The sequence below is a fragment of the Pseudonaja textilis genome, chromosome 3 (assembly GCF_049901715.1).
Source record: "Pseudonaja textilis isolate UNSWEBS1 chromosome 3, rPseTex1.2, whole genome shotgun sequence".
Classification (NCBI taxonomy): domain Eukaryota; kingdom Metazoa; phylum Chordata; class Lepidosauria; order Squamata; family Elapidae; genus Pseudonaja; species Pseudonaja textilis.
In genome coordinates this window covers 14,938,729-14,992,452 of record NC_141992.1, presented here as the reverse complement: position 1 = coordinate 14,992,452, position 53,724 = coordinate 14,938,729, and the positions used below count along the sequence as shown (strand labels likewise).

At 38.4% G+C, this 53,724-nt stretch overlaps 1 protein-coding gene across 1 annotated transcript; it reads left to right on the top strand.

Annotated features, from left to right (window-relative positions):
* The first annotated feature begins 370 nt into the window (after nt 1-370).
* VAPB (VAMP associated protein B and C) lies at nt 371-51,921 on the top strand. The gene is made up of 6 exons (XM_026697444.2): nt 371-886; nt 33,107-33,259; nt 42,436-42,539; nt 44,567-44,647; nt 47,316-47,489; nt 49,490-51,921. The coding sequence occupies exons 1-6, from the start codon at nt 829-831 to the stop codon at nt 49,646-49,648; spliced, it is 729 nt and encodes a 242-aa protein (XP_026553229.1). The 5' UTR covers nt 371-828; the 3' UTR covers nt 49,649-51,921.
* The last annotated feature ends 1,803 nt before the right edge of the window (nt 51,922-53,724 follow it).

Below are 53,724 nucleotides of genomic sequence, written 5' to 3'. Positions count from 1 at the left end.
CCCTGAGGGTTTTCCTTTATTCCCCAGGAGACGGGCGCTCATCTTTGCACATCCAGGGTCACGTAATGCAAAACCCGACTTTCTACTAAGCGAGGCATCCCCCCCTTTCGGGAGAGAAAGCCCCACTGCCGTCCCTTTGACTTCTTTCTAAAGCCCCCACGCCGGGACTGCGGCGTTTTTACAAACACCTTCCTAATTCTTCCTTCCCCCCCCCCCACCCCTCCCTCAGGACGCAACCCCCAATTGCGCGCCACGATAGCGCGGCGCGTTTCAAACCGGCGCAGCACCTGCGCGCCTCCCGCCCCCCACTTTTTTTGCCTTTAAAACCTCTTCCCACGTTACGCGCAAACCTCCCCTGACGAAAGAGAAGGGCGGCCTTAAAGCCCCGCCCGGGCCGGCGGGAAACGTCAGCTTGCAGTCCCCTTCGCCCTCCTCCTCCTCCTCCTTCTCCTTCTCCCACCGCCAGCCCAGGCCCGCCCGTGCTGCAACGTCCTTCCCCGCCTCCTCCTCCACCTTCTCCTGGCGAGGGTGGGAAGCGTCAGCTTGCGTGCTGGGCGCGCGCCGGCTCATTTCTCTGGCCGTGCCCCAAAGCCGCCGGAGCGGGTCCTCGCTTTAGTCCCCTTTTCCTCCGCGCCTCTTTTCGACCCGCTTTGCCTTGTCGGGAAGGACCGTCGGCTGCCTCCGCCTCGCCGCCTCGGCTCCTTTCCTCCGAACCCCCGTTTTTTGTTTCTTTTCTTCCTTGAGGGCCGTCACTGGCGTTTGCTCCGCTTTCCCTCCGGCCCCGCTTGGTGCTTCAACCGCCGCCGAGGAGGAGGAGCGGGAGCCAACATGGCGAAAACTGAGCAGGTCTTGATCCTAGAGCCGCAGCATGAGCTCAAATTCAAAGGTAAGGTGGGGAGGGCGGCCCTCCGCCTCGGAAGCGCCTCTCTCGAACCCCCATGCTTCCAACCGCCGGCTTGGAGCCGCTTTGCGCGGCTGGAAGGTCCGGAGGCGCGCTCTGCCGCAGCTGCTCTGCCTGGAAAGGCTCGGCTCCAGCGGCAGCCATTTTCCGGGGGCCGCCGCCGAGGGTTCTTTGGGCCAAAACGCCCTTCGCTTGAAGAAAGCGGGCCGGCGACCGAGCGGCGTCTTGGGTCCTTCCCCAGCAAGCCTCTTCTTTTGGCCGGAGCGCTGGCGGGGTGCCACGAGAAAGGGAACCCGGGGACTGGTCGTTGTCTTCGCCTCCTCGGGCCTAGGTGCTGCTTGGGACGGATGGGAGTGGAAGGGGGATAAGCAGCCCTAGAGATGGAGGGGTGGCGGTGCCGACTTGGTGGCAGTCTGCGCAAGGCTTGGGACCCACCTCCCCCTTTCTTTCTAAGGGGAGCTTCCAGACCTCGCTTAACGTGACCTGAAAGAAAGGTTGGTCCCTCTGCGGAACGAGGGAGAGACTCTGCCGATGTCGCCTTTTTTTTTTTTTTTAAGAAGGAGGAAAAAGAACAACAGCCAAAGCGGATTGTGCAACAATTGTGCACATAATCATGTGTTGGCGAGCTACCGCCAGGGAGATTTACTCCCAGGCTGGTCCTTAGTTTCCTTCTAAACGTATTAAAGGATTTTTTTTAATTTAAAAAATATATTAACGCTTGTCTTTTGTCACGGTGGTTCTGTTACTCCTTCGGAATCGATTGGCTTTGATTCTGATTAGGTTACCTTAAGGAAGAGAGCATTAGTTTGAGTAAGAACCCTTTCAGATCAATGTGATTAGGATCGCAGTATTTTAGGTTTCTCAAAAAGAAGAGGGGATGGAAATCTATCTTCCCTAAATTGTGTACACTGTGCATTTTACTCACACGTTCCACCACATTAAGTAAAGTTAAATGGGGTGGGTGGGAGCTGTGCCAGTAATTGTGGATTTGGGAGTGAGAAAGGAGGTTTGGCTAAAAGATAAGACAATTTTGTTCTGTTATGCTGGATTTTAGTTATGCAGCTGTCTAAAATCTTAAGATATACCTACCTATAAGGTCATATGGTAGACCTGGACATGCAGAGCTGGATTTATCTACATTTCAGTAATTCTCTAATATATAACATACTGCAACTTTTATTTCCTTTCATTTGTGCTGGATGAAATAAAGGTGTGACCTAATCCAGTTTTCTATTCCAACAGCACAAAGCATGTGTCTGTGGTTAGCCTACAAGCAGCATATACTCGTTACCAAGCGTCTTGTATCCCCAAGCAATTATTAGTACAGTTTGAACCTTACTGTCTCAGATATTGAAGATAACTATTACTCCTTGCTAGCCTTATCCTCCATGGACTTGATAATGTTCCTACAAAACTATCTGGATTGGAGGTGTTCCTGCATCTGCTTTGAATTCCATAGTTCAATTAGGGCTTGTGCAACATAGTGTTTCTGTTATAAACTCCTCCCTGTGTAATTTGGTCCTTCTGGATCTTTTCCCCCCTGTTTATATTTACCATCTTTTGCACAGTTTTAAATAGTTCTGTAATGCCTCCCTTGCATTCAAACATTCTTAATAATGTAATTTCTTTCCTTAGGTATGCTGGTCATTTTCTTGTCTTTTGTTAGCTTACATGCAAGAAAACAAAACACCCTTAGAATTGAAAGAGTCTTTCAGAGACAAACTCTTAATTTTATATTGAGCATTATTAGTTATGCCCTTCAGAAATGAAACATTAACCTCTGATCCTACAGTGGAAAGAGCTGCTTGTAAAATTTAAACCAGTCTTCATTTATAATCAGTGCACCTAAAATATTTTTACTTGGCATACTGTTGCAGGTATTTCAATAACAAACTTTATTTCTGTTTTAAGCTGCAGACTTTTTAGAACAAATAAATGTCAAATACTTTATGCTTATTCTTTAAACATGTACTTATAAATAGTACTTTGTTTTGGCTAACTCCTTCACATGTTTGCTTACAATACTAGTTTAGCTCTTGTAGTTTCAGTTATACGTTTGTTTAATCATTTGATTTATAAAACCACTCATTTCACTTTTATGTAAATTAGCATACCTGAGAAATACTGCTGGTAAGCATAATGGTAGTTAAAAAGTTGATACAGTGGAGTGGGTGGTGTTTCTTCATTCAAATTGTGTTTTATCAGATTGATAAAAATACATATCCTTGTGCTTAGAATAAATAGGTGATATTCAAAACCAATACTGAAATTTTAGAATACCTTGCATACATAATAGAGGAGTCTTTCATCTGAAGAAGTCAACATGCAATCAACTCTCCCCAAGCACACCCTAAAATGTTAACTTGCATGACAACATCCATAACAGCCATTACTATGAACTACTATTAGGGCGTGATGTGATTGAGTAACATCTGATGAGTTTCAGCCCTGTGTAGTACAGTATCAATCATTTGAGCATTTTTAACTTGTATATATAACTACCACTATTACTGTAGCTAATACTGCTAATTTAAGGTCTAAATTAAGCTATTGTCTGCTCCCTTCCCCCATTGTATATAATTTAAAGTGATTCTCTGCTCTGTGTCAGGAAATCTCAGAACCATAGTTACAATATGATAAAGCCTATTTTCAAATGAGTTGCAACACAAAGACAGGAGATCAAAGGTCAGGCTCTAGATTGTAAAGCATTTGTACAGTAAGGAGCTCTATCAGGATGGAGGGACAACTGATCCCATAACTTTACAATCATGAGTTATCCTCCAGCAGAAAGCTTTAAACTCCAGACTGCAATTACTCTGCCCTGATTCATCTGGTGCTTGTTAAGCCTAATCTGGCTGAAGGCCATCCAGCTATATTACCTTAACAACCTTAACTCAGCTGGTGCTTGGTAATCCTAACCAGGCAGGTTTATACAGAGACTCAGAATTACTGCTGAGTAAACCTTTATTCCCAAAGTATCATCTTGCAAACAAACAGTTCATTGCTTGTTTCTGGCTTCTGATATTTGATCCAGTGGCAGAATGACCATGATAGTTGGACTTAATCAGTTATAGAAAATATTGAGTCTAACTCTGGGCTTGTCAAGTTCAAGTGGCACAGAAAGCTTATTTTGATCATGTAGTGGTCTTCCTCCTCATCTGCCTCTTCTAGAGATGTTCTCACATAAGGACACAACAAATGGCAGATCAGGCTGCCAATGGCCCATATTTCATACAAAGTACTGTTGGTAGAATTAAGAGTTTGGGAAATCCTGGAAGGGGTGGGGGATTGTATGACATCCCTACTTATGGGCAACTGAACCATAATCTACCCAATTTTATGGGTTCTCATAACACATTGAAGTAGAACGAGACGTAGCTACGCTGAGCTTATACCACAAGTTAGATTAGAATGCAGTTGGCAATTTTGAATTTTATTTCTATTAGGAAATTATTCTGCTCAATGCTGTTACCTGCAGATTTTATAAATTATCAGTTTCTTTATTCAAATCATTGAAAAACTAATAGTAAAAGTTCTGTTTTTCCTCAATTGATATTAGAATTTTGTCATAATTGAATGTCCACTATGCTACCTAGAGCTTCGTTTTTATTTTGAATTTATCTAAAGAAACAGATTGTTATTTTTTATGTTTCCTAGATTCACCTCATTCTGAAAGTTGTCTTTTCTGACACAGTTCTAAGCTATTTGTATATAGTTTTCCTTGGTGACCTGGGACTCTTTCCATTCCTATATTGTATGTGTTCTTTTTCATTTTCAGATTAGAGCTGTGATGTGAGTTTCAGTTAAAATAAAGTCTCTGTCCTCAGAACAAGAACATGCAGACAAATTTTGCATATCACTCCCCCTTTATAATATCCGTTTCTTCCTTTTCAACTTACAATATAGAAACACATATTTTTGAAGATGTTCTTGCAGATTTAAATTGTTTAAAAGAAACAGACTTAATAAAAGAGGTGGTATAATAAATAGATCTCCACAGAAATCCAGAACGATGATGAAAAACATCTTGAACACAACAAATGGGTTTGAACCCAATCACAGGAAATATTTGAACTTTTTGCTGGTCAGTTAATTAAGATACATAGGAAGCACACCACAATATTAATGGGGGACCTTAACTAACCTTACATCAACTGGTTAGACAAACACTGTACCTACTGGAAAATCAAACAGATTCCTCACAAATCTAGCAGACAGCTTTGTCTTACAAAAGGTAGAGAAGGGAACTAGAGGGTCAGCCATACTGGACTTAATTCTCACTAACAGATTAAATAATAAGTGGTTGAAGTAACAGAAACCTTGGCAGGACCATGCAGTATTGGAATTCAACATTATGTAAGCTCAAGCAATAGAACCAAGTCAAACTAGAATCTTGCACTTCCAGAAAACTGATTGGAAACTTGAAAAGAGCTTGAGAAGGATTTCAGGGATGAGAATCCTAAGAGGGAAAAGAATCCAAGGAGCTTGGGAACTTTGAAAAGTGAGATTATAAAAACCCAGTCTAGCACAATTCCAATAAAGAAGAAAATAAGATATCTCAAAAGAAACCAGCATGGCTGCAGAAAGAACTTTGGTAAACTGAAAGACAAAAAGGACAAGAATTTAAAAATGGAAAGATGGGTGCATATCTAAGGCAGAATATCAGCAAATACCCAAACCTGCAAATATGAAGTCAAGAAAGCTAAGGCTCAGAATGAACTTGCAACAGAAGTCATAAATAACAAAGCTGCTTTCATTATGTAAAAAAAAAAAAGTCAAGGAAACAATTAGTCCATTAATGGATGAAAAAGGCAAGAAGGTGATGAGAAGCAATGAGAAAGCAGAATTCTTAACTCGTTTTTTGCATCTGTCTTTACACAAAAGAAAAAAACAGTCCAAACTACGGTATTTTTTAAATGATGTAAAATTCAGATTAAGAGTGCCAAGTCAAAATAAGCAAGAGAATGGTAAGAGAACAACACCTATCCACTCTAAACAAGTTAAAATCATCGGGACCAGATTGGTTATACCAATGGTAGCTAACCTTTTTGGACTCCTGTGCCAAAAATTGTGTGCTTGCTCGCATGCCAGCACCCAGAAGGCAACATGCACATGCCTCCTGCGTATGCGTGCACAATCCCACACACACACACACCATCCCCTTACCTGCACTGTGCCTCCCAGCTGATTTTTGGCCTGTTTGAGGCCTTTTTCGACCTCCCAGGCTTGAGGAAAGTAGCCTTTGCAGGCCAGAAATACAGGAAGTGATGAAATGGGCCTATTTTTCAGCCTGCAAAGGCTATCCTCAAGCCTCTGGGGGGCTGAAAATGGCCTCGAACAGGCCAAAAATCAACTGGAAGGTGCACGCATGCTCAGTGAGGTAAGTTTGCCTGCGGCTTGTGTGCTGGCACAAATGGCTCTGCGTGCCACCTGTGGCACATATATAAACCATATTTTTCAAAAATCCTGGAGCAGTGGGGAACTACCAGATGACTGGAAAGGGGGTGATGTACTTCTCATCTTTTAAAAAAGGGGAAAAAATGGATCCAGGAAACTATAGACCTATCAACCTGACATCAATACCTGGAAATATTCTAGAAAAGATAATTCAAGCAATTAATTTGTGAACACCTTGAGGAAAACAAAGTCATAACCAGAAGCCAACATGAATTTTTCAAAACAGATCATGCCAGACAAATCTTAATCCATTGTTGACAAAGTAACAAAATTAGTGGACCAACAAAACACTGGATATAATTTATTTGGATTTCAGTAAGGCATTAGATAAAACCACAACCTACCACTTGATAACATAGTAAAATGTGGGGTAAACAGATGGATTTGCAACTGGCTGAACCAACCACACTCAGTGTGTAGTTCTTAATAGAACTGCATCTATATGGAGGGAAGTTTGCAGTATGAAGTATCCAGTCTCTGTCATAGGCCAATACTCTTCAGTATCTTCATCAGTGATTTAGATGAGGGGAACTTGACAAATTTGCAGATGACACAAGCTTGGCAGGAATAGCCAATACTCCAGAAGATAGGATCAAGACACAGAAGGATCTTGACAGACTTGAACACTGGGCCCTATCTAAGAAAATGAAATTCGGTGGTAAAAAAAGTAAGGCTCTAAGTTGGGGGGGGGGGGAATCCAAATGCATAGGTATGGAATAGGTGGTACCAGACTCAATAGTAATTGTGAAATGGATCCTGGAGTCCTAGTCAGGGGTGGGATTCTACCAGTTCGCACCTATTCGCTAGAACCGGTTGTTAACATTCTAAGCAGTTCAGAGAACCGGATGTTAGAAGAAATTACTGGCCTAATCCTGTAAGGAAGGCAGGAAGGAAACATTCTGGTGTTGCTTACAGAAACTGCCTCTCCGTTAACCCTTATTACATTCTTGGCAGGACTAGACTTCCTGTCTCAGGAACTTCTCTGGAGTTTTTTTCCCCTCCTTTACTGGTACTTTGCTTGTGTGGAGTGACCATTCAAAGTTACAATGGCACTGAAAAAAGTGACTTATGACCATTTTCACACTTACGACTGTTGCAGCATCCCCACAGTCATGAGAGGACAGGCGAGGAGATGCGTGCCTCGATGTGAGTGATATTGAGTTGGCTACACCCAGCTAATAACATGACCACCAAGCCATGTCCACCCAGTCACATGACCACCAAGCCACGCCTACCACCTAAGCCATGCCCACAGAATCGGTTGTTAAAAATTTGAATCCCACCCCTGGTCCTAGTGGACAATCACTTAAATATGAGCCAGCAGTGTGTTGCAGCTGCTAAAAAAGCCCACACAATTCAAGATCAAGTGAAATGTTAATAGCACTTCATAATGCCATAGTAAGACCACACTGGGAATATTGTATCCAGTCTTCATTGCCACAATATAAAAAAGATGTTGAAACTCCAGAAAGAGTGCAGAGAAGAACAACAGATGATTAGAGGACTGGAGGTGACAGTGGGTGACAATATTCCAGTAACTAAAGGGCTACCACAAAGAGTGGGTCAGCTTGTTCTCCAAAGCACCTGAAGGTCAAACAAGAAGCAATCGATGGAAACTAATCAAGAGAAGCAACCTAGGACTAGAGAAAATTTTCTGACAGAACAATTAATCAGTGGAACCTGCCTTCAGTAGTTGTAGGTGCCCCAGCACTAGAGGTTTTTAAGAAGAGATTGGAGAACCATTTGTCTGAAATGGTATGGGTTTTTTTGCTTGAACGGAGTTGGACTAGAAGACTTCTAAGGTCCCTTCCAACTCTGTTAATCTGTTACATAGATGAATTTTCCAGATAGTTATGAACTGAGTTAGGTTTATTCCTATGCCTTTTTTCTTTCCCTATATTATTTTTCTTGATGCTCTAAAATTGAAAAGTCATATTATCTTCGGCTATAATTCTACAGCTATCTCTAATTCTGATGATTTCTTATAGAGTTTTTTTCACAGACTCTTGGAATTAAAAGCCCTTTTGGACATAATCTACTTCAGTCTCCTGCCTAGGACAGGAATATTCATACAGTGCCATAAAAGTAACCATCCAACTATTGCTTGAAAATCTCCAGTAATGAACGCCCCATGACTCCAGAGGCAGGGTTTTATTTGGGGAATCTTTTTTAAAGAAAAGGTAGGTAGCACCTTGGAGATTGCCCTTGGACATTTCTCCATTGTGTATTTTAAATTATTTTAATTAATTCCTGTTTAAATTTGGCTACCTTAATTTGCAATAATATTTCAGAGTCCCATGGATATTTTTTAGAAAATAGAGACACTGGCAACTTTCCTAAGAGAAGCATAGGGAAGCATAATGAGCTAGGAATAAGGTTAGCTTGTTTTGCATTTTCTCTTCCTCTTTTTAACTGATCTGAGTTCCTTAAAAGCAAAAAAAAAGTAGTTGGTGAACTAGATGGCTGTACCTAACCAGCCTAGACTGATCTTGAGAAGCTAAGCAGAATCTGATCTGGTTATGAGACCACCAGGAAATCTGAGAACTGCAGAGACTAGAATGGCAAGTCAAAAAATAACTTACAAAAAGTGAATAGCAAATCACTTATGCAAAGTTGCCAAGAAAGTAATAGGTCCATGTCCAGGTAGCAACAGGACTCAAACTTGACAGAGGGAGGTCGTGATTTTATTGAAAGATGATAGGTAAACTGAGTTTTCAGTTGCAGTATACCAGGTAGTCTGTAAAGCAACAGTTGTATCAATAAAGAATATAGAAACTTTATTTGAATCTGTTATAGGGTCCTTAACAGCCAGTTATAACACTTATCTGTAGCAGGGAATAAATGACTTCAGATAGCAGATATATGAAATGTTGGTACACTGGCTTCCTTCCTGTTAATTGCCACATGCAAACGTTTAACATAAGTTGGCAGCGTATAAAATGGTCCATGGGCATAATAGTCCATTCTGAAAAATGCTCGTAAAAAAGATTAGTTAGCATCCATCCTGCTTTGTTGTGGCAGTAACATTAGAAATAGAAATAGTTTATGTTGGAAATATTAGGACATATATAAGTCCATCATAAAATTCTAGCTTCAGTGTACAATGTTACCTCAAACAGAACGTTAGACAATAATCCACTCAGTAGTCTTATGTATGCTTTGGAGATGGAAAGAAAAACTGAGTTCCTTCTGGGAGAAGCTCAATCTTATTTAACTGTTGATTTCTGACATGCAGCAATTAATTGCAGCCCTTATCAGCTTTCTTCGTACGCTTAAAGCCAGAACCTTCCAAAAAAGGAATCAGAGAGGCAATAAGCGTAGATCTTGTGTTAAAAGTATTAACCCATTTTCTTTCAGCAAAAATAGATTTGCCTGTCATAAATAAATTGTATTTTTTTTAATCATGAACAAATTTAAGAGTATTCAATAATGTCTGTTCTGTTGTTACCTGCTTGGCAACAGCTATACTTGTAGAACGTAGATTATTACTTGGAGAGATGATAGTTGTTTACCATGTGATCTGTGTCACCTTATGTGTAGGAAAATTGCCAACCTCTATGAAATTGACAGATCTAATTGGATAGAAGGAGATAAACTTAGTCTCCCATAAGCAGCAGGCCCTTTTAAACTTAATTTGTTGCTTCAGTGACAAGTGATACCTTGAAATTAGAACTGTTAAACCTGAAGCCGTATCTAAATCATCATCTTGAGTTCTGGGATGGGGATAGGGAATAGAGACTGCTGACAAGATTAAAAGCAGATTTAAACTGCAGAGAATTCCCTATACTCTTTTTTTAAAAGCATTAAGCTATACTGAGAACTGTAATTTTCTTGGTTTCATGAAGATAATTCAAAGTCCTGAAGAGTTAATATTTTTATCAATATTGTGAATCATAATACAGTTAAAATCCATCCCTATCTTGAGGATGATTTCCAAAAATGCTATCATCAGCTTTGAACTGATGAGAATAGATTATATAACTCAAAGTATTCGCCATTCTTTTCCTTCAGGAAAAAATAGTATTAAAAGTGGATTACCACTGCAGGTTGAGGAATGGGAATGCAGAGTCCTCCTGACTCTAGAAAATTATCACCTCATAAATAATAGTCATTTAACCTCTAGTCTGCTGCAATAAAAAATGAACTTTGCTAATTTTTGTCATATTATTTTGAAAACTTAAAGCAATTTCTCTAAAACTAAAGTTCAGTGACATAGTGTTTATTTAAAGATTACAATTATCAAGACTATTTAGAAGTGTGAATAATGTCTGTGGGGCTTAATTATGCCACTTATTTATCAGTTTGGTGCTTTTTGTATAACACCATCCTTCCAACTTGACAATTTGCAAAGAATGGATGGTCCACTCCTTAAAGATTGAAAACTAACATGAAGTTATTCATAGAGTAATCGGGAAAAATGAAAGAGAAGTGTAAAACGTCAGGCTGCGTGATTAGATCTCTTAAATTAGATATTCATGCCTGGATTTGGCTCTAGAAGGAGACACAATTGGATTATGCTGCAGACTTTAAGGAAAGCAAGTATAAAATTTTTGTCTCTTTAATTTTTTTATACCTTCTCAGTAATGCAACCATGTTATACCAATACAGCTATGGTCAAACAAAGAGGAAAACTTGCTCTGTACATGAAGCAACCACATTGTAGCTCAGCATTCAGCCATGCCAGTTTGGTCTGAATTAAATGAAATCTGGAACCTTTGGGCTATTTTTGGCTTTGGGCATGACAAATTTTGAGTGGGCCTTTTGGGTTATTTTACCTGAGCCTTTTCCTTTTGTACTGCTGCTTCCACCTGTCTGTCCCTTCCCCATCTTCCTAGCACTAAAAGAAAATGTACTTGCTGAGTAGGATTGGCCTATCAGAATGCTGAATGCAGCCTGTGATTACTGTTTTTCTCTTTCTCTCACATCCATCAGACTTCTCTTCAACTCTGAGCATACCTGATTGTATTGCCATTCACAACCATATCCCATTGCTGCTTTTCCCTTTGGTTCCCCTATCTGGTTTCTGTTGCTTCTCACTGTGTTCCCTCGGCATCCTGCATAGTTCTCCATCTTTCTGTCTGGGTCCCGTTCCCCCACCCCCTCCAAAATATGCCCTTTTCCATTCCTACCTGAGGTTTGCTAGCCTATTTGCTTTTCTACCCCTTTGAAAAGAAAAAAATGTGCCAAGATATTTTATTCTAAAAATAATTCTTAAAAACGGTTAGTAAAGAAAGAGATCAGTGACACTAAGATCTTCCTAACCTCCTGTATTACTAGAAAGTAAAATGGTGTTTTCCCAGTGGCCTCAGCATGGGATAGATTTAGATAGAAGCATGTTTCATCATACCCTATAACTTACCAGCTGTTTTTTGTTCAGTCAGTAGAAGAGGTTAATAATAAAATAGCATGTAATAAAGAAAAATGATGCAATATAAATAAATTGACCTTATCTACATTTCAGATATAGCTATCAAAATAAAAGTACAAAATCCACTGATCCTCGGGCCAATAATAGTTGTGAAACCTAGATCAGTTTACTCTGTGAATCTAACCAGAGGTTAAATTGTTTAGTAACCAACAGCTGAGAAACTGAAAAGGGGGGGAAGGGGATTGTTTCTGAACTGAAAACTAGTTTTTTTATATATCCATATAAATACTGCATGAGTAGCTTATTAATTACTGAATAACTCATCAGCATACATTTCCTTTTAATTAGTAAGGTGATTGCTGATGAAGTACAGATTATTTAATCACTCCAAATGCAGTTTCTCCTAAGGCCAGAAATTGTAGCGATGCCAGTATTTCAAGACCAGAATCATTTGAAACCATGGCTTTAGTTTTTACATAACAATGGCAACCAAGGTTTTAGATCTTCTGGAATGTTTTTGTTTTTCATATTGTAATAATAACATTCAAGATTCAGCAATCTCTAGAGACAGAGTAATATTGTCACTGTGTTCTCAGCATTAGTTAATGCATCAAACCATGATTAAACATCCTTCAATGTGAACATATTTGATCTAAACCTCATACTATTGTAACAAAGCATAACAAGCAGGGAGGAGTGTTAGATTTGATACCCTAAATGGCCCATTCCAACTTAGTGATTTTGTGACATACTAATTAATACTTGAAATTTCAGAATTAGAAATCATTAAAATGCTTACACTACATTTTCTCGGTTGCCTTTGATGCAAGTAAACCAAATAATGTACAAGTGTAATGCAATGGGACTGCCTTGAAATATTTCTCTGATTAGAAGTGAATTGCTGAACTGAAAAAGCTCATTGGATGAGAAGTGAAATGTCTTCAAGAAAAAAAACAAAAGTCCAGTTGCCGTTTGAAAAACCACTTTTGGAACATTTCTGTGATTACCATTTGAAGATTGCCATGCCCTTTTGGTAGACATTGAAGATCTGTGAAGAATAAACCTCGTTCATTCTGGCACATATATTTCACATATATTCATTTGTTTTTTTCTGGGAATGATTCACATTAGTATTTTTGTACTGCGTACATAATAAGGCTTGTAGGAACCAAAAATTAATATTATTATCACTATCAAAAGTTATTAATAACACTGGATAGGTATACCTAACTGATCTTGCTTTATTTCAGAAAATTAAGCAAGGTCAAACTTTTTAATATACAGAAGAAAAGCATCAGGAAAAATCCCAAGTTTGTTGCCTAGACTGGGAAATTGAAAAAAATATTTTGGAAAAAAAAGGCAGAAAACAGTTTGGAACTGTCCATTAAATTGCCCACAGTTAAGCTTAATTTGGTAGAGATATTGCTTTTATTTTTAGCAGAACAACCCTAAACTCATGTATTCACAAAGAGCAAATGTATTGATTTTGTTTAATGCAGTGGTAGTCAACCTGGTCCCTACCGCCCACTAGTGGGTGTTCCTGCTTTCATGGTGAGCGGTAGGGGTTTTGTCCCCTACTTTATAAATCACCATTACTGTGGAACCAGTGGGCGGTTAGAGAAAACTTTACTACTAACAGAGATACAAAAGTGGGTGGTAAGTATAAAAAGGTTGACTACCCCTGGTTTAATGCAGTTTTCTCAGAAAAATCAAACAGTTTTCTCAGAAAAATCTAAAGTCTGCCTGATGGAGTTTAGTTATAGTTGCTTGGTTTTATGATACTGCTAGTTTGGCAGGTGATACTGATCTAATGTGGTATTCCTCATGAACTTGGGAGAGGTATATGCCAAGATTGCTTCCAGCCCAAGTGTGCTAAATTAGTCAGACATGTCTAATTGAAGAGTATTTTTTTTATTGAAAATACAACCTACTTTCTGTCTTAGCATAATTTTTATGTGAAGCTGCAGAGCAATTCATGTGAGAATTCATCCCTGGAATTCAATTCAGGGATATTCTATGCTTGCCTTTCCCAACCTGGTAGTACATCTCTCACAAATAGGGAACACTTTGGCTCTATCTTCTCCAACTTTACTTCCAAACTCTGCTCATGCATAAATGTTTGTATGAAGTTCTATCATCCCTTTTATTCATTTTAATAGTTACAATGGTCATTGCTGAAAAAAAGAATGCTTCTAAAGGTAGACCATAAGTAGAGTCTTTATGATATTGTGTGATTCTCTGTGACCAGTCCCAGTTGTTTCAATAGAGGGAAGATGAAGCTTGTGTCAGACAGCCTTCTAAATTTAATAAGTACAAAATCTTTAAGGAATATCTCTGGAATGAGTAAATATTTCTGGAAGGAGTAAAATTGGTACAACTTAGTATTCATGGCTAACTGTATTTGGATTAATTTTGTATGTGGTTTTTATTTTTTATTACCTGCCAAGCAAAGGCAGACTGTATGAAATTCTTTGCATATTTATAGTGTATTGCTTATTGCTTTGATAGGTACCACTTAGGGGATGAACCGCATATGCAGGTACAAATCTGAATTCTTAATTTGACAGGAAAGCATGTTTCTCCTACTGTTTTAAATATCTGAACATCAATAATCTTTGTCCTTATCCTAAACTTCCTCATGTTTGAATAAAATGGACAGCGAACATAATAATTTCTTTGGTTGTTGCCTGTAGTCTGGAAGTTCTTTTCCAAGATAGCTTTTATAATTTAATCTCTCTCAGCTATAGCATAAGGATTTAGGTTCCAGGTAGGAAGTATTATTAGATAGAACCAAGAAACCAACCCCACAGGAAGGCCTATTTTTATTGAGTTTAGCTGTAACATCAGAATCTTGCCAGTCCGTACCTTTGTATACTTCAGTGAATTAGGGAGGTGTTGAGCAGCTTCTGAATGTTATCTGTTTGTTGCTAAGATGTATTTCCTCCACACTGCTCCGAGAGTCCAGGATAGGGAAAGACCCCTCCTATGTCATCAAGCTGAGTCTGTCAAAACTAAAAAAAGCCAGCCCCTGTTGCTGGTCCCCAGCTTTTGACTCAGCTCCTGTCAAAAGAGCAGCGTGTCTGTGGAGCTCTATAGCAGCAGCAGCACTGTGGAGAACATCGAAAGCGAAACTGCGAGCTCCCGGGGATCTAGTAGAGCCTGTCATCGTGAAGAGCGGGGAGCCACTCTCCCTTAGTGCCGAGGCTTCAGCGCTGGAGATTTTGAGCAGCAAATCGTGAATGCAGGCCTGGCATCACTTGTCGAAGTTTTCCATGCCGTAATTTATAGCGCGCAGCCCAGTGCTGAACGACTTGATAAACTGGATACAACAGCAGCACGCAGTTCCTCTGTCTCTACTATCCCAGCTCCTAGGAAAGATGATTTCCTGTATAGGCATTGTGCCATGGGCCCACCTCCATGCCTGCAATGGTTCCAGCTGCCATTTCAATGGGCGGGAACCAGCCGTTCAATCACCATACAGCCAACTGGAACCACTGAGATGGAATAAAGTCCCTTGGCTGAGGGAAATCCTGCTGGGTGGGATTCTCCACGGTCGAGTGACAGACAAGTTCACCAGGTCAGCATATCAGAGCCGCCTGTGCCAATGAGGTGCTAGGAGTACCAGTTCCACCTTCTCCAACATCTTCCGAACAACGGCCGGAATGATAGGAAGAGTGGGGGGAAGGCGTAGAGGAGATTTGGAGGCCATCTGCTCCGAAGTTCATTGGTCCCCTCCACTGCCTGGGTACGGAACCTGGAATCTTTCTACCTAAGCATTCTGGGGAGTAGTGAATAGGTTGACTACTGGGGGACTGAACCTGTTGGACAGTTCCTGGAACAGGGTTGGATGAAGGCATCACTCTTGAGTGGTCATCCCTGGCTCGACTCAGCCACTTGGCCTGGATGTTGTCGACCCCTGAGATGTGGTCTGCTCTGAGGGACAGAAGGTGCCTCTCCACCCACAGCCCCAGATGTTCGGTCTCCTGGTTCAAGGATTTGGAGCTTCCTTAGAGGGCAAGGTTTCCCCATCCATGATGGGCAGATGGATCAGGGCTTGTTTTTCCACAGCATACAAGACTTTATCTCTCCCAGTTCCCAAGAAGCTTACAGCCCACTCTACCAGGAGTGCAGCCACATTGGCAGCCTCAGGCATCCATTGAGGAGATCTGCAGGGCAGCGACCTGGGTGTTGCCTTCTCCGTTTATCCGGCACTATCGACTGGCCTCCTTTACCTCTGCAGAAGCAGTGTTTGGCAGGAGGGTGCTTCAGAAAGTTCTTTCAGTGTCAGACTGAAGGGGCCAGACGTAAACCATCCCTTGGACATGCAGGCTTTGGTATGTCCCTATCCTGGACTCTTGTAGCAGCATGGAGGAGAATTCACATTGGTAGACTTACCTGAGACGCCCTTTCTATACATGCTGCGAGAGAGTCCAGCCCCACTCTGTGGTGGTCTGGTCATGATTGGGGAGGGGTCTTCTTACTGTTTTCTTTTTTCAAAGACACGCCACGTCTGTCAAGGATCTTCACCGAAAGCTGGGGGCCAGCAACAGGGGCTGGCTTTTTATAGCTTTGACACTCAGCTTGATGATGTAGGAGGAGGAGTCTTGTTAGGAATGTAAGTCACCTAACAACTATTTGGGTTGGAAATATATAAACCAGGATAGACATTTTAATACTGTCTCTTTAAGAGAATCCTAAAAGTGTAATTGGGTGTGGTTTCTCAAACAGCCGTAAGATGGAGCCAGAAACCTGGGTTGTTTAGTCTTAGTCTCAGAAGAGAGTGTATCTCAGTGAGTCTCTTTTTCCTTCTGTTGGAGAGTTTTGCCGTTCCTCCTAATTGACTTATATTCTTGGATTTGATGTAAGTCTGTTACTGAACTGTTTTTGACACTGGACTTTGTTATTGGATTATACTGGAATTGAACACTGACTGCCTTACCTGTGAATGACTTTGGACTTTGTTTGAACTTTGCTTAAACGTTTCTGGAAGTAAAAACCTATATTTACTGTACAGTGTATCTGTGTGCTGTGTGTATATTATTCAAACACTTCTCTCAAATACATCTCCCTGTATGCACTCATTCTCCTAATGGGGAATTACCTCAACAATTCTTTCTCTATCCTGGACTCTCACAGCATGTATAGAAAGGGCGTCTCAGGTAAGTCTACCAACGCCCATTTTGTCAAGTCATCTTTCCTACTCTCCACAAGTAGCAAAGCTTATATAGGTAGATATAAGTTTATACCTTAAGTTGGATGCATTAATAGCTATGGTATGGGTATGATTCTAGGAGGAACTGCAGTTAGTTATCCCACCAACTTTTCCCATTTTTTCCCACTAGGATTTGATGACACAAGTGATATTGGAAACCACAAATATTTGGAATCTAAATATGCTGGATTATGATTTGTTCTTGTAAACTGTATGAGCATCCAATCTCTTTACCAATCTTACTAATGGAGTAGGTGCGTGGGGATTATCAAACATGAAAAGAACTGTAGGCATAATGAAGTGTCTTGATCATACAAAGCCAAAGTGGAACATATATGCATCTCTCTGCTGCTTTTCTTGTATAGAATTGAATTCTTTTACCAAAATACACCATGGGCAACCTGATACTATCTCAGATATTTTGGACTTCAGGTTTCACCAGCTCCAACTAGCATTTCCAGTAGCACAGCAATTTGGCTGAAAAACACCAGCAAGGACTCTATGTTGTTTGTTTCAGGTTAGGCAATTGAATTTGAATATTGCGTGTTTGACTCATACATTCTGCCTTTAATGAAAGAAGGGAGTAACATCATCTTAGCTGAGGTGTGTGGCAACTATAGGTTGTCCTTGACTTACAACCACAATTGAGCCCAACATTTCTGTTGTCAAGTGAGATTTGTTAAGTGAATTTTGCCCCATTTTACAACCTTACTTGCCTCAGTTGCTAAGTGGATCGTTGCAATTGATAAGTTAGTAAACCAATTGTTAAGTGAATCTGACTTCCCCATTGATTTTGCTCGTCAGAAGATCCCAAAATGTGATCTCATGACCTTGGGACAAAGCAACAATCAAAAATATGAACCAGTTGCCAAGCATCTGAATTTTGATTAGATGAACATGAGGATACTGGAAAGATCAAAATACACGGAAATAAGGAGAAACTTTCTGACAGTGAGAACAATCAACCAATGGAACAGCTTGCCCTCAGAAGCTGTGGGAGCGCCATCACTTGAAACCTTCAAAAGATTGGACTCCCATTTGTCAGAAATGGTGTAGAGTCTCCTGCTTGGGCAGGGGGTTGGACTAGATGACCTATAAGGTCCCTTCCAACTCTGATTATCTATTTACTGTGAAAAACGGTCATAAGACATTTTTTCACTGCTGTTGTAACTTTGGCCACTAAACGAACTGTGGTAAGTCAAGGATTATCTGTACAATGTTTAGTACATGAAAATTTCATATTAAGTTCTCTTTCTTTGCTATTTTCAATTTTTCAAGAGGCATCTGCTTAATAGGCACATTTAACATCCTCATTTGCTCAGATTCTACAATGGAAGAGACTTCTTGATTCCAGTACCAATTTATGAGTTCCCTTGAGATCTTGTATGTATCCTCTAGTATCTTAGCTAGATGAAAAGAATTTGCTGAATGATTGTAATTGTGCTATCCTCAGTAAGATTTAAGGATTACAGTAAACTCAGTCATTAATCTTTTTACTGCAAATTCCCCCTTGCTGATTAGTTTTATTATGAAAGGCAGAGAGGGGGCTTGAGGTTATAAGCATTCTTCACAATTTCTACTTGTATCAAGGTTCAAAAATGAATACCAGCTTTTCTGTAATTAGGAAATTTTTACAATAGTAGCACCGCAAAGAGGCATTTGTAATGGAAGCAAATGTTTTTTCTCAATGTAGGCTTTTATTCTTACAAAAGAAAGCAAGTCAGTCCCTCCATATAGTTTCATTTGTTTCCTAATTAGACATTTAAAGTTAAAAAAAGTTCTTGCTAGCAAACAGTACCTGTCAAATTCCCTTTCACAAGGCTTGGATGGCTTTTGGGAGACAGAACAGGGATTTTGATATTTGACCTTGTATTTGGTTGCTTGATTTTCAAACTGGAATAAAAGTTTAGCCATCAGACCAGAACCTGTTCTTTTCTTTGATCAAATAGCTTTACAAGCTTTGGTTACTAAGCTTGGTTTAATAATTAGGAACCAGGAAATTTTATCTGCAACAAAGTATCTTACCTAACAGTACAGTACAATCAACTTAAAGTATCTATTGTTATTTAGTTCCTGAATGCACAGTTGAATTATATAGCTGTGCTGGGCTTAAAGTCCGTCATATACTGGACTGAAAACCATCTTGCAATCTGGTAAAAGTGTGATACAGAATGTAAATGTGCTATAATTAGAAATTATAGCGTTGCTGGGAAAACTCCCACTGGCCACTGATCTGAATGCGAACATAAATCTTTAATTTGTAACAATCTGCTGAGTGTAGTTAGGATCATGATCAGAACCAACCTCTGGATCTTGATGAAGTTCTCCCTACTCCTCCTAGGAAGACTACAGGAGAAGGAGAAACTATTTCTGATTATCATTCTGTGGTAGGAATCAAATTCTTATTTTCTACTATCTACCCCGCAAAGTTCTGAAGCAAAACGAACATCTGAACAAAATGTATGCACATTCAAATGTAGGGCCCTTAATTGTATGATGTAGAACTCTTATATTTTGATTCATTCAGTGATTACCAATGCCAAGGGCAGCAATAGGTCCCAGAGAACCTTTGAAAATGTTTTCAAAGGATAATGCCATCTTGTCAGCCCTTTGATGTAATCCAAATGAGAAAATGGACTCCAGAGTGATCATTGAAACGTTATTTTATTGTTGAATAATATAATAACAGAATACTGAGAATTTAACAAGAATTTAACTTTTTGCCTCTTTCGTGCCAAACAGAATCAAGCCGGAGTTATCTTAAGCTTCTTTCTCACCCCCCTCTTCCTTCCCAGGGCTGAGTTAACATTGCCTTTGTATAATGGTTGCTGAATGGTTCTTACATTCCTTCTTCAAAGTTACTTTTATACTCCTCTATATCTCCCATTTGGTTTGCTCCCAGAATATGTTCTGCACCAGGTAATTGTGAAGATCTGGTTGAAGGAAGCAGGATTTCCAGTTCAGACTTGATTGAATCATAGGGTAACGTTGACTTTGGGAGATACAACAGCATTCTTCAGGAATCTCGAGAAATGTTACAGATAAGAAAGTAGAGATCAGTTCTCCATTATTTCAGAAAGTAGGGCTTGAAACAGTGGTCTGAAGTTATAAAAAGGCAGATTCTGATTAAATGTTAGGATGCTTTTCCTAACAAAGATAATTTAGAGAACCAGACTAATTGTACTTCAGTGAATGAATTCAAACAGGCTAAGATTCATCTGTTTGGAATGTTTTAATTTGGATTTCTGAGCTAAATAGGAAGTTGGACATTTTGCTTGAATGGTTCCTTTCCAACTCTCTTGATAGTATAATTCTAAACACATGCATTTCTTGTATATTACATGGAATATTTTGTTTGGTCAACTGTTTGAAGAACAGTTTTCATAGACATGGATCCATAAAATATACCTCACCTATGTAGTCACCTGATTCATAGCTACCTGTGGAGTCTTAGTGGAGATATAATTCTAAATAATAATTTAGTACAGGTAGTTCTTGACTAACAGCCATTTGTTTAGTGACCATTCAAAGTTACAGTGGCACTGAAAATAGTGACTTATGACAGTTTTTCACATTTTTCACACCATTGCAGCATGGGTAGAACTTCCAATTAAAGAGGATCAAGCCTTACAGGTTAGCAGATAATGGTTTTTTTGCTGCAAGAGTTCCTGGTCTGTGGCATCATTTTTACTGTCTACTTTCGTGTCTTTGAGAAAAAGGTGGGTGTTGCTAAATGCAATTGGATCTTCCTCATTACTATGTGGTTGTTGCTGTGTTACAATTGCCAGAGGAACATTGCAGTTTGCTGCTTAGTAAAAAGGATCATATGGGCCTTCTGCCTTTACTGATGGGTTTTCCATCATTAGTTACTCCCACACCTTACTCCATAGTTGGTTGGGGCATGACACCTGGGAGGAAGCAGCTTTCTTCACTGATACAGTATGTTGCTGTTTGGGATTTTGCTCTCTTTGATCTGTGTTTTGATTCTGAAGGGGTTTTGCTTCTCATCTAAAAAGCTTTTTCAGCTCTGACAAGATAGTGGAGAATGGAAGGACTTATATTCCTTGCAGACAGCTGGTCATTTGCATCCTTCCTTTCCCCGCTATCTTGTCCGAGCTGAAGATGCTTCTTGGATGAGAAGCAAAACATCTTTAAAAGAAAAACAAGAAAGTCCAGTTGCCTCCTGAAAAAGCACTTTTGGGAAAACCATGACCTGGATGACTGAGAATCTCTACAAACTCTGTTTTGATGTGCAAAGAAAACAAAGCTCCCCCACATCTTTTTTTCCCCTTGGTTCACTACAGAAATTGGAAACAACAGGAAATTTCTAGGCTGAAGAGGGTGTCCTGATAAGAGACAAGAATTTTTTTTGTTATCTTAACAAAATCCTGAAGATGAAACTCAAATACTTGGCCCATCTAATAAGAAGGAAGTACTCCCTGAAGAAGGCCTAATGCTGGGAACGATTGAAGGCAAAAGAAGAACCGGAGGACAGAGAAATGAGGTGGCTGAATGGAGTCACTGAAGCAGTAAGCATGAGCTTAAATGGACTCCAGAAGATGGTAGAGGACAGGAAGGCTTGGAGGAATGTTGTCCATGAGGTTGCGATGGGTCGGACGCAACTTTGCAACAACAACAAAGCCTTCTTACTGAAGAAAAGAAGAATCCTTTCTTCTTCAGGCTCACTCCCCTGTAACCAAAAGGAGTTTTCGTAGTCTATTTGTCTATTTGCTGATCTTCTCGGATATGAAGTTTTCCATTACCATCAGTATCATCTGATGTATGCAGGAGGCATCTCTCTGTCCACAAACGAAAGAGCAGGTGATTGCCAGAAAGATATTTATGGTTATATAACTCCTTGGCAGCTTGTTAATCTTGTTTATGATGCTTGAGTAGTGCTGTGCATTGCTGTGTAGATTGTACCAACACCTTGTCCATAGAAAAGGAAATAAAAGAGATCCTGTAATTAATGTTGCAGTCAGTCTAAACTTTGGTAATTAATCTTGAACCTCTGTACCCCTGTCACAGCCCAGCCTTTCCTAACCTGGAACCCTCTTTAAGTTTATCAAGCTGCAGCATAGTGGAATTTAATAATAAATATTAACAATTTTTATTTTACTGTACAGCACTGGGCTGCCTTTTATTTTAACTGCTTTAACCTTTTCCTTACAACCTCTACCTTTCTATGACCACAGGGCTGGACACTGGACTTTTATGTTTTCTTGGTAAGGCCAACCTGTAATTTTTAAAGTGTTGGCTGTTCAAATTTGGGCTAGTATGTGTCAAAATTATAAGTTCACCTCTCCTAACCAGTGCTGTTTCATTGTTCCTTGGCAGCTGGCTCATATTTGGGACAATTGCAGGGTCCCTAGATCATGTGATCATCTTTTGTAACCTTCTGACAAGCAAAGTCAGTGGGGAATCCAGATTTGCTTAACCATGTTACTAACCTAAAAACTACAGTGATTCACTTAACAGCTGCAGCAAGAAAGGTTGCAAAATGGAGCGAGTCCCACTTAGCAACAAAGTTTGGGCTCAATTTTAGTTATAAGTCGAGGACTACCTGTAATGTTCTTCGTAGGGTTTTTGTTTTGCGTTACATATAACCAAGAAGCTTTATTTCAGCCTTTCAATCTTTTTTTTTCTTCCTTTTAAAACTCAAAGCCCTATTACAAATTCATGTGTTTCAGTCTTTTTTGTTTTTATTTTGATCAATTGTGTCTGATTCTTGGAGATTGCCTGGACAAGTCCTTGGCAGTTTTCTTGGCAAAGTTTCTCAGAAATGGCTAGTCATTGCCTCTTTCACAGGGTTGAGAGAAAGTGAGTGGCCCATGGTCGCTCAGCTGGGTTTGTGTCTAAGGCTGGACTAGTCTAGAACTCACACTCTCCCAGTTTCTAGCCTGAGATTTCTTAGTACTTCCACACCTCAGTAGGGAAGAAGACAAAAGTGAGGGGTAGAGGGTGTTTCCTAATAAGCAGAGGCCTTGCAGCAAACACATTTCAGTGAATAGGATTAATTTATCCAGAATAAATAAACTGTAGAACAAAGCACAGCATTTTGAGTTTTTGGCATCTGTACCTTTTAATCACATTAAGGGCTTTTGGCTTCCCTTTCTGGTTTTAATGCAAAAATTGTTGCTTAAGTTTTTAATTACAGCTCCATTATTGCAGCATACATCCTTGTTAACTGGAAAATGTTCGCCTCCCTTCCCCTTCCTCCACTATGATTCATCCTTTGTTTAAAGTACTGCCTTGGCCACACAATTCTTTTCTAATCAGCTTCCCCAACCTGGTCCCCTCCAGATGTTCTGGAAGTGTGATTTCTTAACTAAGAATTAAATAGCTATATCATTTACTCCATGGGTTTTTTAAAAAAGAGCAATGTTTCTGTCATCCCCTTGCAAATTATTATTTTTTTCTTTTCAGCACATAAATTCTATCATGGTATTTCTATGATGGTTAGATATTATTGGTTGCTTAATTACTGCTTTCTCCCAGGACTTTGTATCATCCTCATAGCAGTATTATTAAAGTTTTCTTGTTATTATGTATTTTATTTTCCCCCCAAAGGCCGAAAGCACTTGGTAGGGTTTTTTCCCCATTTTTTCTGCCTGAATATCAGGATCATAAAAGCCTTAACATGGTTAGATGGATGATTAAGACTCAGATAATTTTATTAAATAATACTATATGTCATTTCTTTTTTTCCACTAAAAAAGCCTGTTATATGTTCCAGGTATAGCTTCATAAAATCTATTGGTAGACAAATTTGAGTAAAACAAATTCTCTAGAAGTATGAACAGAAGTCTCAAAGGAATATAGATTCTCCCCCCCCACTCCTTATTTATTTAACAATATAAGCCATCACAATCCATACAATGTCTAATGTGGCATGGAACAATATAAAATAGAATTAAAAAGGGAAACAATTAAAATAATGGGGACACTCAACTATTAAGGTTGCCCAGACCAAAAACTCAGATTTATCTTTTTTCCAAAAGGCATAGACACTCTTCCAGACAGACTCAAGACATTTGGCTACACAAGGCCTCAAAAACTAACTTTCATCCTTATAGAGGATGCTATAGCCATCACTCTTCACACTGCTCTGACTCATCTAAAACAGTGGGGGGCCTATGTGAGGATGCTTTTTGTGGATTTTAGTTCTGTGTTTAACACAATTCTTCCACATAGACTAGTGTCTAAAATTCTGGACCTTGGGCTTTCTAATTCAATCTGCCTTTGGATTATGGATTTCCTGTTTGGCCACTCACAGAGGGTCAAATTAGGTAATCATACCTCTTCAGCTCTTATTCTTAATACTGGTACACCACAGGGTTGTGTGTTGAGTCCCTTACTCTATACTCTTTATGTGCATGACTGCTTTCCCACTCACGCTAGTAATACTATTGCTAAATTTGCAGATGATACAACAGTGGTGGGACTTATCTCCAGGGGGGATGAGTCTGTCTATCGAGATGAGGTGGACCGGTTGCTTTCATGGTATGGAGACAATAACTTGGTCCTCAACACCAATAAGACCAAGGAGCTTATAGTGGATTAGAGAAGGAACAGATCAGCCCTTGCTTATCAGTGGAGACCAAGTGGCCAGTTTTAAGTTTCTGAGTGTTATCCTAAAAGAGGACATGACCTGGAGTGCCCACATTGCAGCCCTGGTCAAAGGGCCCCAGCAGAGATTATACTACCTGAGACTTCTCAGAAAACAACAACTGAATGAAAAAACTGCTGGTGACCTTCTACCGCTGCACCATAGAGAGCACTTTAACATACTGCACCTCTGTATAGTTTGCCAATTGCACAGTGGCAGATAGGAAAGCACTCCAGAAGGTTAACGTCATTGCCCAGAGATTCATTGGTTGCCCTCTCCCCTCTTTGGAAGAGCTTTATAGCTCCCGCTGCCTTAAGAAAATTCAAAACATTCTCAAAGATCCATCTCATCCTGGGAACACTTTTTTTGAACTATTATCATCTGGCAGATGGTACAGAATAATTAAAACAAGGACAAATAGCCTGAAAAACAGCTTCTATCCCAGGGCAGCAGCTCTTTTGAATTCTGCTATATAGTGCAGTGTTGGTGTGGTGTCGGGGATTTCTGGTTCAATGTGTGAAGGGTGAAGGATATGTATTTGTGTTTATTTTCATGGTCATGGTCATGATGTGCACTGAAGATGGTGTTTGATTTTGTTGTACGAGTTGCAATGACAATAAATAAACTAAAATAAACTAAACACTTCCAGTTACTACTATTTTATTGATGTATTTTTTAAAAATCAAAATAGATCTGTTGTTAGTAAAAGTTATTTAAAGTTAGAACCTCTCAGAAAAGATTCAGCATGAGCGAGGAGAACCTAATCTAGAATTCTATTCCAGTTTATAATCATTTCCCCACAACTTCAACATTGGAACTTTCTGAACAAGTAAACCTAGGAAGAATCTTATGCTTGACTGCAATGTTTTTACTGTAAGATTGAAGAATTTGAGGGTTAAGGAATCCAAATGCAGAGTGTTCAATAAAAGAATAAAAAGGTAATTTTTCAATACTGTCTATGCAGTGAGAGTTTTTGTGTATCTGTTTTAAAGGCTACTTTAGCTGAAAGTTACCTAATAAAATGTTAAGAATTTGTAACACCTTAACATGGCTAAAGATGTACACGCTTAAAGTCAGATTTAATGGATGGATAATACATGTATGACTCCCATTTGGCCTAATATTTGCTTTCCACCAATAATAGGTTTGAACTTTTTGTTTGGAAGATGCCTGTTATAGTTCCACCTACAATATGGAATTTCATTTATTTACTTGAACTACCTGGAGCAAATTGTTATGAAGCATGTTTTAAGCCAGTGAAAGGGTATTACAATATATAGATATAAACTGACTTTATTCTTGGATTTTTTCCCCCCCATTCTTTAGCCATTGAGAATACATTAAAAGGTAACGGTTCCCCTCGCACATATGTGCTACACTACATTGCCAAAATTACATAAATTTCACTGGTGGACCAAAACAATAGGTTTTTGGATAATATCATCACCTACAATTATAGCTATACTTCTGAATGTACTTGCATATAAAACTCTTGGAACTAATAGAGAACAGTAGTGTTTTTTAAACTTTAAACTCAAGGGCAATGGAATACTGTACTAATGAACACTCTTCATAGGTTTTTTTTTTAATAAAATTATGTTGTAAAACAAGTTTTAATCATTTATTTATGTTCCCTTAGATTTAACGCATCTACTATAAATCTTAATAGCATAAGTGAGCTTATACTTGACAGAATATTTCATTAGTTTCTAGAGATTAAGATTTATTTTTTTTAAAGTCTTGGCATTGGCATAACATTTAGCCTGTTTCAGTATTTAGTGTTGACTGAAGGAACAATGAGCTTTTAAAGCATTGGTATAGTGGTTAAAAGTACCAGGCTAGAAATCAGGAAACAGGCATGTTACTAGGATAACTTTAGGCCAGTCCCTCTCTCTTAGCCATAGGAAGCCAATGGTAAACTACTTTTAAAAATAAAAATGTTGCCAAGAAAATTTCAGGGATTTTCACCATGTTACCCTGAAAATAAGACCAACTAGAAAATAAGTCCTAGTGTGATTTTTTCCCCAGGATGCTCATAATATAAGCCCTAACCCCAAAATAAGCCCCAGATAAGATCATCATCCAGGCAGACACATTTAGTACCCCATTTCCCCCAAAATAAGACCTAATCAGAAAATGCCCTGATGCATCTTTTGGAGCAAAAATTAATATAAGACCCGGTCTTATTTTCGAGGAAACACAATACTTTAAGAAACCTTGAATATATGTCCACCAATCTGGAAGCAGAAGGAGCATTTGCCAGTGCAATCCCAGCATGGTATCATAGTCCAAATTTCTTTAAAGCAGATTATGGTCTGATTCTTGTGTTGTAAACATACCAAAGCTACCACTGATAATCTTCAAATAACTAGATATGTTGTCTCCTGTGTAATGCTCTCTGGATATGTCACATTACAACTCCAAGGATTCCTAGCCACTATATTACATACGTTATTTTCATAAGAGCCCACTGGGCCCAGTATTTTGCACATGAGCTTAATAAGTATGAAGAGTTTTTTTTTAGCCCAGAGGTGGTATTCAGCAGGTTGTGACCAGTTCTGGAGAACCGGTAGTGGAAATTTTGAGTAGTTTGGAGAACCGGCAAATACCCCCCCTGACTCTAGATTTTACAGTAACCTTCCGCTGGCACGCCCACCAAGCCACGCCCACAGAACCGGTAGTAAAAAAATTTGAATCCCACCACTGTTTGAGCCACAATCTATTATTCGTGATTTCATAGACAGATCTATGCAGTTTTTTGTACATTCACACAAAAGTGGTTTGCCACTGTCATTTTTTTTTTGTTCTTTTTTTCCATTTCTCAATCTTGCCCATTGGGGTGACTCACTCAGATTTTGACCATGTCCAAATCTGGATAAAATTTTGAATTTGTGCTAAATTGTCTAAATACAACCATCTAGCTGGGATTGCTATTTGTACAAGTTTCCAAATTCATATAGATAAGAGAGAGGATTCCATAGTTGTCACATTTTAGACATGACTTGAAAGCATTCCACAACTTGAAAAGAATTCCATATCCAAGTCCAATAAATTTTCTCTTAATATTAAGATAGCACCTAATAGTGACTCGTCATTTGTGGACCAGTATGCTGATTTTAAGTTCCTTCTTAGTTGAAAGCTGCTTACACAACAAAGGAAAATGGATTGCAGTCCATAAAAGCTTGTGCCAGAACTATTCTTTAATGTTATTGCTGCAGCTGATTGAAGTTGATTCCTCGCTCTCTACTGTCTCTCTTTTTTACACACACACACACACACACACACACACACCGAGGAGGGGGGGTATAAAAAGTCTACACACCCAAAATGCCAGATTTTTGAGAGGTTAAAAAAATACCCAATCAAGATAAATCACCTCAGAATTGGCAAAGATTCCCGAGGCAGGATGATCTATGCTGATAGGCTCCTACCCCAAAAGACTGAATGCTGTCATAAAATCAAAAAGTACTTCAACAAAGCATTAGTTTAAGGATGTGCAGATTTATGCAATCACATCATTTTACATTTTTATTATTTTCCCCCTAAAAGTTTTAAATTTGTGTTTTCAATTGAATTGTACAACTTATATGCTACATTAAAGGTAGAAAAAATGCTGAAGTGATTTATCTTGGTCTGATATATTTTTTTTTTTTACATCTCAAAAACCTGGCATTTTAATGGGTGTGTAGACATTTTATATCTTGTGTTTATATATGTGTTTTTGTAATTTCACAAGTTCCATATAATATCTCCTTCATAGTTTACATATATGTGAGAATAATGCAGGAACTCTCCACATCATTCACAATACTATGAATCCAATCCGTATACCCCCTGGGGCTTTTTAAGAGGAAAAGGCATGATCCGGCACTAAGTACATGTGGATCTTTTATGCCATCTTTGCATAAAAACTTAGAATATTAGGAGAAAGCCAAGTGAAATCACAGATGGGCTTAGATAATCAAATCTGACTTCCTGCTGTATGTTGGTATTCAAATAAAAGGACCATAACTCACCAGCTTCTGGAATTCACACAGAGAAGGTTAGCCCAGCATCTCATTTCATAGTGCTCTGATATTGCTAGGTTTTCTCCTGCTATCAAGTTGAATTCTGGTCGTCTGCAAATTAAGAACAATGTTCTGTATCCTGAATTCTAGATAACAAGCAGGTCCTGTTCTTTAGTGAGACATCCTTCCAGTTATTTCAAGAGAATTACATCAGTGTTCCTTTCTCAAGGAAAATATCATTTCGATTCTAATCAAAGGAATTTTTAATCCTCTGATCATGTTTGAACTTGTTCCAGTTTCTCTGAATTCATAAATGAGATATAGTACTCAAGCAAAGCAGGGTCACAACAGAAATACATTTTTGTTACATTGCATTCATAGCTGTATTGCATGCTGGCTCATATTCAGTTTGCAGCCAACTGTCATTCCAAAATCTTTTTCTCAAGCATTATTACTAAACCAGGTAGGCATTTCCTATATATGCATTCAGGGTGGATAAAAATAGATTTTAAAAAAAATTAATTTATTTTTTTTATTTAAGTTGGATTTTTTTATTTATCAAATTTATTTTAATAAAATGCTTTTGGAATAAAAATCTATCTAAAGATAGTTTTCTATTTAAGATATATTAATTTAGTTTATTTGACATGAAATGGAGCTTAGTTATGTAGCATGAGGCTGTATATTCTGCAATATTGGGACTGTTGGCAAGTCAACAGCAGGTCAGAGGAGGAGCTGCTGCAGGATAGAGATGACTGTTGCTCTTTAAAAATCATGATTTAAATCAAATCCACTCTGTATGCATTTAATCTTTGTTTTATAAGTAAAGAACTTTCTTTGTCTCTATTATATTTTGTTTGTTTTATCATTCTTCCAATCACTTGGGGTGATTTTGAGATTCATTTCTGCCTTCTAGGTATCTCATATAATATTTAATATCCCACTTATTTAAAATTGGCCTTTTTATATTGCATATGTATTCTCTTGTTCAAACAACTTTTAAATAAATAATGTACAGTATAAATGTGAAGAAATAATGGATAAACATCTTAACTCGTAGCTTACACGTATAACCTTTTTCTGCTATTGACCAGAGAAGCTATTAATCTTTGACCTTTCATTTCTGCCTATAATAGCATCAGAAACTTAAGAATTTGCAAGCTGGTATATAATACAGTTTGCTAAGGGGCTATTTATAAGTGGTGTTAACAAGGCTTTTCATAACCTCCTATTTAAAGCTGGAACTTTATATGCCTAACACTGTACGAGAAAACATTTACTAGAGCACTGGACAAATATAATAGTGTTAGTCTAGCAAGAAAGGGCAGTACTTGGGAGATGTAAATAGAGGATTCTCCAAGTTTTTTTCTTTTTAAACAATTGAGAATTGGTGCTTTTAACTTGTTTGTAAAGAGTTTAGAAAGTGATATGGGCAATGAAATGACCAAGTTTAGTATTAACTTCAGACTGTTTATAGTGCTTCAAACAAAAGAGATCATAAAGAATGTTAAAAAAAATAACTCAAGTTGGGGAATGGGGAATGAAATGTCAAGTGCACTTCAAAGGAAGTGTAAAACAGTGTGTACAGCTGGTACAAATATGTTAATTTCATGTGTGGTAATGGAGTCTAAATTCGTTGCTAGAGAAGGAAAGGTTGCTTAACAGACTGATTGACAGAAACATGTTTCAAGTGTGCAGATGCCTCATGGCAGAACCCCTGGGAGAAGGAATTGAAAATAGAACTGGTAGTTTTATAATCCATTCATACAAATCAGTGCTGTCATTGGGTTCAAGATACTGCATGCAGTTCTGGTTACCGTACCAAAAACAAATACTGTAGAATATTCTACAATACTCTATGAAGTGAATTACAAGTAAAGAAGAATCCTAAATGATGGAAACAACTTAGCAATGAGAACACTTTTTTCTCTTTCTGGCTGGTGGAGGTAGTAAGAGTTGATATAATAAAATTGTACAGGTAAAATGCAACTTGATATCATCCAGTTAAAAGGTCATATGTTTCCACCAGCTGCAAAATAATAATTATTTCTGTAAAATATTGCTAATATAAAGGGATTTGCGATTGAAGTGTGTACCAATGTGAATTCCTGCCTTACTTTCAGGAATAATAGAAGTCTATGTTGGCCAGTAACCTTTTATTTATTTGTCTGACACGTTAGATACCAATTTGCCATGGTGATAAAATAAGATTTGTATGTGTTAAATATTATATTAAAAGGTACAAATATTGTACCTTTGCATCAGTACATAAATTAACAAATCTTTTGTTTGTAGGTTCTGTAGCAAATTTGCTTTATTGCAGCTTCCTGTTTGAGAGATGGAGCTAAAATGTGGCATTAAAGATGCCACAGTCTTAGTCTTGAGTCTCAATGCATTCTCTTTTTTGCCTGTTCATAGATTTTGCAGTACCAGCACCAGCAAGTAAGATGCAATAGCAATTAAAACACCATCTTGAACTGTAAACTGATTTTGTAAGAGTATGATTACAGCAGAATGAAGATGCAATAAGTAGTCTAGCTTTTCATCATTCCTCTCTGGACAAGAAGATGACTTGAGATCATCTCCTGTGCTCTAGACCAGTGATGGCTAGCTAACCTTTCCGTCCTCGCATGGCAAGAGTGTGTGCGCGCGCATATGCCAGCACCCATAAGGCAATGCATGCAGGGCCCCCCACTGCACATGCACATGCAACCCCCCATGATGCCACATGTGCATGTGACCATCCAAACGTGCGCCACACTTGTGTCCTGCCCGTGCTCTGCACATACGTGGCAGCTACCTGATGATCAGCTGGTGGGCGGCGCACACACCTGCCCAATGAACCTGCTCTGGGGTGATGGTTCAGCAAGCCACTTCCAGCACATGTGCTATAGGTTCTCCATCACAGCTCTAAACAGTTGTTCCTCTTAAGGAAACCATAAGATAGTGGCCTCTAGCAAGTTTAGAGCTCTAGAAAGTGAAGGCACAGCCATCTTGCTCAAATCACAGTCGTCACCTAGATTTGCTTTTCTGTTACCGGAAAATAATACTACCTCCTCATCATTTTCAGAAAATACTACTTAGCTGCTTTTAAGCTATTAGGAACCTTTGGATTAACAAATTAGAAAACACTGGGTGACTTTTCTTCAATCCTTAAGAAATTTTAAGTATGTGTTTACAAAAAGGTCATTAGAACTTTGATTTTAGACAGTTACAAGTGGACTAAGAATCCAGATGGATTTGAAATAAAATTTTGGAATTATAAGAATCATTCCCCTGAAAAACTGCTTATGTTTTAAATTCTTTATAAAAAATGGTAGGATGAGATTTTGAAGATTTGACCCTACAGGGAACTAGAAAGAACTAAAGATTATAGTTAAAGGAGAAGAGCGCTTAAATTTGACTTACTAATACAGAATGAAACCAAATATTTTAATATTGGGCATATTGAAGGATATTTTTGAATAATGACTCCCAGAAATTAATTTTAAGAGCATTTGCCTTTGTAGATTGGTAGACTGTTTCACAGATGTTATGAAAAAGGAACAAGTTTTACCTGAAAAGATTGAGGCTGATCTGAATGTGGCTTTAAAAATGTCAAACTTCAAGAACGATAGGGAGGAAGATGCTATACTGGATATACAAGAGAAACCAGCTGATCTAAATGAAAAAAGATAGGCAAATAACAAATCAAGAGAATGACTAAGATAATTTTCCTATATTGGATTTACAACAGAAACTTGTTTAAGCTTTGAAGATCATTGTGAGAAGGTATAAAGAAAAAAAATCAAGTTCTAAGACATTATTTGAAGGGACTAAAATTAAGGTTGTTAAAAGTAAAAGGAAGGAATATAAAATTGGTTTATTTCGTCTGAGTTAAAATGGATGTGTTATTATCCCTGATAATTTTTAATTATCTTTTGCTGATCAGAACTGAAATGAGGAAACTTTAAGAATTTGCTGATGCATAAGAGATGAAATATGGGAAGGCATTTGTTATATTTTATGAGAAGGGGATAAGTTACGAAAATTGTTTTTTACTTATGATGAAGTTTTTTCATTACTGTGTTCTTATTTTTTCTGTTTTCCCCTTTTCTGTGTCTTTATTTTTAATTCTTCAATTTATATTAATTTTTATCTTTGCAATTGTAATCTTAATGAAATTATTATAATCTTTAATATATTACTATAATAAAAAACAGTGTAGGCAGATTACTCAACAATCCAAACGTAGCTTCCAGGAAAGATAAAATGGAAGATGTGAATAAAACCACAAATGCTATCTTAAGCCATTAGTAGAAAGGTAGATGGATAATAAGGCCAAGCCAAGACGAACCTTTCCTTAATCTAGGCCTCTCAAGATGGTCTTTTCAATTCCTTGTAGGGTAAGTTTTCTGGGAATTGAGAGTTCCAACCCCTTAGAGTATCACAGGTTGGATAACGTGTAGCTTAAGTGGTTTGTTCTAATCAGGTTTGAGTATTTTTGTATGTTGTACATACATTTATGTGAAGTTTGGAAAACCTTCAAAATTGTGTTTATTATGTCTCATAGGTCCCTTCACAGATGTTGTCACCACAAATCTGAAACTTGGCAATTCAACAGATAAAAATGTCTGTTTCAAAGTGAAGACTACGGCTCCACGCAGGTATTGTGTACGACCCAACAGTGGAATTATAGATGCTGGAACGTCAATTAATGTCTCTGGTAAGTTTTTCCAATTGGTTTCCTCCACTCACAATCATTTTGGTTCTGAATATATCTGGAAGAAAATAAACAGATGTTAAATGGCTTGTGTAAAGCTGACATTTTGAACAACCCTATATATTCTGCAAAGTTTCTTTAAAAATTACAGAACTCTCCTGTTTTCAGATGGAATTATAATTGGAGATGACGGAGTAAACGGCATAACACAACCTCTGGTTTTGGTACTTTCTTCGCCAGTTTCACTTGGAAAGCGTAGTCTGATGAAAAATTGTCATTCTAATCTTATGTAAGACAACTTTCTGCAACTTTGTACTTTTAAATTATGTTACAAGTACAGTTTCCAGAATCTTTGGATTTGTACTCCATTATCTTAGAATTCTGGAGATTTTTTTTCCCCAGCAACTTGGAAAGCATCAGGCTAAGGAAGGATAGAATTTGCTGAAAAGGGTTGATTAGGAAGGTTTCCAAATGTTGCAAAACTGGGTTCATATGGTGACAGATATTTAATAACTACACCGCCTTCTATAGTAAAATTTCAGTCTCATATTTCTTAGAAGTAATCTGTTACTTTCAGCATATTTTTCAAGTAACAGAAGAAAAAGGCATATGGTATACTTCTACTCTATCCATTGTGTATACACTAAATTAGTATAAGTTTTTTTAATGTCTTGGCCAGATATTTGCATTGATTCATTGGTTATTTGGTGATTCATTTTCCAAGTGTTCAACTATCTTTGCTGGGATTTGTTGAGAAATAGAACACTTATAGAAGGGAAATGGATATGCTTAATGATTAGTAATACAGTTATACAAAATATGAAATGGAACAGTTTGTAGAGCCTTCAAACTCTTAACTGATTATAAAGGTTGGATATTTGTATCCAGATTTTTGAAGTATTATACATCTGAGAAAGTTGCAAGTGCTGATTATGTGATGCATGCTGTTTTTCAAGTGCCCAAATTTTGATCACATGACCATGGGGAGACCGCAACAGTGATAAGTGCAAGGACTGGTCATAAGTCACTTTTCTTTTTTGTGCTATTGTAACTTCAGTCATTCTAAGTCCCTCTTGCCCAGGAAACACATGGGTTGCCAAATCAAACTGGCCAGGGTGCTAGTTTTATTTTTTTTTAAAAAAAATTTTTTGATCTGTCCTTTTTTATTGAGAGAGATTCTGAAAATGGCACCTGGAAGAACAGTTGGGCAGATATTTTCATCAGTATCGCCAGTTTAATTTTGCTTATTTCATCAGTGTGTGATCTTAATTTCTTCGACAACTTTATAAAACATGTCTTCGTTAGCATGTTTCCTTTTATCTTGCATGCCTATCTACCTTGAGCTCATTAGATGAGACCTTAAAACTTGGAATGACAAAGCATTTAACTGAAAGTAATGAATATCAAATATTTAAGAGCGCCAACTGTTGTCTCTGCTGAATCACACTCATTACAAGCCAGGCTAGAAGATCATTTCTTTCTTTGTTTTAACAGCCTGATAGGAAAGGGTGGCTAATGTTTGGCCTTGACAGAATTCAAGGAGGATGAGATTTCATAACTGCTGAGAACTACAGGGAGTGTTTTGTTATCGCTCTTTGGTACTAAATCCATCTTCCCTAGATTTAGGACAGAAATGCCCCAGAAAACTATGTTATCAATGTCTCAAGGGTTTGTCACAATAATGCAGAGCATGGTTTCCATTTCATAGATATTTAAAAAAGCCAACTGCTAAACAGCTTTTTCTGTAAAGAGGCCATTTTTTAAGAGAGATCCAGAGCACTTGCGCAGCGAATTGTTTTAATTTAAATGAACTTTTTTGTAGCTGTTCTTCTGTTAGTTGCTTAATGGGAGGGAATGATGTGAGACAATGACTTCAGAATTAGGATTAAAGTGGAAATTCTGATCAATTTTTCTAACCTGCACTGATGATGTTAACCTAGTTTGGTGATAAAACATCTACCCAGAAAATAACCAAGCTCAGTGAGCACCAAGAATCCCACAGTTCAATCCTGAGCTATAAATATTCTCTTCCATTGGTTTTCTAACCACAGTTTGCATCATTGCAAACATAAATACATATGGTTTAAGCTTAGTGAGAAAATAATAGTCCTAAAAACCATGGTGAGCATTTAGGACAAAAGAGCGTATGAGTATGATAACCTATAAAGAGCCATGGTAGCTCAGTGTTAGAATGTAGTATTAGTATCAGTTAGAATGCAGTATTGCAAGCTAATTCTGCCAGCAGTTTGATTCTCACCAGCTTGACTAAGGCTTCCATCCTTCCAAGGTCAGTAAAACGAGGACCCATGTTGTTGGGGCAATATGCTGACTCTAAACTGCTTAGAGAAGGCTGTAAAGCACTCTGAAGCAATATATAAGTCTAAGTGCTATTGCTACTGCTGTTCCCTGGTTTTAAGGATTATATAACCTTCTCTGTCAACAAAGAGCTTGAGGTTTATCTGTAATAGGGATAACATTCCAAGTATTCCCAGTCACCACAGACAGGAACTACCATAGCTTTATATTTGGACATGATAGTTAAGGACATCTATTCAGTGTGCAATGAAGTAGTGAAGTTTTCCTTAATAAAATGCAATTTGCTAAAGAGGGAATTTTGTCTTCTGAGCTTCCTTGTGTAGCGCAGACCTCACTATTTAAGAAATGGCTAGTGTAGTCCTGTAAGACCTCATCAGCATTTCCTTGCCTATTCATGTGATTCATTACAAAACTGCTTAACTCAGCCATTTTTTCTTTTCATAGTATTTTACTCTGCTGTTGTTTCTATAACTGTCTCTTCTCATTTTCCCTTAATGAACTGGCAGGGAAAAGGGTGGGGTCCTGCAGTCTGAAGCATTGTCAAAGAATGACAGAGACTGAGTGGAAGGTCAGTTTGGCTTGAGCTACGATGTATTTAATAGGATTTCCATTACAGGAAGAGAGGTTAACGGAAGTCAAGCCTGAGAGGAAGGAAGTATGTGATCAATTCGCAAATACTTAAAAGAGAGGGTTTGATAAGAAGTTTGGGGTGCCAAAGGAAACAGAGCACAACTGGTATTGAAAGAAAATGTTATGGTTTGGAAGAGTTTTGTTCACAGTGTCAACCAGCCAGACTCACTTAGAGAGTAGACGTTGATTTTTGTTCAGCTTTCAGTGTCTACTCAATAGCCTTGTGTTAGACCTTGAGCCAGTAACTTTGTGCCAGCCCTAGGAAGAAAGCAATGGCAAACCACTTTTAAAACAACCTTGCTAAGAAAATTGCAAGAATTTGTCCGGACAGTCTTTGAGAATCAGACATGATTGAACATAAGAAAAAATGTTTTGTGCTTTGGCAGAGAACACATTCTTCATTGAATAGAGGCAGCTATGGATTTTACTTACTTTGAAATGTTCACTTGTTTTATTCTTTCTATTATTGTTAATCACTTGGATTTGTTCAGAATTTGAGTTTACCTTTAATTAAGGGGTTAGTTGAACATTTAAAAATATTTTCTAAATCTGTTCTTTAATCTAGTATTCATCCTCTGTTCTTAAGGTAGGAAATTTTAGCCAAGGGAAATTACAGTATTCACAAGCATTATGACAGAAGCACCTCCTGCCTTAGCTTTCAAGCTACAGTCTAGGTACCTCCAGGTTTGACTGCAATAAAGTTTCAACAAAGTTACAACAGTGCAACTTACAGAGCATTTGTGTAAGTGAGCCTTGCAGCCTTCAAGGCATCCCTAGGGATTGCTATTAAATCACAGAAGATGTGAGCCACCACTGGTGTTTTCCAAACCTGTAAAGTGGATAGTTAGGTCTCAGGTTCATTCAGAATAGAAATCTGGGCTCAGATTGTAATGGTAAAAAGCTGAGTTCCATATTAAGTTGATTATGAGTTTATAGAAACGTCTGCACTCTTCAAAACTTTCTCTGCCTTGCAAATTTCTTGTTTAGTTCTTCTCTCTTCTCTTCTCCCCTTTCTGCCCACGCTCAGTCAGACCTTTGCAATCTTTTCTCTCATTCTTAGCAGTAATTTAATTTTGCAATCTAAGTAGGAGCAGAAACTGTTATGTCTCTGTCCCCTCATTGGGTGGGTGGGGGAGGAATTTCACCATCAAATACTCCAAGGATGACCTTATCTGCATTTCGGAAGGCATAAACACGTAAACACAGTTTAAGATTATCTTGACAGAAATATGCAAAAAACATTATCTTGGCAAAACAGACAAACATTTTCTATAACATTTGGAAGTAGCTCAGACAGATGCCCCACCTCCCGAATTCACTGAATTGTAAAAAAAGAAGAGTGTTTCACAGACATTCAGTAAGGATGAGCATAGAGACCTCTCATTCATCACACCTGCCATCTTTTATCTTTATTTTTATATGTTTTTGATCTTTGTGAGCTACCTAGAGACATTGAGAGTCAGACGGCATACATGTCTTATAAGTTATCAGTTATTATTATGGCTGATAATGTGTATGAATTCTGGTTACACTTGATGGGTGCTGATGGTGAATTGAATTTATGTAACCCAATGTGCACATACAGACTGGGTGAAACCAGGCTCAATAGCAGTAACTGTGAGAGGGATCCTGGAGTCTTAGTGGACAACCAGCTAAATATGAGCCAGCAGTGTGCAGCAGCAGCAGCCGAAAAAGCTAATGCAATCCTAAGTTGTATTAACAGAGAGATACAATTAAGATCAAGGGAAGTACTAATACCACTCTATAAAGCCTTAGTAAGACCACATCTAGAGTACTGCATCCAGTTTTGATCACCACATTATAAAAAAGATGTTGAGACTCTAGAAAAAGTACAGAGAAGAGCAACCAGGATGGTTAGGGGACCAGAGGCTAAAACATACACCGAACGGTCGCAGGAACTGGGCTTGGCTAGTCTAGTAAAGAGAAGGACCAGGGGAGACATGATAGCAGTCTACCAATATTTTGAGGGGCTGCCATAGGGAGGAAGGGGTCAAGCTATTTTCTAAAGCACCTGTAGGCCAGTTAAGGAATAATGGATGGAAACTGAACAAGGAGAGATTTAACCTGGAAATAAGGAGAAACTTTCTGACAGTGAGAACAATCAACCAATGGAACAGCTTGCGCTTGGAAGTTGTGGGAGCACCATCACTTGAGACTTTCAAGAAGAGATTGGACTGCCATTTGTCAGAAATGGTGTAGGGTCTCCCGCTGGGTGGGGGGTTGGACTAGATGACCTACAAGGTCCTTTCCAACTCTGATTATCTGTTAATTGTTAACAAATGAAGACAAATATATATGTCCCCGGATAATGTTGCAGGATCCAATCAGAGTTGGTTTATTCTTCCAAGCTTTAGGGCTCATGCTTGACCACCCTCAAGGAATTTCTCTCTCTCCAGAACACATTTTGGAGAGAGAGACCCTGAGGAAGGGCTACAGATTGGATCCTGAAGGTATCTATTTCAAGTTTTTGTTATACTGTTTTGTTATACTTTTGTTTTAAGCCTGTTGTTTGCTTTCTTAAAGAGGTTTTTTTTACTGCGTCAGTCAGTTTGACTCTGAATCCATAACTTAAATCCATAACTTAGTTGGATGAATAATCCCATTTTAAAACTAAAACATTACATTTAAATTTTAATCATATAAAAACAATAAATCAATATTCAGGACACCAATTCATAACTCAGAGGAATAGTCCCAATAACCCTTCCCAAAGACTCTATGGACTGTCTAAATCTTCACCAACTTTCTGAAACTTAGGAAAGAAAGGACTGTTCCGATCAAAATAGTATTCCAGATGGCAAGTGTGAAATATTTTTCTGTGACCTCTGAAGAGGCTCTAATTAATAAATATCTAATTAAGATGGTAATCTAATATTCTTCTAGACTTTATTGAGCTGGCAAGTATCATCGGGAGAAAATTGCTGCATGTACCCATCTTGAAACATGAAAGGTTTTTAAAATGACAGCATTTTTGCTGTCCAGTTATATGTGCACTTCAACTTCTATAATCCTTTGTTCCTGCTAACAAGTAATTATGAGGGGTTGGAACCCAATACAAACACCTGCAACGACATCCATTCATTTAGTGACCCTTTGGAGTGCCAACAGTACTGAAAAAATAACTTTAAGACGAGTTCTCGCATTTCTGACCATCGCATTCCCATGGCCGCATGTTCAAAATTCGAGAACGTGGCAGCTGGCATGTATTTCCAGTGGCTGCAGCATCCCAGGATCATGTGATCACCGTTTGCAAACTTCCCACCTGGCTTCTGACAGACAAATGGGGAAAGCAGATTTGCTTAATGACCATGAGATTCGCTTAACAAGTGCAGTGATTCATTTAATAACCATGGCAAAAAGGTCATAAAATCAGGTAGAACTCACTTAGCAACTGCCTTTCTCAGAAATAGAAATTTTGGTCCCAATTGTGAGGGCAAGTAAAAATTCCCTGAGACAACTAGCATTGCAAGGTATACAAAGTTTTTTTTTTTTTTAATTATAGGTAGTCCTCGACTTACAACCATTCATTTAGTGATCACAGCAATTAAAATTTTGGGGTCAATTACGGAACCATTGGCAACTTTTCACAGAACCTGGATAGAGAGAAAAGTTACTTTAATGTTTATATCTGTGATCAAGTAAAGAGTGGACACACTGTGTTTTTAAGCATTTTAACTGCCTCATAGCTGAAAAATCAGCTGATTTTTCATGTGTGGGAAAGTTCGTGACCACAGAGTCTCTATTTGTACTTTCAGTAAGGAGAACAAGCAGATGCTGTTTACAACTTTTATGATGAATTCTCTTTGCTGTTTATAGCGGCAGCATTACTGCATGTTCCTTTGTTGTAACAAAATTATAAGCTTCTAGTAAAAACTGGTTCTGTTGATAAATTTTCTGACTTTTGAAGTTTTTTCTTTTTCCAGTTCAGTGCATGATTTTCTCAGGTTTAGTCATTTTAAAATCTGAGATTACAGTACAGGATGATGCAGGTATTTTTAAAAAATCAATGTATAGACAGTTGGAATTCTCTTTAAATATTTTAAGGTTAGATATTAAAAAGAGAAAAGCAAGCTGTAAGGCATATTGAAAAAGAAATATTGAAAAGAAATAACAACAGTACACGATTGGGATGTCCTCTTCCTGAAAAAATTCCAGCCATCCAGTGACCCAATACCCCCCAGACCCACCAGATTTTTTTCATGCCTTTCTAAATGTCCAAAAATGTGGGGGCATATCTTAAGGGCAAGTGCCAAAACAGGAAAGACGTGTCTTTAAGTCCCATCAAATGGCATTGCTTCAGGAAAGGACGCGAAAGTCTCTGTATTTTGTTAGTGCTTGTGGGACCGGCTCATATGGGAAGAGGTAGCCCTGAAAATCTCCTGCGTCACATTGGTCTTTATAGATGATAACCAGTATCTTCCATTTAGATTAATTTCAACTCTTTCTATGTTCATCCAAATATTAGATGCTGCTTCGTGCATACTGTTAAGGTAGGAAGAACAAACTAAATTTCAGTTCAATAAGACAGAGCCCCCATGGGTTAAGAAGCCAAACTGCATTGTGGATAGTAGCAGATTACCCTATGCTGAACTGGTTCATAATTTTAGGTGCTCCTAGACTCATAGCTCCTGCTTGAAGAGCAGATTGGGGGTGGGGGTTTGGGGGGGGTGCATTTGCACAATTATATCTACACAGTTACAACCATTCCTGATCGGGAGGGAAACTTTTTCATCGTCACTCATGTATTGGTCATCTTTGATTCAAGTTTATTTTCCCCTGCTTCAGGAATGTGCCCGTGTATGTTTGTTACTGGAGATTGTTTCTAGGTGCTTTGATATAATTGTCTTTTTTTATGTTTCAATTGTGTTATGAATTGGAAAATGTTGACTGCTCAAAATACTGCACAATTGGATTAGCATAAATGAACAAGCCAACCTAAAGCTGCCTGTGTTTTATATAGCTCCTTACCTAAGGAGTTCTTCTCATGTCTACAGTAGGTAGAAACTCTTGTTCTATTTCTGGTCTGTCAAACTCACGGGACTGGAAGTGTCACGTGCTGGCCACACTCACACCCATTTTAGTGAAGAGGGGGAAGTCACAATACGTCAAGTGATGAACGCAGTGACGACACAAGTTTGACACCCCTGTTGTACACGATCTATTCTATAAGAATGAAATATTTTGGAGTAGAATTTTTCAAGGAAGTTTATCCACTAATTGTTCTCTAAATTAGCTCACTAAAACAATACTTACTAATTTGGGTATTGAATTCTTGATGTTCTCTGGGTTTGGTTGCTTCCCTACTGATATTTCATCACATTGATGATGTTACTTACCCTGGTAATGAAATGTCTGGAGAAAAACAACCAGGTTCAGAGAACATCGAGGACCTACCATATCAGCCCTTAGTCATACATGTTCTTTACTATTAAAACTAGTTAAGATTAGGAAACTAGGGAGCCACAGGCTTATGTGCACCATCAGTTATAGAAACACATAAGGTGAATTTGGGCCACTTAACTTATCTCAGGCTATCTTGCCAGCCTCTCAGTCAGCTTCTTTTTCCTTCTTTCAGCCCAGCCTACCTCACAAGGGTGGTGTGCAGAGAGATTGGACAAAGAAATGGTTATCTTGAGATCTTTTGAGAAAATTTAACAAATATTAAATTTAGAAATTTATTAAATTTAGAAAACCATTAGACATATGTAGTATAAAATCTGAAGTTTCATGCTGTTCATTTACTAAATGTATTTGTGTTGAAGAATCTACCACAGTATCGTGTATAAGACAATAGATCAAGTCCATAGCAGTTTGAGATGCTTTTAGGATGTACTTTTTGGAAATGCCTACGAGTTTGGTATGGCATGCAGTATCTTAGATCCGATTGCATTACATCTAGTTCTGTGGTGCATTATTGCTTTGCATATACTCAGTGGTGCCACCTCTGCTGAATCATCTATTTTAGTGGGCAAGTAGTAGGTATACCATGTTACACTGCCGTCATTCCCTGGCTGGCTTACAATGCTAGCAAAGCTAACAGAGTGGGAGAAAAACAAAGCATTGATATAGCAATCCATTTGGGAAATCTCTTTGGTGCATAAGGCCAGATTTTTCTCAGCTTTCCAGGAAAGACGATAAGAATTCTGGGCCAGCAATAATAACTATATGACAACCCTGTAGGTGTCCTGACGCAGCAATGATTTCTCTTCCAGTGATGCTACAACCTTTTGATTATGACCCTAATGAGAAAAGTAAACATAAGTTCATGGTCCAGTCGATGTTTGCGCCACCTGATACTTCAGACATGGAGGCAGTAGTGAGTATTAGAAGCTTTTCAACGTTCATGAACATCTTTTATCTTAAAAGGTTTGTGATTGGCCATTTTCTGAAGCCTGTTAAGCAAGCAAGTCTAGAGGGAGATAAGAGATCTGACTTTGGCCTCATAGATAATATGATGGTACCTCCACACTAAAACACATGTGTGGTTTATTATAAGAATGATGTGATTATGTCTCTTCAATGAACTGTTTATGATAAATTATTATCTACAGAGATTTTATATCTTTGGAAATCAATAGTATTTGGGAAAGGAGATCACCTGATTTCATAGCATGGTTACCCCTGATGTAGTATACTGATCAGAGTGGAAAATCTGAACTATGTTTTAACTGTACATGTAGTATCTAAGTCTAAATTAAACAGCCATACTTTTTCTACATTTTGAATTGTTATCAGAGCATCAACCCGCAGCTAAGTGTAATTGGTGGAACAAGTTGTTAATCATTCTTCTACATTTCTGCTCTTTAATGCTTCACCATACAGGGAATACAGCAGCATTAAAGACAACTGATTGTTGTAATTTGCCTTTATCCATCTGGTGATAAGACTGACTCCCCTGCATTAATATGCTGGAATACCCTTGTTTGAGTATTCCCATTTTGAGATCTGCAAATTCTAGCCAATTACTATTATTTTTAGTTGCATTTCTTCTTCAGAAAAACTTCCCTCTGCTTCTTCAGGGCTTTCCCAGGTAAAGGGCTTGCATGAAAACATGCATGGATAGGTGCCATTGCTCAAGGGGTCAAGCAACATGTGCATCGCATGTTTACAAGCAAGCAAACGATCCAGTTGAACTAGACAGCCGAGTTTCAATAGCCATTCAGCTGCCAAACAATTTCCAGTCTCCTTCCAAATTGAATGCTGATGAAATGGCTGGATTCCCTGATGTTGCTTACATGCTCCCTTCCCATCTATACAGCGTTAAAGTTGGGAGCCAGAATGGTTCTCTATCTGCCGCCCCAGACAGAATGTTTGTTGGCTGACCTTACACATTCTCAGAGGGTACCTGACTTTATGCCTGTTTATTCCAAGATAGGCAATAGAGCGGTGTGGTGGCCTAGGCGTGGAGCTCTCACCTCACAATCAGGAGGCTATGAGTTCGATCCTAGGTAGAGGAGCTATTTCTCTCTCCGAGAACGTTGAGAATATATCTGCTGAATATAACTCCGCATTGGTGACAGGAAGGGCATCTGGCCAGTAAACTCTCGGCTCTATTCAGTTGCCCAGACTCCACCCTGCAAGAGATTATGAGGTCACAAAAAGGAGATGACAGCAATTCCAATATAAGCAGTCCTCACTAATAATTTTGTCTGGAATTTCTGTTGGTTAAGTGTCACAAATCTAAAATGTGACATCCCATGACTGTGCCGCTTAGCAGTAGAAATTTCAGCCATTTACATTTTCTGCTGCTTAGCAAATCACCATGGGTCATTAACTAGGGATGCTACAGGGTAGTAATTTTGATCCTCTGCCAGCTTCCCCACTGACATTAGTAGGAGCCCCGCAAAGAAAGATGCAAATGGCTACTGCAGGACACTGTGACCAAAGTAAGTAGAACTTATTGGTCACACACAAGTGGCACTCATTCAGCACCATCATAAGTTCAGACAGTCACTGAAGGAGTAGTTGAATAAATGAGGACTACCTGTGTATAATTTGGCCCTTTCCCCTCTCTCAGAGAGTCGGGCAAATAAGTATCGTTTCTGAGGTTGAAGGAGAATAAGATATTAAACGTAGACCATGACACACATTCAAGCCATCTCTGAAAAAGAATATTCAATTTGGAGAATACTGAGGGACATTGGTGAAGCTCACTTTTAACAAAAACATTCATCTGTATGAAAAAAAAAAATCAATCTTCCAAATTTATTTATTTACTCAATTCAGTCAAAGAGCCACTCAGTAGGTTATAGTCTCAACAATAGTGTCCACAGTATAAATAGTTTAATATAAATCCAAACATTGTTTTATATAATAACGTTGTTACTTCTGTTTGTGCTGTAGTGGAAAGAAGCAAAACCAGAAGAACTCATGGATTCTAAACTTAAATGTGTGTTTGAGCTGCCAGCAGAAAACGATAAACCTGTGAGTCTCTAATTTTTATGTGATTTTTTAAAAGGGCAAGAAAGAGATGGTAAGGCAACTAAAAGTTCTTGATTTAGGATTTAGCTGCAATTTCCATGGTCTCAATGTTCATAATTGCTCAACAATAGAAAACAAAACAATCACAATTTATTTGTTTTCCTTCATTGGATTTTGATTCCTAAAATATACAGGATTAATTCTAGCGGCAATAAAGAATTTCTAGTAATAAGAATAAAAAGAAGCAAGGCATCTTTTCAGAATACAGTTTCAGTAGTTTGACTTTAAGAAATTCAGCCTGCAACCCTTCAGATATGTTGGAGTATAACTACCTTTGGGCAGACTAACTGGGAATTAGAACTTCAACTGAAATATAGAAGGTTGGAGAAAATCACATTTAAAAAAAGGCCATATCCCTTTAGTCTGCTGTTTTTAAATGCTTTTGGATTAAAGCATTATATAGAGATTGGGAACAGATCCTTAATCTTCAGCACTAATTTTAAAAAGATTGATGTTCTCCTGGTATCAGATTCTAATCCAGGGGTGTCAAACTCATGGCCCAGGAGCCAGAGGCATCACATGCTGGCCCCACCCCCATCCGGTTTATCAAGGGGGGGGGAAGTCCCGATACGTCACGTAACGATGACGTGAGGTTGACACCCCTGTTCTAATCTCTCCATTTGGATGAAATCACAGCATTTATGCACTCACAGCTTTCCAAACTGAACGGGAGGGCTTTAATATATTTCAATCTCTGCCTTATACTTTTAGAATAGTGCATACCTGGAAAACCATGTTGAATTAATGTTCAGGCTTCCTTTATGCGGAATATAAAAAGTACAAAACCATGCAGAAATGGAAGCTATGATATACTGTGTAGCCTTTTCCTAATTGGATTTCTGAATAATTCTCCAGAAACTCCTAGCCAGTAGGCCTGAAAATTCCCAAGATGGCTCAAAATGCTTGGAACTACAATTCCAGCACATTTGCAGAATGACAGTTGAGAAGAGAGAGACATTGATTGCTTTCTTTTTTCTGATCTCTCTTAAACATTGAACAACAAAACAATGACTTACATAAATTTAAACTTTTATAAGCTTAATGGCTTACAGGAAGCAACAGCAATATTTCATTGTCCATCCTCAGTTTCAGTATGTCAAAATGTAACTTAGTTTCAGTGAGGAGGAATAGTACTGTAAGTCACACTAGAGATTTTAGGGAGGAGTGAATGGGTGGCTAAAGAACATCAGCTCAGAGCTGTTTGAATTGGTCCAAATAGTGGCCCTTCCTTTGGTGCTTACCCTGCCCTTGGGAAACACCAGAGCAGTGATTTGTATTGGCTTCTGTCATTAGAATTTGGTGGCGCGGTGGTTAGAATGCAGTACTGCGGCTTCCTTGTGCTGGCTGCCGGTTGCCAGCAGTTTGGCATTTCAAGTCTCACTGGCTCAAGGTTGACTCAGCCTTTCATCTTCCCGAGGTCAGTAAAATGAGGAACCAGATTGTTGGAGGCAATAGGCTGACACTGTAAACCACTTAGAGAGGGCTGTAAACACAGTAAAGTGGTACAGAAGTGCTATTGCTATTCCAAAAAACAGCACTCCTAGAGGTCCATCAGGTAGAGACTAGTGATTCCCAGCACTTTGTGAGTGATGACCCATTCAAAAACAACTCTGCATAGCCCTAAGATGAAAGGAATGACTTGTGTTTATAGGATAATAACTTAAGCCCAGCTATTAGTTTGAGGCATCAATGAGAAATGGCAAAAAGTATTTTAATTTACCAAACATTTTAAGGCAAACGTTTTCAGAACTGCTAGTCCTCTAAAACATTGCTAGACAATGGTACTCTAGAATTTTGGCCTACTGCTCCTAGCATTAAGGATTATAATCCCAGTATTTATGGTAGTTTGGGGAATAGGGGTGTCCTCCAGTTGCTACCATAGCTTGTGTAATTCCTTTTTTGTATTATATTTTTATTCAATCACAGCATGTGCAATTCTTTATTTTTAATGGATGTCTAGGTCTGAACAAATGCATTCAATGATCAAAGGATCCTGAGTTATCCATAGCTACAGTTGAAATTATATTTATATTTATTTCACTGTTTTCAAAATCTGATTCTTAAAATTCACAGTAACTTCTAAGTATGGTTGGGAAAACTTCAAGCTTTCTCTGACGTTGTTTAACTATAACTCCAAACATGCCTACCAAGCCACATAATGTATAGTTTCACTGGCTTCTGGTATGTTCCTGGCTACTTTTTCAGAATCCTAAATGGGCTAGGCCAAAGGCACATAAGAAAACATCTATTCTTGCAGCACTCTGTGTGCATGTAGTGTTGGGGGAAACTCTTCACACCAGACCACTGGCATCTAGATAGTTTCCAGGATGCAAAGAACTACTTTCTAATTAGGCATGCCAAAATTGTGGCATTGGCTGATTCAAGAGGGCCATTCACCTTACCTTGCTTTCTATCTTGGGCTTTGCTAAGAGTTTTTATAACTTTAATTGGAAGTGTAATACTAAATGTTGTTGTTGTAGCATTAATTTTGTACGGTCTGTTCTTTAATTATTTTATGGTAGGCCCCCTCTGCATGCTAAAACTACAATAGATAAATTATTAATGGTCATTAAATAACTATTCCTACTCTTTTCTCCCATTCTCTCAACAGCATGATATAGAAATAAATAAAATTATATCCCCAGTTGCATCAAAGACAGAATCTGTAATGTCAAAATCATTAAGTTCTTCTTCAGATGAAAGTGAATTGAAGAAAGTAATGGAAGAATGTAAGAGACTGCAGTTAGAAGTTCAGAGGTTACGAGAGGAGAATAAACAATTTAAGGTAAACTTACTTATAAGGTAAACTTACTACGTAGTCAAGAGCTTTAGGAACACCCCAATGTGAGGGATTTTTTTCAAATCATAATGTAATCACAGCTGGACTATACATGGCATTATTGATTCTTCACAATTCATTCGCTGTTTTTACTCAGAGTTTGTAGAACAATCCATAGTGACCTGATTTGTACAGAACTCCAAAACAACCCCCACCCACTTTTTATATATATAAACCACAACCTTCATATTAACTCAGAAATTAAGAAGCTACGCTGGTTTTGTTCACATGATGCTGAGCCACACCTTGCCCAGTCATCTTTTTGGTGAATGAACAATGCCACGTGGTTAGCTTATGGTTCAGCATGCTGTGTGAAAATGACCTACTGTTTTTCTTGAGTTGATTAAGGATAAGTGTGCTGAGCCAACCAAATGAGTAGGATTTTGAGTTTGCTTGAAAGAAGAGAAATTGAGTAAATGAAATCAGCGATACTTAACTGTATTCCCTCAACTTTTTATGTCTGTGCAGATAAAAGCAACATAATCTTTTAGTTTAAACATTTGTGACGATGTTTCAAAAAACAACAACAACTAGGGATTAAACTATTCCCTATTAATATTCTCTTGCAGATTTAGCAACTTTGATTATATCTGGTATGGTTGAAGTTTTGCTTAGAAAACAAGAAACTTGAGGGACCAACCATTTGTAAATTCATGCAGGTCATTCCCTAATTCAAGAGTTTGCTGTATCAGGCTTAAATAATAAAGGCATCAGATGAAGCCTCATGAAAGAACAGACAATGCACAGGGAGTGTAGGGCTCCATCCTTCCCAAATGGTTGTACTCTACAACATACTGAATAAAGTACTGTATAAGCTCAGAATCCATACCTATTAAACCCCTGATGACCACTCAAAATTATGGGCATAAAACAAACCTGCTGAGATCGAGCCCTAAGCCCAAAGAGCCCAGCATTCTGTATTGCCCGATGGCCAAGGAGATGATTGGGAAAACTCACAAACCCAGCCATAGGGCAAGAGCTCCTTTCCATTGGAATTTCCTAGTAGCCGGTGCTGCCAGTAATTCAAAAGGTAGGAAACTGCCATCACGTTGAATTGATGGAAAGGACATCAAATATTGACAGCTAGCTGATAAATAAAATTGAATAAAATTATTCATATTGGATGGCATTCTTAGGACTGCTGGTAGCAGTTTCTACTCTTGATGTCCTTTCCATCCATTGGTCTTAAATCTTCCTTGAGTTTAGTGTCAAGTTCTACGAGAAAGGGAGAAGATCCTTAGCTTGTCTACGTTTTCTCTTCACTGCATGACTGCAAATGTTGTTTGTGGGTCTCCCCGTTAACTCCCCATGTCAAAAGCTAAAGTGTTACCCTCGTGTGAATGCAACTATAGCCCTTGAATCATTTGGCCAGCCTTTTTATGCATCTTTTCTACTTGTATAATATTATTCTTACAACAAAGCAACTGGAACCGTACACAGCACTCCCAATTATACTAGCCATTTATCTTCATAAGGTTGTTATATTGACAGTTTCAGTTCCTTTCCTCATGATTCCAGTCACAAGATTTCCTTTTTTTTAAAAAAAAAAATAAGTCACCAGTTTTTTCTATTTGAAAAAGAAACCCTTGTTCTCAATCTGGTTTGCACATATTTCAGTGCATCAGGGATTCAGTCTCCTTTGGAGTGAGTGAGGCAATTGGCCAGCCAGCAGAGGGTGGGAAGTGCTTCATTGGACAGATAGATCCAAGGACCAAATGAGTGAGGCCACATTTCAGACACCCCAAACTGGAAGTTGCTTTCTTACTCTTTTTATTTATTTTTTAAAAATGTATTAAAAGACTGAAGCAAACAAGATTTGATCGTGGGAGAGCTGCATAGGATGTTGGGCAGGCATTGATTGGTATCTTAACCTAAATAAGAATGAACTTCAAAGCATAATTATTATTATTTTTTAAAAAAAACCTTTCAAATTAACTTTGCAACAGGAGGAAGACGGACTGAGGATGAGGAAGACACCCCAGTCAAACCATCCAAGCTATGTTTCTGCCACCGCTGTGAAGGAGGAGGGTCTCAGCACAAGATTACTCGCGCTGGTGGTTTTGTTCTTTATTGTTGGCGTAATTATAGGGAAAATCGCCTTGTAGAGGCAGCATGCAGAGAATTGTAAATCAAATTGATGGATTTGCCATATCATTGGATTAAATTTATTCGTAACAAATGTTTTAAAAAAAGTGTATGACATCTCACAGGTCTTGCCTTTTAAAATTTTTACCCCTGCACAAATATAACATTAGCATAACATAATCTACTAGAACGTTTAAACTGTATACAGAGTAAGCAGAAGAGAGAAGGAATTATCTTGATTGTGAGAAGAGGGGAAGGAATCATGTATTTAACACTATGAAAAGTGCATTGTTTAAAAAAAAAAAAAGTACCTTAAGCATTTCTTGGGACTTTGAAATCTATTCCTAGAGTTCTCCCCTTTGGAGAAATAAATGTCCGTCCTTTGGAGGAGTTTGTTTTGTTCTTTAGAAGTTGGCTTAAGTTGCCACGGTGGATGGTTTTCTGTAAAATATACCTAAGCCACCCTGCCTCCTCCATAAACCTAACGGTTCTGCCCAATGGGTGTATCTGGTCTCCAAATCTCAGCAGTGTATCTCATTAATCCGGTGTTGATTCCATTATGAATTATACAAGCATGGCCGTCTTTCTCCAGCTCCCATGTCATCTTGTGCAGTTGTGGAGGAATAGAACAAAGAAAAGGAAGAGAGGGAGACTCGGGACAGATTCACGGGCCAGGAAGGGGAATCGGGACCTTCTGAATTGACAACACTGCTGCACTTGGTCCCTGCCAGTCTGTGTATGGCTTGGGCATCACCAAAGCTTCTGGAATGTTTTAACTATGTCTAGGAGTGGGAATGGGGAGAAATAGAAATAGAGAGGCTCAATTGCACGCTTACAGTTCTTTTGGAGTCATAGTGAAGGAAATAAAATGGCTTACTGTGGGCTTGAAAATGTGGGGTGCCCAAAACCTGGTCGCCTTCAGAGAATACATTGCACTAAAGTGCTCCAAGCTGAATTGAGGGTGTGGCACTTATTCAGACTGGCTTTGCAGTAAGAGGGAGCATTATATGCTGCTATTGCAGTTAGGACCCCCCCCCCCTTTGCAGTTAATCTGATCAGATAAAATTCCTTTTGACCATCTGTTTTCTGATCCAGGTGTGAGTGTTAATGGGGACCATATACTTCTGCCTTTCTCTCTCTCTCTCCCTCTCCCTCCCTCCCTCCCTCCCTCCCTTTTTTTTCATCCTGTTTGTCCCATCCTCCAGAGATCCTTGCCTCTTCAGTGTTTGCAGCCATAGCCAATTTTCATGGGCCTTAACCATACACGACGTTAGGTGTACTCAAAGCCTTCTGTCCCTTTATGTAATTTGGCATTCATTTTCATGGATCCCTGTTTTGAAGCTGTTTCAAATCTGTCTCCATCCTGAACCCGCAAAACAATGGGTGATCCCCTGGAGATAACAAGGCTTGTTTTAATGTGTGCCCTTCACTAACATAAACTTAGCTTTTGCTGCTTTCTTCTCAACAGCCCAGATAGAAAGTGAAACCATAGCGCATCCTTTTTGTGCCTGTCAGCTGATTCAGTAGATGAATTTTTATTAGTGTGGCATAGAAGGAGGCAGTGGTGCGAAGGTGCTGAATTAGCCAAGGATCTGGGGACAACCGCCTGTGGGAAACGTATCAGTAGACTTCCTGATCCCTAATGTCCTGTCTGTAGAAGGACATGTTTGGACACACAGCATTGGTAAGTCTTGTCTGGTGAATTTACCAAGATAATTTAAGGAATGAAAAGGCTTAGAAGAAGCCAATGCAATCCCACCACTGCGAGGTTGGAAACGCTGGGCAGTTGACTGCGTGTCAGTTTATACACAGAATAAGGAACAATGCCTTGTTCTTCTAAAATGGGGACCAAGCTACCATTGCTGTTGGTTCATGCTGCCAAGTTAAAAACCCTTATATCCAGATGTGTATGCATATTTAACTTATTTAATGTATTTCATCTCATGTTTTTCTTCATTGTCATGGAAATTTGACTACTGCTATAAATGGTTACAAAAAGAAAGAAAGAAAAAGGCACCTGTTCAGAGTTGATAAATGGGACTAATTTTTCCTTTTTATTGCTGTAGTGGTGAAGAATTCTTCTGCCTCCCAACACTTAGGGCGCCACATAATTCTCAGTTTTGATCATCTAAACATTGGGGAAGACAGCGGTCAAAAAACTGTTTTTGTATATAAAATAAGTCTATGTAGGGGGAAAAATAGTAGGAATTAGTTCTATGCTGTTAAAAAAAAGACCAATCCTGTTTGACTATGTAGTATCTTTAAAAAATCAAATAAATCTACCCCAAATTAATACATTTTGGTCCTGTCTGATTACTTCCAGTTTGTAGTTTGCAAAAAAAGAGGCTGAAATTAACTATCTAGTTTTGATCCCAATTTCCTTCATTTTATTTTGTTTTCTGATATTTATCATGAATAGTTAGTGTACTTTAATGGAATATGAAATTCAAGGAGCTTTCTGGAATTCTCCCAGGCAATACAAGAAGCTATTTGGCTCGCTGAATAGCATTCAGTTTCTGAATTGGAATTCTGCCACTAAATTGTTAAAATACTTGTGCTGCAGGATCAAAGAAGACTTTTAGTCAGCTTCTTTTATTTCTTTTTTTTTTTAAAGGGGCATAGGGAAAAAAAGCATAAAGAGAAAAGGAAAAAAAGGAAGTGATTTGGCTTATTTTTAAACATGCCATTAAACCTTAACCCCATAGAATAATATTGATCAGCCTATCACATAAAGATTTAATCAATAAACAAACAGCTGTTTGTTAATTCCAAATATTTGGTATATAATCCAAAAATATTTACATATCTTGAAAATATATTGATACCTGTATTGGTCTCTAAATTTACAGATATTAAGCCAAATGATATGTCTTTCATCCTTTTTAAATTTCTAACATAATGAAGTTGGCAGCCAATTCTTTTTTAAAATATTCTCTGTAGTGTCCAGTAAATACGAAAAATTATATTCTGTTGAGGTAGTCACAACTTAAAAGATTTTATTTAAAGTATGTTTCATCTTTTAAGACTGGACTCCTTCCATCTCATTTCTATAGAACGAATTAATGGCTGAAGGTCTCAAAGAATATTTCCTTAGCCATTGATTTGTTCACAGGGACATTTGCAACTTTTTTATTACAAGGTTGATGTTTGAAATCTGCACTCTTGGATCTTCATCTCCTGGGAGTGTAGCATGGGAGCTACTCAATGGCGACTTAAAAATTGCAGATGCAGAGTCCTCACACATTATAGTAAATCATGAATAGTTTAAAAAGAGCCTGCATTGTGTTTGTAGAATGTCCAACCTGGCACCTTTAGTAAGTTTTCAAGCAGAACTTAAGAGCATAATGGTCATCTTTCATTATTGCTCCCCAGCAACTGGTACTTAAATCAGGCCATTTGTGATTTGGGGAGGGGGTTGCCTTTGAGTCAGTTGTGACACTTGGTGATTGGATGGATAAGTCCTTAAAGTTTTCTTCACGAGATCTTCAGAAATTTGCCATTGCCTCCTTTGTAGGACTGAGAGAGCCGTCCCAGGATCACCCAGCTGGCTTTGTGCCGAAGGCAGGACTAGAATCTGATCTCCCGGGTTCTACCTTAACCACTACACCAAACTAATTCTGACAAGATTCAGGGGGTAGTAAATCGATTCCATGACATATTTTCTTCTGAAAATGTATCTAGTCTCCTTTTCAAATTGTCTGTATTTGCAGCCATCATCATATCGAATGGCAATAAGATTCATAGCTAAACCATGTGTCGTAATCATACTTTCCTGAAGAAACCCATAATAGACTGGCTCAGCACATTAAGCCAAACCCATATGTTCTTCATTAAGATATCTATGGCTTTATCCCATCACACTAGTAATGAGGTCATGCAACAAACAAGAAGAAAAATAAATCCATTCTAAAGTGTGTTATCCTTAAAAGCACACTGAGCATTATTCAAAGATTTCGATTTCACTCCCAGAATTCTCAGCAATAGCTCCCCTGTATGGGAAACGTGAGAGTTGAAGCCCACATCACCAGGCTGTGGAAGGTTAGGAAGATCTGCTTTAAAGGAAAACCATGTTGATATACAGGTAGCCTTTTTGTGA

Bases quoted from the DNA above. Each gene is read 5' to 3' on its own strand.
- VAPB (XM_026697444.2), top strand. From the start codon at position 829: ATGGCGAAAACTGAGCAGGTCTTGATCCTAGAGCCGCAGCATGAGCTC. The intron at 887-33,106 runs GTAAGGTGGGGA...TATGTCTCATAG, and splicing joins GCATGAGCTCAAATTCAAAG to GTCCCTTCACAGATGTTGTC. The intron at 33,260-42,435 runs GTAAGTTTTTCC...TTTCTCTTCCAG, and splicing joins AACGTCAATTAATGTCTCTG to TGATGCTACAACCTTTTGAT.